Source organism: Silene latifolia, chromosome 5 (genome assembly GCF_048544455.1).
Source record: "Silene latifolia isolate original U9 population chromosome 5, ASM4854445v1, whole genome shotgun sequence".
NCBI classification, from domain to species: Eukaryota; Viridiplantae; Streptophyta; class Magnoliopsida; order Caryophyllales; family Caryophyllaceae; genus Silene; species Silene latifolia.
This window is the reverse complement of record NC_133530.1, coordinates 24,198,188-24,269,243: the sequence shown is the minus strand read 5'-3', so window position 1 is coordinate 24,269,243 and position 71,056 is coordinate 24,198,188. Positions and strand designations below refer to the sequence as shown.

The window sequence follows — 71,056 nt, the reverse complement described above, 5'->3', positions numbered from 1 at the left end:
TTACCAATTCCTCGAGCAATGGGCAACCAGACAAAATCCCATTGAGGCTATCTCCCGGGAATTCAATTTGTTTGAAAAACAGTATTTTCAGACATGGAAATGTTACCAACTTCGGAACACGCAGGATAAAGTTGCAATCTAACTTCAGAACCTTTAAATTCCGACGAGCCACTGCAGGAAGTTGCAGGGCAAAAGGAACACCCAATTTGACAGATAACTCGAGTTCAGGGACCTTATACGAGGATAAGGCAACATTAATCCAATCAGTAACTAGGTCTTTCTTGACATGTTTCGCACACTTCAGCCTGAACCTTGTAATTTGTGACTTCTTGCACTGATCCAATACCCGATCCACAAATTTCCTAAAACAACTACTTCTGTCTGGAGTACCCAAACGGAATTGAGGGTGAATGGACAAAGAATCATCAAAATCAAGATTAGTCGTAAGTTTGTATAGGTCCTTCCACCTAGATGAGAGAATACTGGCAGCCACGGCGTACTTTGTGGGAACAAAAGACAGAATATGGCCTAGAATTTCATCAGGTAAATTGCTGATACGGTCTGTTTTCTCCGTCTCTTGTGACTCTGGACAAACACTACGCTTTCTTTCACCAAAATCCATTGTCTCTTAACTCAAAAATCCTAATAAGGACAACAATACGAAAGGATCAATCAAGAATAATTTGCACATTTAACCTTCAAACATAACTTTTTACCCACAAACCATACAAAATCTCAAGAATCACAAACTATTTCATATGAAAAAATGGTTCCTAAATTAATCGAAGAAAAATCCAAGATGATCACAATTATACTACAGTGGGTTTTTATAATAGTATAATCAAGATTGAACATAAATTAGACCCAATTATGTGGGTCAATTCGACTATATCATGAAACCGTCTCATACAAGACTTATACGAAACCTTAAAGCCCCACACAAAACCGCTATAAATCAAGAAACATGACATTTTCCAAGGTAAATTCTCCTAATAAATGGCATGAAAACCCAAAATACGGTAAAAATAAGTTGAACCCAGTACTTTCTTGCATATTAATTTGTTACGGTACTCCATAAACACAGTAAAAAGAAAGAAAATGGAAGAGTTTTTACCCAAAAATCAGCAACTGTGAAGAAAAGTTAAACCCACTTACAGCGGTGAAGATGAAGAGGCCCAATTCCATCTTGAGTCGTTCTAGCGAAAGTGTGATTTTGTTGGTGATAATTAATTAATTATTATGTAAAACCGTTTTACAAGAGTCACTCTTTGTTTTTAGGTCTTCTTAAAAGACGTTCTTTCAATAAATTTAATGAGACACTATTTTATAATTTTAAGAAAAAGAAAAAGTGGTACTAAATATAATAAAATAGGTACAAATCATGATTAAAGATAAAATTAATACATTATTGTTGAAAGATCGTCTCTCAAATTTTTGTGTTTTTTTACATATTGATAGCAAACAGATCGAGTCGTGTCGTGTTCGTGTTTGTGTCACATGTAAACGGGTCACAAACCCTCCAACCCAAACCCGACCCAATTAAATTTCGTGTCGTGTTCGTGTCACACCACTTACATAAATGGGTCATAAAGTCTCAACCCTAACCCGTTAATTTTGTGTCGGGTTCTCGTGTCATGTCCATATTTGGAAAGTGTAAGTATATTTATGTGATTGAGGATCAAGAAAAATTAGGATTAGTTTAGCAAACAGGTCATTCGTGTCGGATTCGTGTTTAAAGAGCTAACCCAAACCCAACCCAATTAATTATCGTGTCGTGTTCGAGTCGACCACTTACATAAATGGGTCATTAAGGCTCAACCCAAACTCGTTAATTCCGTGTCCGGTTTGTGTCATGTTTTCGTGTCGTGTCATTGTGTGCTGGCTCTAACGAGAAGCAATATTAAATTTAAAAAAACGCGGTATTGTTTAATATGAATATATTAGTTTTTAAAAAGAAAAAAAAGTACTATCAAATAGTCTTTCCGTCTCGATGAAAAGTTATCTATTTCTGTTTGTGGTTCATTAGTTAATAATTATTATTTATTTTCATTTTTTATACTCTCTATCCCGGTCATTTTTGTGGGCTCACTCGTTGTAAGTGGGGATTAATGATTTGTGAGGTAAAAAAATAAGTCTTATATTTTATTGGTCATACTGCCAAAAGCAAAAGACAATTGTTGACTGGGACGGAAAGGGTAAAAAAATACGGTAAAAATTTATTCTAACTGTCATTAAGTTGTAATATTTGGATTCGTTTAATGATAATAGAAAGTTAAGCTTGTGACCTCTCACAAGTCACAACCCGTCTCCCACCTCCTCACCAACTTGCATCTTGTGAGAGGTTACAAGTTTGTGACGAAAAGTGTTTGTCACAAATGAGAATTAGGTCAGGGTTAGATAGGTCAGTTTGATCCGGGTCATTTTAGAGTTTAACAATTCGGTTTAGATCGGGACATGTTGGATTATTTCGTGTCAAGTCATTTTCAGATATGTTATTATCAAGTTATTTAAGAATACTGAATTATGGGTAGAAAATAAACATTCGATTCGAGTGGACGGGTGTAGACACTTCACTTCACTTCACTTCACTTCACTACCATATAATGAAAAAAAGACTGGTAATGGACACATGGCTAAGCTTGTTAAATTATTGGCTTCTTTGTGGTACTTTGTGTAGTTTTTCTCCTCTCTCGAGCATAGCCGCATAGGCATGGCCTCCAACTTCTTTGTTTTTAAGAGTACGAAAAATCCGAGTTCTAGTTGTCAGTACACGATTGAACTCATAAAGATGGATTGATATTACAAAACACCATTACAACAAAGAAATCCTAAAAGCTCCGAAAGCCGTTTTCTGTTTAGCTTCCTAGCTATAGAACATTACAGAAGTATTAGGATTCTACCCATTTCCTCCGAAAAAAAGGTATGTGCCATTGTTGAAAGTTGTTGCAATGTTTACGTACTGATTTCGGTACAAAACATTGCAACCACTTACTCAATTCGCAATTCCACAGCAGCGAAGAAGCAAAAAAATATGAATGGGATTAACCAATTCCAACAATCGAGACATTTGTGTCGAGTCATTCGCGTCACTTGAATGAAATTGAGCAATTTTTAGAGGCTTTTGGCAACTTCTCTATCTCTACCTCTTTCTCTCTTGTCCTGTTTTTCTTTCGCCAATGTAAAACCATCTGCTCCAAAGCGTTGGCCTTTTCTAGGAAATACTTGACCATGTCGGTCTCCCCACTCATGCCGGTGAAATCCTCAAGGTTGATGACCTTTAAGCACGACGAAACACAACAAGGAACCGGGTGATCACCAAGCAAGCAGTAGTCGTCAAGTTGACCATTAGTGTTCCATCCGGTATACCACTGTACACGTCCATCCAATAAAGGAAACTTAGCAGACATAATCTATCTAAATATATCTATATACATTATATACTAAACGAGATTCTATCAGCCCGTCTCCTTTAAGACAGATCTTTTTCCTCTGAAATTAAGACGGTGAAAATGTGACTCATTTACGATAAAATGTGACATTTTTAGATAAAAAGTTCCCGGAATAATTTTCTAATAAAATGTGAACAATTTTAGCTGTAACTTTAACCGGAACATTTTGTTATTAAATGGCGACATTTTCTCTGTTTTAATTTCAAACGCAAAAAGCCCGCCTGATTCAGGATAACGATATCCGATATCCGATCCGACTTATATCGGATACCGGATATCCGAATTTTTAAATGTTAATATCCGTATCTGATCCGATATCCGATCCGACTTATGTCGGATACCGGATATCCGAATTTCTAAATTTTAATATCCATATCCGATCCGATATCCGATTATTTCGGATCGGATATCCATATCTGAACTCCTTTTCGGATCGGGTATCCGCAAAATCGGATCGGATATCGGATCGGATTCGGATAATCGGATAATTTGCTCAGCCCTACGCCTGAAATGAGAAGCTCTGTACTGAAAGTGATCATTAACCTGAACCAGTGTGAGAGACTCTAAACAAGGCGAGTTATTAAGGAAATCCAGCAGCACATCGTTCCAGCTAACATGGTAGCCTTGACCAAGCTTTAATCGAGTCAAATTCTGAAAGACGGGGAGCTCAAAATCACCACTAGTAAGAGCCTACAAAAGAAGAAAGGATCAGTCAAATTAAAGCAATGCCGAAGCTATTTAACAGTGATTTCGAAAGTGTTGAAGACTTGTAGCTAATTACCTCCAAGCATTGACCGGATAAATACAAGATCTCGCAGTTTGAGACACCAACGATAACATCAAGCATAGTGTCGCAAAGATCTTGGGGATCCTCGAATTCATCGTCATTAAAACAAACTTCAAAATGAGCATCAACCACAGAGTTTAGGTTCCTGATATCATACTGCTCTGGTAAGCTTTCGCTATACATCAGATAAACCAAATTCGGTAGATCAAAATAAATGGAAGAACCATTAAGTTGGTCAAGATGTCCACCTATTCCGACATCAAGTGTCAACTTCTTAAGAAAGGGATTAGAGAAAAATAGATCGGATCTATTCCAATCACATCCTATTATCACCAATTCCTCGAGTAATGGGCAACCAAGCAAAATCCCACTGAGGCCATTCACACAAATTTCACCATTACAAGGGAAAAGAATAGTGCTATCTCCCGGGAATGAAACTTCTTTGAGAAACAGCACTTTCAAACATGGAAATGTTATAAGCTTCGGAACACGCAGGATAAAGTTGCATTCCAACTTCAAAACCCTTAAATTCTGACAAATCAATTCAGGAGGTTCCAGAACAAAAGGGACACCCAATTCGACAGATAACTCGAGTTCAGTAACCTTATGCAAGTATAAGGCAACATTTAACCAGTCCGTAAAAAGGGATTTCTTGACATGTTTCCCACATTTCAGCCTGAACCTGGTAATTTTAGGGTTCTTGCACCTTTCAACCAATACCCGATTCACAAATTTCCTAAAACAACTATTTCTCTTCGGAGTATCCAATCGGAATTGAGAGTGAATAGACAAAGAATCATCGAAATCAAGACTAGTCGTAAGTTGGTATAGGTTCTTCCACTTAGACGAGAGAAACTTTTGGTAGCCACCGCGTATTTTGTAGGAAGCAAAGACAGAATATGGCCTAAAATGTCATTAGGTAAATTGCTGATACGGTCTAATTTCTCCGTCTCTTGCGACTTCTGACAACCCTTACGCTTTCTTCGACCAAAAACCATTCTTTCTTACATAATACTCAACATTCCTAACATAGAAACACCAACAATGATACGAAAATTTCAATCAAGAATAATCTCAACATTTAACCTTCAAAAATATAACTTTTTCCCCACAAACCCAACAAAATATCAAGAATGATCAGAATGCAATTGGTTTCTAATAAATTGAACAGAAATGCAAGATGATCAGAATTATACTACAGAGATTAAGATTGAACATGAGTACATTACATTTTACTAAAACCATCTATAATTAAAGATATAAATTAGACCCAATTATGTTGGTCAGTTGTACGATATCATGAAACCGTCTCATACAAGAATTATATGGAACTTTACTTCCCTACCGAGAACAACTGTAAATGATTGATGGCATGAAAAAATAAGACAGTTAAAAAAGAGTTGCAACACAATACTTTTCTTTCAGATTACACTGTTACAGTAGTCTATAAACACAGTAAAAAGAAAGTAAAAGGAAGAGTTTTTTTACCCAAAGTTTCAGCAACGGTGAAAAAAAATCAACCCATTACATCTGTCAAGTTTTTTTACAGTTAGAAGTTGAAGAGACCCAGTTCAACGCTCAGAGGGGGAGAGCAGTCGTTACAACAAAAGGTTAACTTTTTTTGGCGATAATTATTGGGTAAAACTGTTTTACAATTTGACTACCTGAGAGTCCCTCATTCATTATATTAAGGTGAAATGGTGAATATATAAAGTCACTTATTTATTGATAGCAATAAATGTTTAACTAATAAAATGACTGTCTCATTATATTAAATTTTTTTTTTTCTAATTTATGTCCACTAATAAATGATATTTTTATAGGAAATGGTAATATCAATTACTTTTACTTTTATTTATAAGAAAATACATTTTTTATTACTTTCCTTTTTGGGTTTCTTATCATATGCCTAGTGGGCATAGATTAGAAAAACCCTATAAAAAATAATAAAATGTTTTTTTGTTGATTAAAATGAGAAACAATTAAAATACACAAATTATATGTAATAAATTACTCCGTATTAATTTATTTTATAAAGACATTTTTTACTCATTGTAGTACTTTTTGCACGAAACTTTTCATTTGTCTACCCCTGATTAAAAACATCAAATACCCTCTCTAACTTCTCTCTACTATAATCCCTTCTTTAAATTCTTCAATTATGAATGATTATTTTGAGTAGAGTAGATATTAAATTCATTATTAATACCTATATTACTAATTAAATTGACTCTTCGTTGTAATCTACTACTTGTATCTTTTTAATTAGGGTTAATTCGTGTGGGAAAGGGTATTGGTGTATTTGATGTCGCCAGCGACGACATAGACAAGTAGCGCCAAGCGAGAGGAACGACAATATGATTGCCGTTTTGTTCAACGGAGTAAATTAATAATAATACATTACGTACACTTTTGAAAAAATAGCATTCAACCTTGTTAAATGCCGCTGTGAGACCATCTGCATCCATCATCACATATTTTCCATCACTTTACTCTTTTTCATCATTTCTCTATCCTAATCACATATCCACCTCACATTTTCTACCATCACCAAATTTAGTCATTTTTTCCCACATCAATTAACCATCAATTTTTTCTCTTTCTTACTCTATCCTACTCCACCCATTCTTTATTTAACGAAAACATAACATTAAAAGTGATGGCCAATGCAAACAATCAACATGAGACTTGTGAAATTTTATTAAAATAATATTACTTTTGAAAAAGGCCCCACAATTATCCACCATTTCTTCCTTCAATATAGTGATGTCAATCACTTTTTTTTTCCTCTCATGCAACGATGCACGGATAAGTGGATAACCCACCATCACTTTTCTCTTTTTTCCATCAATTTTTAAAAATAATATTACTTGCCGTTGTGTTCAATAGAGTAAATAAATTAATAATATTGTAAATGATTCGCAGTATCAAAACAATTAACAATACTCCACGTAGTAAAAGCTATGTACGCACGCCATCCACTAGGCACTAGTGCAACCCCATCGCTGGCGACTGTCGGCTGGCAAACCACCTCCCCCAATGTCGACAATATTAATTAGTGTGGGTGAAATTAGAGAAGAATGGATGTGTGAAATTAGAGAGATAGTTTAGAGAAAAATTAGAGAGGGAAAATGAGAGGAGGAAATAAAAGGGGTATAATTGTCAACAGTATACTGCGATGAGTAAAATGTGTACTGCGAAAATCAGCACCCTAAATTTAAAATTACAAATTTTTATTTATGATGGTTGTAACTTTTTAATTTGAAAATGATTAAGTTCACGAATTCTCATTTGTTATGGGTAATATCCGTCATAAGCCTGTGATATATAGACAGGTCAAGTATCATCCCACATGTGCATTAGTGTATATAACACAAATACTCCATATGTTGTTTTCAAGAAAAAAAGGAACATACATCAGATGTACTACCTCCAGTTTTTTTGTTTTTGAGAATATATGTATTTTTTTTTAGCTTATTATCTCAACTTTATTTGCTTTTGAGCATATGTATATTTTTTTGAGCTTATTAAAGTTTATAAGTTAGATTTTATTTTTTTTCCGTCAAAACTCAAATTTTACTAAACTTCTATGTAATATTTTTGAGTTTTATAGTAATTTTTTAGAGCTTAATGTTTAAGTGAATATACTCATAAACTTTATAGTAAAACTCATAATTTTTAAAACAAAACTCAAAAATTTTATTATAATGCTCAAAAACTATAGAATTGGTGGTTGTACATCAGATGTATAATTCACTTACTGGTTGTTTTCCCTTAGACATGTTACTCCCTCCTATTCTAAATAACTCTCCCTATTTCCTTTTGTGTCTATTCACAATACTCTCCCTATTTCCTTATTTGGCAAACTTTTATACTTATTTTAATCACCCCACTTCATAACAATACCCACAAAACTCATACTTTATCTTATTTTAATCACTTTATCCCACCACAATACTTATTTTAACCACCTTACCCTACAACAATACTCCCTCCATTTAACTCCACACTACCATTATCTATTTTGTACACTATTCATAGTTAAACATTTAATTTCAATTTTCTCCCAATACATAAGTAAAAATATATTCATGTGAGATCTTGTTTTATTCGTCTTTACGAGTACATTAAAAATATCTAACTTTTATATTTTTTGCAAATACGTAGCTAACGATATTTAGCGCGTAAAAGACGCGTTGACAAACGTGAAAAAAAGAAAGTGATAGTGTGGAGTTGAATGGAGTGAGTACTTATTTTAATCACACAATACCTTCCCTCTCTCCAATCTCCTACCCCATTACAATACTTTACCATATAATACTCCACTTCCTTAATTCTCGTGCCCTTCATAAATAGGGAGGTTTATTAAAAATAGGAGGGAGTATTTTTTTCTAATTCATATACTTGATACGTTTTAAGCTTAAAATAAATATACTTATCTTAATAAATTCATGTATAATTATATGGCACAATTCTTTATTTTTTTTAATAACGTTTTATCTCAAGAAGTTTCTCAAAAGTTAAACTGTCTTAAACAAGACAACTTAGTACGTGGAGGAGAAGAACGGTCCAAGAAGTAACATTTGGCAGTTGATACAGGGGTAAGTTGCGCAAAAGTCTTTATGAATAGTAGGGCTATGAGTTATGTGTTTGTAGCACCAAATGATGAAAATTTAATAGGTCTGCTGCATATCTTTTGCTTCGTTTATGTAGACAGAAATTCACTGTACTTAGATCAGAATTTTCAGACAACTATTTGTGATTGTTTTGAATACTTCCAAGGATTTATAGGGAAAGTGAGGAAGTCAAATACTGGTCAAGCTTGCTGGGAAAACTTGTTGAGTTGGTTTTAGACTAAATTTGGTAAACAGGTCAACCGGGACGAGTTCGGGTGGGGCCAGTTTGAATCGGGTGAGTTTGTGTTTCTTGTTGATTTCGGGTTAAATTGGGACGGGTCAATTCGGATTTCGGGTTTGTTGTTCGGGTCAAGCGAGTAACATTATTTTGGTCGGATCATTTTTGGTCAAAGAGTAAGAGAGAAAAAGTCATTTCAAGTCTTTTTGGTTCAAGTAGAGCTATGTTTATCAGGTCATTTTCGGATCGGGTCAAGAAAGCACGGGTCATGTTCGGGCGGGCGAGTCAAGTCGGGTTTCGGGACACATTCGGGATATGTAGTCCGAGTCGATTTGGTCTCGGGTTAGCTTTTACGGGTCTAGTCAATCGGGCCAGATTGCTTTTGGCGGAGTCTACTTAAGACGGATTATTTTTGTCGGAAATAATAACAAGATTTTGAGTTCATTTTACAGTTTAATGTGACCATTTTTGAAAAAAGGAAAAAAAGTTAGCAACAAGCTAATATGTGAAAGTCTATATAACACTAGCCGAATAATTGTGGTTACAAATGATTATAAACTGGTCATAAAACCTCGTTTGATTATTTCAGATGAAAATGTTCAAGTTTGATAACAAGGACTAGTTTTGAATCCCTTGAAAAAATCGCGGGTCTAGTATAAGTTTCCCTCTTTTGGTTAATACTATCTATATTAACACGATTATTTGGAAACATGAGAAATGATAATATAGGATGTGAATTATGAAAATTAAACATAGTAACACGGTACTCCGTAATGTGACTATTGTTTACTCCTTTTATTTGTTTTCCTATTTAATCCTCGTTTGCTTTTCAAGGGTTAAAATTATCAAATTTTGAGTGAAAATATGTTAGAAATTTCGCGGTTTTTATTTTAAATGGTTTTTTTGTTATTCTAAATTTTTAATTAAGATCATTGTATAATCAAATAATAAATAAAATTAATTATAAGAATGTCATTTGGAATAAAATTGAATGCTTAATTAAGCTAGTCTAAAGGTTAATTGTTATAGGATAAGAAACCAAATTAGGAAATAAATAAATGTATTTCTTGTAAAGAAAAGTAAAAGTGATGGGATATTGCAATTTCCCATACAAATATCATTTAATTTTTTCCTTTTTTAGTTGCGGTATCTTAGGAGATTTTGAATAAGATTTATCTTTTGAGATTGAATTTAAGAACACGTTTTAAACTCTAAGGCCATATTTGGTACTTAGCAGATTAATATTAGTAGTAGCAGATTGGTCAAGCAGATTATAAATGACAGATTTGATTGATATATTTGACTAGTGTATTTCAATTAGCAGATTCAATAAAAATGTTTGGTAATAAGCGAGAGTGTAGGTTAGTAGATTGTTGTATCTATGTATAAAGGGTTGACAAATTCATTTTTCACAATCTAATAATGCGAATATGCTGGGGGAGCAACATATTGGAAAACAATAGATTGAGCTCCAATCTATTATTCAATATGTCATTTACCAAACACTCAAATTAGTAGATTGGTAAGTCAAGCATGTTAAAAGTCTTGAATATGCTGAAAATTTACCAATCCTCTCATTTCTGAAACACCTCCTAGATCTAAAATAATATCTTGACGGTTTCAAAAATATTCCAACTTTGAACGAGATAAGATCTGAAAATGGAGACGGTTTTTATCGGAGCTCAGAATTTACTTAAATTACTCTCAAAACGACTATGTCGGCATGTAAACGACGACTCGGAGGTTGACCAGAATGTTCGAGTAAAGTTTTATTTTTAAACTATAATAAAATAAATGCGAAGATCCGCGAATCGAGACATTAAATTGGGAACTTAAGATCTTGTACATCTGAAACGATTTTAAATCCACTCTAATACTCCCTCCCATTCAAAATAAACCTCCCTATTTCCTTTTTCGGTTATTCACAATAACCTCCCTATTTCCTTTTTTGGTAAGTGTTTGTGTGGTCCAAATTTAATTGTATGGTGGGGTAGTGTATTTGTGTGGTCTAAATTTAATTATATGGTGGGGTAGTGTGTTTCCTTAATTTTTGTGCCAAAATGAAATGGGAGGTTTATTGTGAATGAGAGAGAGTATATACGAATCTAAATTAGATCCTGTAATATCATATCCAAATTCTATCATTTGTCGGCTCTAGTAGTAAAGTAAATCAAAACTATTTGATGTAACATAGTTGTTCCATGAAAAGTGAATCAAGGTGAGTTTGATAATCAAATAACTCATGAAAAATACTCCTACATAAAAAAACACTCTGTAATCAAATGTGGGAACACCCAAAAATATAACAAGTAAATGATGAGAGCCCGAGCGTCCGAGAGAAATAGAATTATATTTTGTTATTCACAATCTCATTTAAAACATGCCTTAAGGCGAGTCAACTATCACAAATAAAACAAATACAAAATGCATTGAGATTTGCAAAAACTTAAATTATTTATGCAAGTGGAGTATTATTTAACCTGTTTTATTCCGACGGATATATCCGTTGTTAAGGAAGACCTATTGATAGTTAGGGTCAATTAATTTTTACAGACTTATAAATAATAGTTTTCAAAAATTACTACCTTATAAAAAAAACTTCTAAAATTACTACCTTACTAAGCATTAGTGCATACAAATTGCTACCAATTACATTTTTTGGTCACTTAAAAGAGAACATTTCATCAATATTTAAAATTTTCCTCCAAAACTTAAAAATTCTGACCAAATTACCCCTTTCATTATTTCTATTTCTTTTACCCATAACCCATCGGCCATCTCTCTTCTTTCTTATTCTTACTTTACCCATCTTTTTCATTGCTTGTTTATTTTCTTCCACCATACCCTTAATTTATTTTTAATTGCACAAAAAAGAGAATTAAATAGTAAGAAATTAGGGATACATACTTTGTCGGCAAATTATAGAAGAAATCTAGCCCTCAATTTGATTATTTGGTGGAGATGGAGAAATTAGAAAGAGGAGTGTGTGAGTCAAAAGAGGAGATAAGGTTAAAATGAATAGGAGTGTGTTTAGTGAGTATGAGGAATGAACAATCTACTTTATTAAAGGGGTATTTTCGTCAGCTAAAATAAAAAACACACCGGAAAAGGAAATTAGTAGCAATTTGTATGCATTAATGCTTAGTAAGGTAGTAATTTTAGGAGTTTTTTTTATAAGGTACTCCCCCATCCAACTCCACTTTACAAGTTTCTTTTATCACGTTTGTCAACGCAGCTTTTACACGATAAATATCATTAGCTGCGTATTTGCAAAAATTATAAAAGTTAGATATTTTAAATATACTCTTAAAGACGAATCAAATAAGATCCCACATGAATATATTTTCACTTATGTATCGAGAGAAAATTGAAGTTGAATGTCCGCTTGTAAATAGTACGCAAAATAGAAAGTTGCAAAGTGGAGTTGAATGGAGGGAGTAGGGAGTCGTTTGGTTGATCAAGGAATTTCAACTCCCTAGGAACTTGCAATTCATAGGAATTAAGTTCCATCATCTAATTCGGGTGAATTAATTGAATATGATATTCGTATTAATAGGTCTGTTTATCCTATTTTTGGTTGCCCATGTAGGAATTAAATTCCACAGGAATTAGATGATAGAACTTAATTCCTACACGCAACCAAACAACCTTACAAATGGGGATATGATATTCGTATTAATAGGTCTGTTTACCCTATTTTTGTGTAACGCGGTCTTACATGAGAATAACTAGAAAATCAACGCGGCCACAAAAATTGGTAGCTTTTGTTTGGGTGTAAATCAAGGTTTCTTTGGGATAGGAATACCAATTCTTGTTTGGGACCATTTTAATTTAAGAGGGGCTATGAAAATAAAAAGGTGGTTATGAGAGGCCCTAGGTTAAGACGGTCTTAAGCAGACTACCCCGAAGGAAAAGAGTGGTTGAGGGTTTGAGTGAAGCTTTTGTACTATGAATGTCTGAATCCGCATATCGAGTAAGATTAGTTTGATATATGAGGCTCCTTGAATGCAGTTTCTGATTTGAGTTAAGGATAATCAATTTAACAGCTATGTATGACACATGGACGCTTCACTTTTGTTGCGAATTGCATGTGTGAATTTGACACTTGGGAGGGTTTGACCCTTCAACACGACAATATGACACTTCATTTTAGGTCTATGACATACAGTTTTTCACAGAATAGTCGTGTGTCTAACACTCCGACATTTGCTACTGAGTAAGAGTAACATAGGTTAACATGGAGAAATTGGAAGGACAACTTGTGGTATTCTGTGATAGAGCTAGGGCAATGATGGGAATTTTGTGAAAGATGGCGCGTATATTACACTCTTAGCCATTTGTATGAAACCTCAATGTTTTTTAGATCATACCGGCTATTAGTTAATTGAGTGACGACAGAGGGATTATTTAGGTGGGGAACGGGGGCCCTGGTAGATAAGTTAGTATCTGGTATTGTTTTGTTGAAAATGTGTCAAATGTCGAACAAAAATAGAGCATGCTTTTGTAGCAGAGGTTCTGCTGATGGCAAATTGTTGTGAGCCGTATGGTTATTTCCTGTTTTTTTTGTTTAGCGGCAAGGTATAGAAGTCACTGGAGATTGTTGTAGACTTGTAGTTGAACTGAAGTACTGAACTATTTCTTATAAACCATCATAGCATTGTAATTCATTTCTGGATCTATTCCAGGTTCTGTAGATTCAAAAACGAGGAAGTTACTACAGTAGTGGAGAAAAGTACAGTATTCTTGCACCATTTTTTCATCAGAAAAAGTTCTCTGAAGCTTTCAAAGAGCGTTTCTGAATTCAGGGGTCAGTCTGTATCATGAAGTAGCGGAGTGTCGGTATTCGTGGTACAATTTATGTTTCAGAATTCATTATGTCCCCTGGAAACAACCTTGAGGCTTTGTACATCTGACCTCCTCTTATGATGCCTTAGCCCGGAGCCAATGTCTTTGATTTGGCTTTCTGTCTGGTTTTAGTTCTTTTGGGTGTCCCATCTTCCATTTCATTTTACCAATTTTGCAAAGCATTTTTGTACTCTATGACGAACACAGAACACTGACACAGAAGACATGTTGCTAGATACTGCACACCATGGTGAAAGTGCTGCATCTATGGCTGGCCTTAGGTAAGAATTGGAGTGGTTTGCTATGCCATACACTTCCTCAGGGCCTGATACAACAGTGACGTCAATTACTCTTCATTCGTCAACTCATGCTGTCTAGACATTCCCGACAACACTGCAAAAGTTTATGATATGCGCCAAATGAATCCATCCAGACATTTCCAACAAGTACCGAATTGCAGCTGTGTCTTGGATTCATCGGACGTTAATGAATGATATGAAGTACTGGATGCTCCAAAAACAAGGTGGCTGTGACTGTATAAGGGGATCAAGATATGATCACAGGCATGTTGCGAAGCGTCAATGGGATTATTGTCTGACAGAAGGCGTGGACTGCAAGCTCTGCATATGCTGTGTGATGGTTCTAGAAGGCCATCAGCATAAATTTTTGTTCATAAATTATGGGTGGAGTCCTGATGGAAGCAAGGGCACTAATGGGAGTTGTGATAGAATGGTTTATATATGGGACAGACAACATTTTGTCGCACACTGTCATACAAGCCTTCGTGGCCAGACCGAATATGTGAATGAAGAGGTCTTTCACCTTAATGAGCCTACTGTAAGATCTCGTGGTTTTGATTGACAGATATATCTGGAGGAGTTGTAAACCGTCACAGCTCATTGATAGCTGCAAGCCTGCATGTAATACCAGCATCATGGTGCTCATCTTTCCGGACTGCCCATCCAGGTAATCTGGAGACTCTTCCCTTGTTTTGATATTTCTGTGATAGTGGCCATTAGTCTGTGCAGTTCGAATTAGGTAATACCCTTTTTCTACTAGACAATTTCGTGCTGTTGAGTTGGAATGTCGTGTCGATTCAGGTATGAGTCTATTGGGTTGTCATTTCAATGCGGGTGGTTGGGGTTCCCGTAATTTGGGTTGGATCGAGATCTTTTCACATTGTCTTTAGTAAGGTTTTTGTACTATAGTATATACTCCCTCTGTCCCAACTCCCAATCATTTGTTTACCTTTTTTATTCTTTGCGAGAGTTATTTTAATCAAAGGTAAACAAATGATTGGGACAATGGGAGAATTCGCCGTTGAGGTTTCAAATATTTTGGGTGAATTTTATGTCATTTTAAGTTGGGCTGTCTCAGGTTTCTTTTCTATTTATGCTCGTATCAGGTCTGCTAAAGTAGAGGCTGACTAATGGTCGGAACTGGTAAATTCCGGGATGGAGTCATATTTAGAATGTTATGTTGGGATCCGATCGGATTATTTTTGCAAGTTTATTTGGATCGGGTCACCTTAATCAAAGTCCAAAGTCCATACGCTCAACCCTTCACACCTAATCGATTAATTAAACTGTTAAAGATATCATGTTGTATTAAATAATTAAACTTGCATTTTCGGACTTCTGTGATTGTTCTTTGTAGTGTTCTTAATTATTACTTCCTCCGTTTTTTTATATAAGTTGTTTTAGACTTGTGCACATGAATTAAGAAGAATTTATGAAAGCTAAAAATGTTGGTTATGTATAATTAATAACCGTTGGAAATCTTGAAAAGAAAATTTTCAATCGAAATTTGAATCAAGTGATCGAACGTTTTCTTTTCAAGATTTCAACGATTATTAATTATACATGAATTAAAATAATTCATTTCTCAATGGAGAATTTAAAATTAAATTTGAAAAGAAGAAGCCAAAACCCATGTGTTCTTCCCACCTCTTTTCTTTTGTGGGTTTTCTTTTTCTTTAAAATGACCAAGCTATCCAAACACTCATCACATATTTACAAAATTACAACGTATACTCTCATTAATATTCTACATTTCTACCCATCTACCCAGTACTTTGTTTTAAGCTCCACCTAACTAATTCCATTATTTGTGTGCCCCATCAAACTTATTACCCATTTCCCTCCTCATTTAACCAATCCTCAGCCATACCTCTCTTTACATTCACTTCATTTCTCCGTATACCATGTCAAAAAACCATCTCAACCAAAAGCTTAAAGCTTAAACTAATGGTTGGAGCCCCAAGATCGATTTTATATGCTAACACGCCTCCTCACACAAATGCCCTTTGGGCTTGAAGTGTGGAGCCTCCCCAAACCTGGTGCTAATATTCCACTTTAGAATTAGGGGGGGGGGGGAGGCTGAGATTCGAATCCGTGACCTTGTGGTCATACTGACTCTGATACCATATCAAGAAACCATCTCAACCAAAAGAGCTTAGGCAACCAAAAGCTTTGGTTAAGCTGATGGTTAGAGCCCCAAGATCGGTTTTATATTCTAACACGCACCCTCACACGAATGCCCTTTGGGTTTGAAGTGTGGATGGAACTGCAGGCCTCCCCAAACCTCCTCAGGTGCTAATATACCAAACATTGTACTCTAACAAAAGGAGCATGCTCCTAAAATTAAGGAGAATTATGATTTGTGTAGAGCTCCTTATTAGAGACGGTCTCTTAATAAATTAAGCTTATTAAGAGACCAATTACAAATATGCATACTAAAAAAATGGATATGCTCATTGCTTAGGGCTTAGGGCTTAGGGCTTAGGGATATTCAGCTACTTTAATGATAAAAAAACAATAATGTGCCCACATAAATTTGATAAAAAATATACAATTAAAAAATAGTTTAACCAAACTTACATAAGTTTGAATTACAACAATTTTTCTGTTGTATAACAAAGAATGACTTTTTAATTTTGTACATTTATTTTTCTGTGTTCCATAACCCTTTTATTGTTTAGTTTAACAAAGAATGACTTTTTAATTTTGTACATTTATTTTTTATAAGCAACGTGACAGTTTTGAAAATGTACCTTTATGTAAGAGTCCTTTATGACTTTATGTACCCTTTAGGGTTCACAAAATTACAATAACAATCAACTACAAACCTTTGTTTTTCAACTACAATTTATTTCATTAATTCCTCTCCATTAATTCCGAAGATGTAACTACTATAAATATGTACATTGTATACATTTGTAAAGCAACACAATCAATATAATCAAACATTCATCAAGACTCTTACCTCTCCTAACACAGTTCTCTACATTACTAGTTATATATATACCCGATGAGTAATGAGCGATAAGGAAGCGATCGAAAAGATACTCTATCTTGCAACTACGTCGAGTTTAGCTTGCTTCTAATTGAACATTGTGTTTTTTTTAAGCTCCCATTTTTGTGTACTAGAAGCATAATGTCTCGATATATGTTTTTTTTCAGAGAAAAAGCTCTAGTATCAGTGTTTGGTGCACGATTTCGGAGGCCGGGTTCCGTTGCTCACTCTACATTACGTCGTCGACAGGCGTGCTTGGGCTTACAAAAGTTTATAATGTCAAAGTTAGACCTTGATCAAACTCCAGTAATGGACACAAAAAGGTATGTACATTACAATTTACACACTCCGTACGTAGTGTCTCCATACATTCTAAGCATCATAACAAAACACTTTCAAAATAGAAACGAGGCAATTTTAAGAATTAACGTAAAGTAGAAATGCGATAATTTCTAAGAATTAGAGGGGGGTAATATATATTTTGTATTTCGCAAGTTGCAAATTGTTTAACTACGAAGTTGTATGTGCATATATACTCTACAGTAAGTCATATATGGAAAGAGTAATCAACGAGGAGGAAGAGTTCAACCCTGATAAATGGATATCGGAATTTGAAGAGGTAACAAAGGATGCACAAAGGATACAAAGAGAGTTGCTTGAGAAGATATTGAAGCAAAATGGTGAAACCGAATACCTTAAGAAATATGGTCTTAACGCAAGTCGTTCTGATGAAGAGACCTTCAAGAAATGTGTTCCATTGGTAACTTACGACGATATGCAACCATACATTGAAAGAATTGCCGACGGAGATACGTCTTCTATTCTCACCACTAAACCAGTCCCCTCTTTTGTTTTTAGGTACGCTGTTTGATCCCCAATTCATGACGTATTTTTTTCGCTAGTACTCATTCTATACTAATCATATCAATAGTTGTCTTTGTTTGAAATCCTACTCATAAGAGTATTGGAATTTATGTCATATGCGGAGTACTAGATTCTTTTCTTTTTTATTTTAACCTTCCTACAAAACAATGCCATCTTCCTTGTCAATGATTCGTATTTTAAACGATTCATGCTGAATTTAGTGAATTTTATTAAAGAATTTTGCATTTATGCTCACAATCCGATAGACTTGCTTGAATCTATAAAAGTCAATCCTTGTGCATAGCGGGGTCACAAATTCAAAAATAAAATAAAATAAAATTCTCGTTTAGAACGGATAAACTAACATATCCATTTTAAATTATAAACGGGTTAAATAGAATAGATAGGGAAAAAAAATGGGGTACTATGTTCCCGTTTTAATTTTAAGATTGATAAGTTCGTCTTAAGAGAAATTAATTGGCAGGAAAATTGATAAATATTTCTTATGTCTCTTGTATAACTTTGATTAAAATTCCTCTCATAAAATGAAAAAAACAAATAAATCATTGCGATAGAAGGTGTAATATTTTACAAGGACTAGTGAGATCTAGTGGTTAAAATTTGGTTGAAATTTCCATGGGACTCACGTTCAAGCCTTCCCAAAAGTATTATTGTGGAATGTTTATGGCCAGAGTGTGGCTACCTACCACTGGTTAGTACACACACCAAAAGTAGCGGTTGCGGGTCCCATCGTCATAAAAAAAACATTTTATAAGGACTATCAAGCCATGCATAATTGCTTCAAACAGTACAAGAAATACGCGTTTTTTTGGGACCGCCATTAAAAGCGGTCTTATTTATTTTTTGGGACCGCTTTTCATAGGTTTCTTGTAGTTGTCCTTACAAAGGACACCAAGATTAATACTAGTTTGCTTGTAGTTGTCCTACAATACTTTTTATTAAAGGACACCAAGATTAGTGCCAAATGAAGGCAAATTATTGCTTTTTTTTTTTTTTTTTTTTTTTTTTTTTTTTTTTTTTATAGTTATGAGTTTATGACCTCACTTGTTTTCAAGACTGGCTTCGCCATTGTCGTAATCAATAAGGAGTAATTTGTGTTTTCTTTGCTATTGTTATAGTTCGGGTACAACTTCCGGGAAGAGCAAACTCATCCCTTGCCTAGAAGACAGAATGAACGTCTGCATAGTGTCCAAACTGACCTCCTATGCGTATAGAAGCAGGTAATATTATCATTGGAATAACTGAATACGTATGTTCTAATCAATTGAATTGCCTATATGGAGTAGTTCATAAATTTTCGTTTTCATTATACTAGTAAAATTGACTAGAGTGAATAACCCGACGCAAAGTAACCTGACACAAACCCTATCGGTCTATCTCACCCGAATTTTGCAAGGTGAAGCTGACGTTATCTGGAATTACGGTTGGAAATTTTAGATTGTAAAGACCTTTTACATTAGTTTAATATTCAACATGTTTGATTGACACAGACCATATATGTAGGGAATTCCCTATTGACGAGAGCAAAAAGGCTTTGATGTTCACGTATATTTTTCCGCCAACTAAAACAAAGGGTGGTCTAGAGGTGAGGTTTGGTAGCTCTGTCTATTTCAGTCACCGGAAGGCGAAATTGGGTGCAAGGGTAGAGCATTGTAGTCCTCTTGAAGTCCGACGTGCTTCTGATTTTCAGCAAGGCACCTACTGTAATCTTTTGTGTGGATTGATATTTCGCGATGAAGTACAATTCATCTTTTCATTGTTTGCACATTCATCTGTGCTTGCATTTGAAAATTTTCAAGAAGTATGGGAAGAGTTATGTGGTGACATTCGCGTAGGAGTATTGAGCAGTCGAATCACGGATCCATCTCTTAGAGAAGCCGTATCTTGTCTTCTCAAACAAGATGTTGGATTATCAGATACAATTTACAACATTTGTATGGAATTACGCGAGTGTTCTTGGCAAGGTTTGATACCCAAGCTTTTCCCGAACGCAAAGTATGTCCTTGGAATCATGACAGGGTGTGGCGAAAAATATGTAGGAAGATTACGGGTGTCTGCTGGGGAGCTTCCATTGATTTGTGAAGAATATGTATGTAGTGAGGGACGTATCGCAGCCAATATTAATCCTAGTGTACTTCCCGAGTTAACCACATACGCTGTACTTCCGAATGTTGCATTTTTCGAGTTTTTACCCGTTCAAGCAGGGAACGAACAGCATGATGAGGACATTGAACCGAAACCTCTTGGGTTAACTCAAGTGAAGGTTGGTCATGAGTATGAAATCGTAATCACTAACTCCCTAGGTAAGTTCATAATAATCACCCTTTCTTTAATCGACTTTTGCGATTAAAACTAGTGAAATGGTCGAATAATTGTGTATCACTGCCTTTCAGGTTTATATCGTTACAAGCTGGGAGATTTGGTAAAAGTAACAGGATTCTACAATTCAACTCCGCAATTGCAATACATATGTAGGGCCGGTGTGATTCTGTCGATCACTGACGAGAAAACAAGTGAGAGAGATCTACAAGTAGCAGTCGAAGAAGCATCAAAACATTTGGGGACGGATAAAGTCCAGCTGGTTGATTACACAAGTTATGGAGATGTCTCTTCGAAACAAGAGCACTACGTTATCTTCTGGGAATTGGACCGCGATTGCAGCGATAATGTGTTACAGAAGTGTTGCAACAGTTTAGATAAAGCAATTCCTGATGTAATTTACGAGTATAACCGCGAGTTGCTACATATCCGACCCCTAGAACTTCGGATTGTTCAAAGAGGGACGTTTACAAAGATTGTTGAACATAAAGCAAGCGTCGGAGCTGGTAATACTACTCAATTCAAAATGCCAAAATGCTTGAAAAATGAGCAATTCCTGAAGATCTTCAATGATAATGTTACTAACAGCTATTTCAGCACTGCTTATGACTGACTTTTTTGTTGATCCAACAATTCGTGAAAAGAAGTGTTGGTGTTGAACTGTAAGCTCTTGTAATTTATACTCCCTCCCATTCAAAATAAACATTTGGTTGCTTTTATACGTCTCCAACGCTAGTTTGACAATGGCTATTTGGCATTTATATATTACTTTCTTTCACAGAATAGTTGTGTTACACTCCGACATTTGCTACTGAGTAAGAGTAACATAGGTTAACATGGAGAAATTGGGAGTATACCTTGTGGTATTCTGATTTATAATAGAGCAAGGGCAATGATGGGAACTGTGTGAAAGATGGCACATTTGATACACATTTAGTCATTTTGTGACAACAGAAGAATTATTTTAGGCTGGGGGACTGGGGTCGGGGTAGATAAGTTAGTGTCTGTGGTGAAATTTTTGTTGAAGATGTGTCAGACTGTCGAATAAAGATAGAGAATGCTTTTGCAGTAGAGGTTCTCTGAAGTTTTCAAGGAGTGTTTTCTGAATACAAAGTTTTTGTGTCATTATTCTGAATCTGAAGCTATATTGTACCGAGTATTTAACCATAGAAGAATACTTTGGGGACCATTTAAGCTAAATGTAAAGTTGCAGTTTGAGACTGGCAGAGGTTGTCTCTGCTTGATATCTTCTTCGGTTTCTTTGATGATTTTAAATGGTGTGTATGATTCACTGGATTTGGAATGTGATAGACTACAACAATATGGCTCACTTAACTCTGTATGCCTCTGTTATCGTGAATTAGCTGCATGTTGGTACAGTTTATGATGCAGATTTCATCATTTCTCTCTGAATCAATCAGCCTTTAGGCTTTGTATATCTGGCCTCCTCTTTAATGCCCTAGACGGGGGCCATGGAATTAGAGTGCTGTTGTTTCGGCCACGTTCTAGTCACTTTGTTTTGCTTTCCCTCTGGTTTTAGTTCTTTTGGATGTCCCATCATCCTATTTCAGTTTACCATTTGGTGACTCGGAAGACATGTTGCTAGATACTGCAAACCATGGTGAAAGCCCTAGGCAGGGAACAGAATGGTCTGCTGTGCCATACGCTGCTCCTCAGGCCTTGTTAGGATACTGGTAGCCGGACAATTTTCATTCTTCAACTCATGCTGTCCAGCTCGGATGGGTCCCCCTCTTGTGATTGGGAACGGAATGGTCTGCTGCGCCACACAGTTGTGTCTTTGGTGCATCAGACTGGGATAGACTATGATGTTGAAGTATTGGATGCTCTCAGAAACGAGGTGACCATGACTGTAAAAGGGCATCAAGATGCAAGATATGATCACAAGCATGTCTCGAAATGCCAATGGGGTTATCTTCTGACGAAAGGCATGGACTGCAGGCTTTGCATATGCTGTGTGAAGATTCTAAAAGGCCATCAGCATAACTTTAAGAAGCTGAGAAATTATGGTGGACTCCTGATGGAAGTTATGATGTAATGTTTCATATTTGGGAAAGACAACATTTCGCCGTATACTACTCCTATTATACAAGCTTCTTGGCCATACTGAATCTGTGAATGAAGGTGTCTCCCACCTTAATGAGCCTATTGTAAGATCTCTCAGTTATATTACACAGATATATCTTGTGGAGCTCTAAACCGTCACTGTCATTGACAGCTGCAAGCCTGCAAGCGTGCGTGTAATACCAGTACCATGTCGCTCATCTTTCCCGACTGCCCATCCAGGTAATCTGAAGACTCTCCCTTGTTTTTAATTCTTCTGTGATACTGGCCATAGTCTCTGTAGTTCCAATTAGGAAATACCATTAAAAAACAGAGGGAGTATTAAGGTTTCAAAGAATCTGGCTGGGTTTTATATCAGTTTATGTTTAAGTTGGGCGGTTTCGGTTTCTTTTCTATTTGGGCCCGTATCAGGTCTCTCCTAAAGTAGAGACCGGCTAGTGATCAGAACTGGTAAATTCCGGGTTGGAGTCATATTTAGAATGTTATGTCCGGGTCTGATCCGATTAGTTTTACAAGGTTATTTGGATTAGCTCACTTTAATCATGTTGTTGTAAATAGTTTATCATATTGATTAAGAAATAAATAATGAGTATAAATAAGTGAGGCGACATATTTATTAAATCTTACTCCCTTCTATTCATAATAACTCTCCCCTTTTTTTTTTTCATCTACTCATATAACTCCCCCTTTTCCTTATTTAGTAAAATTTTACTTATTTTAATCGCCTCACCCCACAACAATACCTCACAATACTCATACTTTATGTTATTTTAATCACCTTACCCCCACAACAATACTTATTTTAATCATCTTACCCCCACAATAATACCTTCACTCTCTCCAATTACCTTACACCACCACAATACTTTACAATAAAATAACCCTCCCCTTAATTTGCGTGCCCTTTTAAAAGGGGAGAGTTATTATTATAAATAGGAGGGAGTAATAATTTGAGAAATTTGGACCATCTGAAAAAGACATTATAATGAATATTTAAATCAAACGCTGAGTTGTAATGTCATCACATCGAGTTGTAATTTAACTCTCAAATATTGTTATGATGCTCGCACCGACAAGTTTCGTATCAGAAAAGGCAAATTCTCATTTAAGGCGGCTATATCCGTATCCATATGGAATAAATAAGACAAAAACAAAATGCATAGAGAAAAGTAAAAAATTTGTCTCATATGTTTATGTGAGAAGATATTTGACCTGTTCTAACTTTTAATATTAAACGGAGATATCTGTCTTAAGGAAGACTAGCTGGAATGAAAAAGACATGAACATTATTATTATATGCACGAGTAGAGACAATTAGAAAAGACAACAAATGATTATGAATTAGTCGATGTACAAAGGTACTGTACATCACTTATGTTCTTTGCTGTCATTACTTATTTATTTTGAAATTTGTTCAAATTGAAAAAATTGTGAGAATAGAATGTATAGCAAGTCATATATGGATAGAGTGATCGCGGAGGTGGAAGAGTTCGATGCAGAGAAATGGATAGCGGAATTCGAGGAGGTGACAAAGGATGCAGAAAGGGTACAAAGAGAGTTACTTGAGAAGATATTGACGCAAAATGTTGAGACAGAATACCTTAAGAAACATGGTCTTAAGGCAGGTTGTTTCGATCCCGCTAGCTTCAAGGAATGTGTTCCAGTGGTCACTTACACCGATATCCAACCTTACATTGATCGGATTGCTGATGGAGATACGTCTTCTATTCTCACCTCTAAACGTGTCCCCTCTTTTGTTCTAAGGTATGTTGTTTGGTGTAATTCTCGATGCATTTTTTCATCCTTGATAACATATAGGAAGACACTTTGGAGGATGACATTTACAAACTCTACTTACGAGTATTAACTAGAGCTGTCAGCACGGGCTGACCCAGCCCGCCTAAAACAGAACACGGACATGGCCTGGATTATATCTGCCACAGCCCGCCTCACTCATGGGCCTGACCATAAAACCCAGCCTGGCCCGAGAGCACATCTACTTATTACAAACTAGATACCGAAAATGTAAGTTCTACAAGGTCGAAATGTGGGGACCATCACCTCGCGAGTGTTTTGAATATAGGGATAGTGCTTTTATGCATTGGGCCTCTTAGTCCGGCATAAACAGGCCTTTGATAATTGAATCTGTTGCTCTATTTGTCATTTTGTTAGTAGTCGTAGTACCGTGACTTTTACCGACCCTTACTATCAGTTGTATAACTAGGATTTATTGTTAGGAGGGAGCAAGTTTACAGAGGGCGCGAATTACAAATGCAAGTTTATAGAGGGCGTGAATTAGGGCTGGTCAAACCTTAGGGCTGACCCGGTTGCCCGAACCCACCCTCGGGGTCCGCCAAGCCCGGCCTGCCCCAGCCCTAATGTTTGACTACCCCTATCGCAAACTACTAATGAAATAAGGTAAACAAGAAAAATATTGAAATTTTCCATTATTAAGAGGGCGCCACCCTTGCTACTAGTCCCCATAAGTCCACCGCGGATTACCACTATTTTGATGGGCTGTGCTTATGCAATGTCCGACCACATGCCGGCGTGGTTTTGTTTGTGAACATCTTTCTAAAAAGGCATCTTATACTAACTAATGTATTGACCTGTTTACTTGGTGGATGTCATAGTTCGGGTACAAGTAATGGGAAGAATAAGCTTGTTCCGTACCTAGAAGAGAAAATGGATGCTTGCTTAGTGTCGAAACTGACTTCATATGCGTACAGAAACAGGTAATTTTGCTATAAATCGAATGGCCTATTAAATAGATATGGTGGGTGACACTATAATGAATTATTTGACGGTATATACAGGGAATACCCGATTGACGAGAGCAAAAAGGCTTTGATGTTCGTATATACTTCGCCAGCAACTAAAACCAAAGGTGGTTTAGATGCTAGGTTTGGTAGTTCTGTCTATTACAGTGATCGGAAGGCGAAACTAGGGTCAAGGGTAGATCCTTGCAGCCCTGTAGAAGTCCGATGTGCTTCTGATATACAACAAGCGACCTACTGTAATCTATTGTGCGGGTTGATATATTGCGATCAAGTACAATTCATTTGTTCAGCATTTGCACATTCCACAGTGCTTGCATTCGATATGTTTTTAGAAACGTGGGAAGAGTTATGTAGTGACATTCGAGTAGGGATGTTGAGCACCCGAATCACTGATCCATCTCTTAGAGAAGTCGTCTCTCGTCTTATCAAGCAAGATCTTGAATTGTCGGATACAATTCACAACATTTGTGTGGAATTACGTGACAGTTCTTGGCAAGGTTTGATTGGTAGACTTTTCCCGAGTGCCAAGTATGTTCTTGCAATCATGACTGGCACTGCTGTGAAATATGTTGGAAGATTGAGGGTATATGCCGGGGAGCTTCCATTGATTAGCGACGAATATGTATGTAGTGAGGGACGCATTGGAACCAATATCAATCCTCGAGTCCTCCCAGAGTTAACCTCATATGTTGTACTTCCTAACGTTGGATACTTCGAGTTTTTACCTGTTCAAGTGAGGAAACAACAATATGAAGACAACATTGAGGTGAGACCTCTCGGGTTAACTCAAGTCAAGGTTGGTCAAGAATACGAAGTTGTAATATCCAACTTCCTAGGTAAGATTACAATCGTCCTTAAACGAATTGGTGATAGGAGTAACTACTCCCTCTGTCCACTGATATGTTTACACTTGCTTTATTTAATCGATAATACTAATATTTATGAAAAATTCATTTATCGGAAATGTGTTATAGGTTTGTATCGGTACAAGCTAGGAGATGTGGTGAAGATAACAGGATTCCATAATTCCACACCTCAACTTCAATATATATGTAGGGCTAATGTGATTCTATCAATAAACACGGAGAAAACGAGCGAGAAAGATCTCCAAGAAGCTGTGGAAGAAGCTTCAAAACATCTGGCCAAGGATAAAATTAAGGTGGTTGAGTATACAAGCTATGCAGATGTCTCTCCTAGACAAGAACACTATGTTATATTCTGGGAGTTGGATGGCGATTGCAGCGATAACGTCTTAACTAAGTGTTGCAATAGTTTGGAGAAAGCGATTCCTGATGTAATTTATGGTCGCGAGCGTAAGCGTGGAATTATTAAACCTCTGGAGCTGAGAGTTGTTCGGAAAGGGACATTCTTAAAAATTCTCGAACAAACGGCGAGTAACGGAGCTGGTAGTACTACTCAGTTCAAAATGCCGAAGTGCCTGAAAAATGAAAACTTCATAAGATTGTTTAACGATAATGTTACTAGCATCGATTTCAGTACTGCTTATGACTGAAATATATGTTAATCGACCTCTTGACTCTTGTCCATGTTGATCATTTGATTAAGCCTAGTATTTGCGGTTTGCTTTGTAATCGTACAATATCCATTTTCGGATCATTAAAATTTGCTTAATGGACACACGTTAAAAAAACCGGGTATCTTCTGACAAACAGCATGGACTGCAAGCTCTGCATATGCTGTGTGATGGTTTTAGAAGGCCATCAACATACTAAACAAGCTTCTTGGCCATACTGAATCTGTGAATGAAGGGTTCACCTTAATGAGTCGCCTATTGTAAGATAAGATCCTTGCAGTTATGATAGACAGATATATATCGAGGAGCTGTAAACCGTCACAGCTCATTGACAGTTGCAAACCTGAAAGCGTGCGTGGAATACCAGTATCATGGCGCTCATCTTTCCGGACTGCCCATCCAGTTAATCTGAAAGTGAATATGATAACGAAGTTAGGTGAACATGGTCTATGATATATGGAGTATGGTGTTTTCGGGGAATTTTTTTCCAAAATGGGGTTTAATAACAAACATTTTAACAAAATGGGGCGACTTTGAAACTAATTACCAAAAATGGGTCCACGTAGGCTTGGTTTTGGCGATGTTAGGGTCGGGATTAAGGTCACTCAGCGGGAGAGCGACTTGAGTCCAAACCGCCGTGCGGCTGAGCGACTTAGCAGGGAAAAAAAAAATTACAGAAGAAGAAGTTGATAGGAATCAAACCTGCAATCTGGATTCATACACTCACACCCCTAACCATAATGCCCAGCATAATGTATTGACTTATTATGGTAATTAAAATACATATTTAATGCTAACTCATTATGGTAATTAAAATACATATTTAATGCTAAGAGTATTTAATAATTGTTACTAATTATAATGTTTAAGCACTGAACTTTAACATGTTGATTTGCTTGTATTAGTGGTTAGCTTCTACAAGATAAGTATTTGTTTTGTTGAAGATCATGTGTTCGATTCGGCTTAACAGCTTTTTTTTTTTTTTTTTTTTTTTTTGCAAAGGCCCAAATCGCCGACCATTTGCATTTTGCAGGCGCCAAATAGAGCTAATGCATTCAGAACCTTAAGTTTTGGAATTATAATCTGATTCCGTGATGATAAAATGAGAATCAGCATTCTGTACTCTGACATTTCAAAATGAATTTTGTTCATTTCGGTTGACTATGAGATAGGTTATTTCTGTTAGGCGAGAGTCTCGAGCCTATTATTTAGCTGCTAAGTCAATTAGTCGAGATATATGCTCCTATATTTTAGATATCAATTAGTTGCTTGATTGTACTATATATTTGCTCCTAATTATCTAATGAGATCATCACAAAATTTCCCAAACATATTCTGATGTTCCCTTCATTAACATGGTATCGAGCCAATTAAATATTTTCATCAAACCCTAATTTTTTTTTACAACCAAAAAAAAAAAAAAAAAACGCAGAACTCACTGTCGACATGGCTGGTGATCAAGCCGTCGATACTACCTTCAAAATCGATCCTTTATCACCTTTTTATCTCGGATCTCATGACATTCCAAGCATAAAAATTTCTAGCATTTCTCTAACTCATTCTAATTATGAGGATTGGAGCCGTGACATCCGTATGTCGCTTAAGTCTCGTCGCAAATTCGGATTCTGCGACGGTACTATCAAAAAACCTACTGAGGAAAACTTGCTTGCACAATGGGAAGTGGTACATTGCACGATTGTTTATTTGGATTGAAACATGATCGATCCATCGGTCATCTCCAGTGTACCATTTGTTGAAGATGCTGCTGTTCTTTGGCGCGATTTGGAGGAACGTTTCGCTGTTGTTGATGGAACTTCCATTCATTCACTTAAGACCGATCTCGCTAATTGTAAACAACTCAAAGGTATGTCTGTAACCGAATACTATGGTAAATTAAAGACTCTTTGGGATGCCCTGGCAATTCACGAGCCTCCTTTCGCTTGTACGTGTGGGCGTTGTACTTGCGACATATCGTCTCAGGCAACTAAAAGACTCGATAACGAGAGACTCCATCAATTCTTTATGGGTCTCGACCGTAGTCTATATAGCACCCTTCGAAACCAACAGTTTCAATTGGACCCTTTGCCCACCCTCAACCGCGGGTATCACGCGGCCTTGCAATCTGAACGCCTACTTCATGGTGACGCTGCCCCTTCGGATGTTACTAATGTCATGGCTTTTGCTGTTCCTGGGGTCTCACGCACCCCAACTGATTGGAAAGCCATACGTGAGAAGGAAAAATTGGAAAGACGCAAGTTCTTTTGTTCTCATTGTCAAGTGCATGGTCATGAAGTCAACAATTGTTTTTTTCAAAACAAATAAATTCCCTGACTGGTGGGGTAGTCGACCCCGTACTTTAGAGGAATTCCGTCGCAGATGGGGGGGGATCGGACAGAATACTCTGCGTCCCGGTCCGCATCTCGAGGCGATCCCGTTGTTCACGCTAATGTGGCCTACACGGCTTCTTCTTCCGTCTCTTCGGATCGGTTGTCTGGTATGTGTACTTCTTGGATAATAGACACTGGCGCTTCTAATCATGTTACAGGTGATCTTACGTTATTTTCCGACACCATGGTAATTCCTCCACGAGCTGTAGGATTACCGAATGGGAAGCAAATTTTAGCTTCTAAAATGGGTACCGTACGAATTGACAACAAAATAACTCTTCGTCGGGTTTTATTTGTCCCTCATTTAACCTGCAATTTAATTTCAGTTTCACAATTAACAGCTGACTTTGATTATATTTTACAATTTACTAAGGATTGTTGCCTTATTCAGGACCGGTCTACGAGGATGATGATTGGAGCTGGTGAACTAAATGATGGACTGTTTCTGCTTTCGTCTACTCCGCTCTCTTTGGTGAACACAGTTGGCACGACCAGGGATTATAATTTGTGGCACCGTCGACTTGGTCATCCAGGGGATAATGCGGTTAAATTTACTCCTTTAGCCCGAACACTTTCCTTTAATAAAAGTGCGGTGTGTGATGTATGTCACCTTGCCAAACAATCTCGATCTAGTTTTCATACTAGTGATAATATTGCATCTGAAATTTTTCAATTGATACATTGCGATCTTTGGGGCCCCTATCGTACTCCGTCTACTTGTGGCGCGAAATATTTTTTAACTATTGTTGATGATTGCTCACGCTCCGTTTGGGTATATTTAATGCTTGCTAAAACTGAAGTTACAAGTCTCTTTACGCATTTTTTAGCAATGGTACAGACCCAATTTTCTAAACAGGTGAAGGTTGTACGAAGTGATAATGGAAGTGAGTTCAATCATTTGGCGGACTATTTTTTGCAGCATGGCATCCAATTTCAGACCTCATGTGTAGGCACGCCTCAACAAAATGGGCGTGTAGAGCGTAAACATCGTCACATACTTAATGTGGCACGCGCATTGCTTTTTCAGGGTCGTCTTCCTAAACAGTTTTGGGGTGAGTGTGTCCTTAATTTTTGCACATTTAATTAACCGAATACCTTCGGCTATTTTGCATCACAAAACACCATATGAAATTTTGTTTGGCGCTCCTCCGTCTTATGCAAATTTACGGGTATTTGGATGCCTCTGTTTCGTTCATAATCAGAAAACTAAAGGGGATAAAATGGAACCACGGAGTCGCAAATGTTTATTTTTGGGTTATCCTCATAATACAAAGGGTTGGCGGGTATATGATCTTGAGACTAAACAAATATTTATCTCGCGAGACGTTGTTTTTTATGAGGACTCCTTCCCGTTTGCGGACACAAACACACAGGCTGATTTGGACAATTCCGACAATTCCGTTTTACTCCCTGATGGCTCTTGCTTATTTCAAACTCCCCCGACTCGATTCCGATCTTTGTCCATGATTCGTCCTCTGTTAATGGCGAGTCCTCTGCCACTGCTTCGACTCCTAATGTTCCCGAGCCCGCTTCTATTATTAACGATGCTGCCACCGCCACTGTGGGGTCGTCGTCTCCGCCAGTTAATGATCCCCCGGCTGATCTTGGTCGGGGTCACCGGTTGAAATTTCCCAATTCACGATTAAGCGGCTATATTCTTGATACGACGAACAGTCCATCATCCCCAAGTTCACCAGTCTCTCCATCCTCGACTGAAGGTACACCATATTCCTTAGCTAATTTTGTAAATTGTGATAAATTTTCTAGTCGACATCGTCTGTTTTTAGCAGCTATAACAGCAGGAGTTGAACCTCCCTCCTTTAAAGTTGCGGTTCGTGACGAGGGGTGGTGTCGAGCTATGCAAGCTGAGATTGATGCTCTTGAGGCTAATGACACTTGGGAATTAGCTGATTTGCCCCCAGGTAAAAAGGCTCTTGGTTGTCGTTGGGTTTACAAGATTAAGCACAAATCTGACGGGACCGTTGAACGTTTAAAGGCTCGTCTCGTTGTTTTTGGAAATCATCAAATTGAAGGTATTGACTACGGCGAAACCTTTGCTCCTGTGGTTAAGATGGTCACTATCCGTACCCTTCTTGCTGTTGCCTCTGTAAAGCGATGGGAATTACACCAAATGGATGTCCACAATGCATTTTTGCACGGGGATTTGAATGAAGAAGTTTACATGAAACTTCCTCCCGGCTTTAGCCATGGCCGCGATGGTAAAGTTTGTCGTCTTAAGAAATCCTTATATGGTCTCCGTCAAGCACCCCGATGTTGGTTTGCAAAGTTAGCTGGGGCACTCCGGAAATATGGGTTTCGACATTCTTATTCCGATTATTCGTTATTTACTTACTCTAATAACAAGGTACGCTTACATGTTTTAATCTATGTAGATGATCTTGTTATTGCGGGTAACGACAATTCGGCCATTTGTGATTTTAAAAGCTACTTGAACCGATGTTTCAAAATGAAAGATTTGGGTATTTTAAAGTATTTTCTTGGAATTGAAGTTGCGCGAAATAGTGACGGCATTTGTCTTAGTCAACGGAAATACACTCTCGATATTATTAGTGAAGTTGGTCTATTGGGTGCTAAACCGAGTTCCACACCCATGGACATTGATCATCAACTTGCTACCACTGCCAGTTCCTTTGTGACTGATCCTGAGCGGTATAGACGACTGGTTGGTCGTCTTGTTTATTTGGCCGTCACACGGCCAGATGTGTCTTATTCCGTCCATGTGCTTTCTCAATTCCTTAAAGCTCCACGTGAAGCTCACATGGAGGCAGCTATGCGAGTTGTTCGCTATTTGAAAGGCAGTCCGGGACAGGGCATTTTCTTACGCTCCGACAGCCAGCTTACCGTGTCGGGTTGGTGTGATTCTGATTGGGGAAAATGTCCCCTAACTCGTCGTTCCGTATCAGGTTGGTTCGTGTTTCTAGGGGATTCACCGGTGTCTTGGAAAACGAAAAAACAACATACCGTTTCATTATCCTCGGCTGAGGCCGAATATAGATCGATGGCAGCGGTTGTATGTGAGCTCAAATGGCTCAAGGGTTTATTAACAAGCTTGGATATTGAGCTTGCTTCCCCTATGCGATTATTCTGTGACAGCAAATCGGCAATTCACCTTGCTCAAAATCCGGTTTTTCATGAGCGGTCTAAACACATTGAAATTGATTGTCACTTCGTGCGAGATGCTATTACGGAAGGCCTTGTTACACCATTTCATGTGTCGACAAGTGATCAAGTGGCCGATATGTTCACTAAGCCGTTGGGAGCACGACAATTTCAGTACTTACTCCGCAAACTGGGCATTATCGACCTCCATGCTCCAGTTTGAGGGGGGGTGTTAGGCGAGAGTCTCGAGCCTATTATTTAGCTGCTAAGTCAATTAGTCGAGATATATGCTCCTATATTTTAGATATCAATTAGTTGCTTGATTGTACTATATATTTGCTCCTAATTATCTAATGAGATCATCACAAAATTTCCCAAACATATTCTGATGTTCCCTTCATTAACAATTTCAGAGAGATCATTTCGGAGAAATTATGCACTTCCGGTCAGGTCAGATGGTCTTGTATTGAGTCATTCTGTGTCAGTCTATTTTGGGTGTTAATGTGTGATGTTGTCGTGTCATTTTGGGTATGAGTCTCTCGGGCAGTCATTTCAATATGGGTGGCTAGGGTTCCGATAATTTGGGTTGGAGCCAGATCTATATTCTATATACTCCGCATATAGATTTGTCACTTGAGTTTCAAATTACTCATTTAAGGTGGTTTTATATCAGTTTATTTTTTGGGTTGGGCGGATTCACGTTCCTAAAATAGAGGCCAACTACTGGTCGGAACTGGTTTATTCTGTTAGAATTAATCCGAATAGAGACCATAAACTTCATACTAAATTATTCGGTATAAACTATAGAGCGGAAGCGTACCTGATTACATGACGAAAGATTGGGATGAACCGTCTGAAGGGACGGTCTTCGAATTAGGTCTTCTAGTAGACACACATAACAATAGGGATCTCTCTACTGATGGGATGCGGGGAGATTAAGTTATTGTGTGCTACCAGGGACCATAACCCAGATAATTTATATATAGTCTCCTTAGTCTAATGCGCCCATCATGCATTAAAAACCTAATGGGTGACGTTTATAAATAATAATAAGCCCATATAATATATATCGTAGTGGATCACCTTATTTTGGGCTAACCTTAACTGATAGCGCATAAATACAATTATTACTGAATTAATAATTTGTCCACATATATTGTATACAGGCCCATAATTCTTACAATCTCCCACTTGGGCCAAATACATTCATATGTGTGACACCTGATAATTGTATTTACAATATAACCTTAGTGAGCTCAAAAATGCTAGCAAACATCCAACCGTCTTAAGCAATTCGGTCCATCAATCATACCAACATAGGATCAAAGCGGTCTTTGCTCCAGTTTGTCGTAGTCGGACCCTCAATGGTCACATATGTTAATATAACCAACGACATGAATCGAGCATGGGAGTGCAGCATGGAAATAGCATCCGAATGTGATCCAAATATACATATTTCCAACTGGTCCACCTTAGTGAGATCAACCAAAATAACACAGAGTGAAACCGTAAACCGAAAACCTGATTTCTGCAGAACTTAATAACCGTAAACTTTAATGTGTCTAACATGACAAACTCCCACTTAAACTGAATTTCCTTAAAACCGAAACACCCATTTGAGCAATTAGGGCATCAACAATAGAGGTTTGTCAACAAGGGTTTGTATACATTTTAGAGGTTTGTTGACAAACCTCTCTATTGTTGGGAGTGGGGGTTGAGGTTCATAGATGAGAATGGTTACAATTTTATATACATGTTTGTGTTTTTGGTTGTGAGTGATAGTGGACCCCATGTAGTATACTTTTATGAGGTTTGCCTATATTTAAGAGATTTGTCTATTGTTGCATTGAGGTTTGTTGTTAGAGAGGTTTGTGTGTTGAGTGATGTGACATTAGACAAACCTCATTTGGGGTTTGTCTATTGCTAATGCCCTTAGCTCAAGAAAGACCGTGAGTGGTAATTCTTTAGTAAGCGGATCCGCAAAATGGAGTTTGTATCAACATGTATAATTGACACCTTTTCACTCTGAATTGTTTCTTAAACAATACATCACTTATATTGTTATTAGAAACTTTACAATTGTTCATTTGTCGCAAAATAACTTAAATGGTCTTTCAATACCGTACAGAATTTCAGCCTCATGACAAATGTTCATAACCAACTAGGAGTCGAAATACCAAATGATCTCAACCTGAATCGATTTCCTATAAATAATGTTTTGTTTCAAATATAAATGACCAACAATATATTTGGCTGCCCTTAGTGGATCCAAGATCCTAATCCGTATTGCCTTAATATCTGTCCAACAAACTTTAGAATGTACGCAATATCCGAACGCATACAAGCTAAATGTATACCATAATACTTAAACACATTAAATATTTCCTGAGACACATGAATTTAAGTATTAATGAATTTTTCTGAATATTTTCCTTAGGGAATTTGAGACTAATTTATCTCCTTTACTGAAAGGGTATTAACTAAAAATATTTACTTGCTCCCACTGAATCTTGAGTATCTGCAATCATCTACCACATTCATCTAATATCAAATAAGATGTCAGCAAGACAGATTTGTAATCTTTATGACGGAAAACCTTACTTGAGCTTTATTGGATGAATTCGCTTATTGCAGAAAGTCTACTTTGAATCTATTGAATCAAAGTTCTAGTTACTGCACTGAATAGTTTCATCAATGTCTCAATTGCAAAACAAACCTTTAACATTCATCCAATATAACCAAAAAACCGAATATGCCCAAAAGTACTTATAGTCAATACCGACACGATGATCCTGATTGTCACATTACCTTTTACACCTTTCTTGGTAACAAAAGAATATTTGAAACCAATATATTTCACAACTTTAGGTAATGGAACAAAGTCCAAATATCATCATTCATTAAATGACTTATTTTCTTTATGGCATCAATCCACTTATATGAGTTAGGACCTTCAATGGTTTGGCAAAAGAAGATTAAATCATCTTTACCATTCCATTATCTAACTCTTATTACAACTAGTTAATCCGTCACTACATTGTTGTCCATTTTTATCCATATAGGAAACAATGTCATTAATGTAGTTGTATTTACCTTATTATGTGGATCTTCTAATTAATTGGTTATTGAGATATTTGAGTTTGTTTAACCAAATTGATCTTATAATATGTATAAGGAGACTTAAAACATTGTCAATTACCTTTTCTCCCACTCAAACTCAATATTCTCAATGAACCCCTTAATTTCCGTCTTAAATAACTTGATTGTGGGATCATTACCTTATTACCCTTAAACCTTAAGTACTATCCAACAAAATAGTCATTGACATTCCTTAAGTCCAACTTTTAACCTTATGGCTTTTAAACCTCAACCTTAATTAGTTAGACATACTAGATATGTATAATTTACACTATCATTAAATAGTCAATGCTATTGTTAGAATTTTATCCAAAGATTGCTGCAATCTTAAGAACTTAGTACTAGAGTAATATTGAAAAGAGTATGAATAATCACACTCTTTACCAGGCCTTAGGATCTTGTTTGTTTACATACTACACCATCCATATTAAGAATCCTCATATGGTGTAATAATATCAAATACAAGATCGAACTCCTCTAGAAATTTTAAAAATAACCTTGACGTTGTTATCTTTAATAGTCATTTGTAAAAATATTAACACTTATGGTCAAAGATGACAAAACTATTGAGTAAAATAACTCAGTTAAATATGTACTAAAAACATCAAGAAATTAAAACTTCTGACAAATGAGATTTAGATATTCATGCCTAAACTACGTCTACAAATTAACATAATAATATAAACCATTAATACTTAAATATAAAATGGTTCACTTATCCATATATGTTAATAGTTAGACATCTGAAATCACTTCATATCTAATCTCCCTTTAGTTTGTCTTTATCCCCTTAAATTTGAATATCCGAAGTAAAGGGGCTAACAATTTCATTTTGACACAAAACTTAATTTTTCTTTTAATGTGTCATACCGAAAACAATTGTAGTTTCTTTTCTTCTTTATATCCACTGAACTTGAATGCAAGCTTACTTGAAAGAGACTAAAATCTAAACTATATAAAGCTATCAACAATGATGGATTCATCATTATTTGAATTTGGAAAACACAAAATTAATTATTTCTCAATGGACAAAGAACCAAATTTACCCATATGAAAAATATCCGAATTCCGCCTAAGGTGGTACCAAAAGAATTTTCCAAATTCAAATAAAGGAACAAGTCATTAATGATAACTAAATTTGTTGACTGTCTCAAATAACTTAGATGATGACATGCCCCAAATAGATGAATCTTTCATCATCAATTGGCTTGTAGCATCTCAATTATACTTGCATCAATATACTTATGTGGGTGGAAAAACCAAATTCACCCACCAAACATGATTGGATATAAAAATTAACCTTAGACAAACCGAATGAGAAGTTTAACTTTACCGACACGCCAAGCGTTAAAACTGGTACTAGATTTTCCTTATGTGTCCAAACTCTTAACAAACTAACGGCTAAAAAAGTCTAACCTTATGTTTGTTGTTATTTCTTTGAGTTTGACTTTTGCAGCTTCTTAATTAACCGAATTAACTTAATCAATTAATCAAAAAAAGGTGCCCTTAAATATTTCCCTAAATTCGAATAATCACTAAACTCATGCATTTTGAATGTAATACTTCTCAAAGTTACATACCTTAGTCCTTACGATAACTTTTACCTTATGAGAAGCAGAATTATACATTCTTAAAGCAAAGTAAGATCAAAGCAACCAGAGATAAAATTCACATTCTCTTACCATTCATTTAATAAATAGTTTCATCCGAATTGAGAATGTAACTGAAATGACAGATATAATAACCATAAATGTCAAACTGAATGAACAAAACAACATCCTTATATTTTGAATAAATTCAAATAATTAAAGTTTCTTTCCGAAATTAATATTTAGTTATTAATACTAGTTAAAGACATTACTCTTTAGTAATTGTAATCAAATATTGACGATAAACTCACGTCGAACACTACGCCTTCCTTTGGGCCGACTCAATATTCACATAAAAATCCGAATAATCGTCACATATTTATTACCCAACGTGTATATGCAATTCGGCCAAATAATGGTCTTCCTTTGGGCCGACCATTATTCGCATGAATTACACACACAAAACCCAAGAATTGAATTTATTTACCTCAAAAACTTTATGGGCATAATCCTTATAAATGTCATAAATAAAATGACACTCCCTTAACTTAATTTTCAGATTCAAATATTGGCATCCCCATCAACACAAGACACCTAACACAACATTAAGTTTAGTCTTTGGACATAAAATTAACTTGTAAGTGGTCATTTTGGTGTAGTGATCAAGTATTAACAATAAATTTTTGTCAAACATTACTTAATATTCACATGGAAACCTTACAATTGTTACATACTTACCACCACAAGCATGATTGAATTTCGGCCAAATAATAGCCTTCCTTTGGGCCGACCATTATCCGCATGAAACTCAATCACACACTGTAGTCATAATATTCTAAATCATACAATAGAGGTTACTTTGACAACTTATTGTATCAATCAAACAACCTAGACTATTAGACCCATTATAATAATCCGAATAGCCATTTATTAAATTTGAAAATTTGTCTAAATTCAATAAGATGGGTAATTTAGACACTCTAATATCATTACCGTAACAAAAAAAAAAAACAACTACGGACTGATAAAGGCACAAAAGACTGAGCAGAATCCAAATTTATATTAGCAGTCATATACAAAGTGCCAGAACAGCATAGTAGCATTCATAGTAGAGTTCAAATAAATCAATTTTACCATAAGAATGTGCCGGCAAAAATTCATCAATATATCCATATAATCAGGCGGCAAATTCAACCAAATAGGACATGTGAATCCAAAACATGCTACTATATTATATCAGTTTGTTTGCATTCATCAATATCTTACATCTCTCATGTTAACTCTTTCCAATTACATACTGCAAACTTTAAACAAACAAAATCACAATGATTGAACCAACATGTCTGCCATTATCTATCTCAAATATATAGAGCATGTTAATTAAGTCATTAACTTTGCCTCACAAACAAACCGATATAAAAGTATAGTTAATCCCACAACTGAATTCATACGGATAAGAGAATAACATAACGGCAGAAGCAAAAAATACTCGAACATCGCAATCTTAAAATCTACTACAATCATGATGAGTAATAAAACTTGTCTGCCACTATTAAACATACCACAATACATCAGCATGCTCATCCATGGTTTATAATAACGATAATCAATAAGGTCATACTGAATTAATTTCAATCCATCGGTATTCATCCAAACATGATATCAGCGAGGAAATCAATTTAACGAAATTTGATATCGTATACCAGTATGAATACCGATAATCCAAATTACAAACCGTCCCAAATTAATTTAATATCAAGGTGGCTCTGATACCACTTGTTAGAATTAATCCGAGTAGAGACCATAAATTTCATACTAAATTATTCGGTTTAAACTATAGAGCGGAAGCGTACTTGACTATAGAGCGGAAGCGTACTTGATTACATGACGAAAGATTGGGATGAACCGTCTGAAAGGACGGTCTTCGAATTAGGTCTCTAGTAGACACACATACCAAATACCAATAGGGATCTTCAGACGGTCTTCGAATTAGGTCTTCTAGTAGACACACATACCAATAAGGATCTCTCTACTGATGGGATGCGGGGAGATTAGGTTAACCCAGGTGACTTATATATAGTCTCCTTAGTCTAATACGCCCATCATGCAATAAAAACCTAATGGATATCTACGCTTAGATAATAGACTGGCCCATACTTTTTAAGACGTTTATAAATAATAATAAGCCCATATAATATATATCGTAGTGGATCACCTTATTTTGGACTAACCTTAACTGATAGCGTATAAATACAATTATTACTGAATTAATAATTTATCCACATATATTGTATACAAGCCCATAATTCTTACATATTCCGGGTTGGAGTCATATAAGTTGGCTAATGTAGGATCACTTGTGCTTTCGGTTGGAGGAAAGGACAAAGCACAATCTCTAATGATTAAATTTGAAAATAATTGTCACAAATTTTATTATTTATAAGTAGATCATGAATTCATGATCCAACATGGTTTACAGCTCGCAAGTCTCAACTCTATGATTGTTCTGATCTGGTTGTAATCAAGGATATTGGATTATTCTCAAATGCGAGGATTAAACAATTCAAAATACGTCTCGCCCATAAAGTTTGTGCTGAGCTGATAATTTCAGAGCTCCATTATGGTGGGAGAAAGGTACATTACTCACATTCTTGCTTGAGTTGGTCTTGCTTAAGACCGTCTTAGTTAAGACTTCTCATATCCGTCCTTCCTTTTGTTTTTGTCTTATTTCAATCGGTATTAACTTAGGATGGTCTTAACCAAGAATTTGTTTTCTTTGTTATCTTTGGTTGAGTATTTTTGCACTTTGCAAGTTGTTTAACATTAAGATTGTATGTATGTGCACCTATAGTGTTTTACAACATAGGAAGACATACATTGAAAGAGTCATCGACGAGGAAGAAGAGTTTGACTCAGATAAATGGATAGCGGAATTTGAAGATATAACAAAGGATGCAGGAAAGATACAAAGAGAATTGCTTCAGAAGATACTGAAGGAAAATGGTGAGACTGAATACCTTAAGAAACACGGTCTTAATGCAAGTCGTCTTGATCAACAGAGCTTCATGGAATGTGTTCCATTGGTTAGTTACGGCGATATCCAACCATACATTGATAGAATTGCGGATGGGGATACATCGTCTATTCTCACCTTTAAACCTGTCCAGGGTTTTATTCTTAGGTATGTTATATGTTCCTTGATGCAATTTTCGACGCTTTTTCTTAAGGACAATGTAAGGCCATTTACCAAGTCTCGGTACCATTTTCTCACATGGTTTACTCCCTGCTTCTTATAGTTCGGGAACAACTACTGGGAAGAGGAAACTCGTTCCTTGCCTAGAAGCGAAAATGGAGGTGAGCTTAGTCTCCAAGTTGACTGCTTATGCGTATAGAAGCAGGTAAGTTGACTTACCGACAATGATCCAATTTGAATTACGTGTACTGCGCACCCTTAAATGACCGGATCTAAAATGACCGAACCAAATACTTGATCCATATGACTGGTTTCACGGGTTGACAGTCTAGATCTCCTAATAATATTATCATGAGACCGAACATGTGAGGATCAGAATCGGATAGTAAACTTTTGTATTAACATGAAACCGTATATATGTAGGGAATATCCAATTGACGAGAGCAAAAAGGCCTTGACATTCACCTATATTTCACCGGCGACTAGAACAAAGGGTGGGTTTGAGGTAAGTTTTGGCAGTTCTATTTACTTCAGTCACCGGAAGGCGAAATTGGGTTCAAGAGTAGAGCATTGCAGCCCTCTTGAAGTCCGATGCGCTTCTGATATTCAGCAAGCCACTTACTGTAATCTCTTGTGCGGACTGATATACCGCGATGATGTACAACTCATTTCTTCGGTGTTTGCACATTCAACTGTGCTTGCATTAGAAACATTCCAGGAAAGATGGGAAGAGTTATGTCAGGACATTCGAGTTGGGGTGCTAAGCACCCGAATCACTGATCCGTCTCTTAGAAAAGTCATGTCTCGTCTTCTCAAACAAGATGTTGAATTATCGGATACAATTTACAACATTTGTGTGGAGTTACGCGAGCGTTCTTGGCAAGGTTTGATACCTATGCTTTTCCTGAACGCGAAGTATGTCACTGGCGTCATGACAGGGTCTGTTAAAAAATATGTCGAAAGATTAACGGTGTATGCAGGGGAGATTCCAGTGATTAGTGACGAATATGTATGTAGCGAGGGACGTGTTGGAGCTAATGTGAATCCTCGAGTTCTTCCTGGGTTAGCCACATACGTTGTACTTCCAAATGTTGCGTATTTTGAGTTTCTTCCTGTTCGAGTCAAGAAACAACATTATGAGCAGGACATTGAACCCGAACCACCTCTTGGGTTAACTCAAGTCAAGGTCGGTCAAGAATATGAAGTCGTAATCACGAACTTCCTAGGTAAGATCATACTCTTTCGCATCCAGACCAAACACCAAAGGTAATATGGACCCACTTTTCTAAGGTAACATAGAGCCACTTTTTGTGAGGAGAGAAGTGGGTCCATGTTACCTTTGGTCTGGATGCGAGGGAGTAATAATCACCCTTCTTAAATCGACTACTACGGTCTACGACTGCTGTTAAATGGTTTAAACACTAATTTTACGGAACCAATCTTATGTCGTTCTGTTTCAGGTTTATACCGTTACAGACTGGGAGATTTGGTAAAAGTAACAGGATTCTACAATTCAACTCCAGAGCTCGAATTTATATGTAGGGCCGGTGTGATTTTATCGATTACTGACGACAAAACGACTGAGAGAGATCTACAAGCAGCAGTCAATGAGGCTTCAAGGCATTTAGCCAAGAATAATGTTACATTGGTTGATTATACTAGCTATGCAGATGTTTCGTCTAGGGAACAGCATTACATTATTTTCTGGGAGTTGGATCGCGACTGCAGCGATTATGTGTTGCAGAAATGTTGCAATAGCTTGGACAAAGCAATTCCTGATGTAATATATGAGGATGAGCGCCAGTTGAAACAAATTGGACCCCTAGAGGTTCGGATTGTTCGAAGAGGGACGTTTATGAAGATTGTTGAACACAGGGCAGCCGTCGGAGCTGGTAATATTGCTCAGTTCAAAATGCCGAAATGCTTGAAAAATGAACAATTCCTGAAGATCTTCAATGATAATGTTATTAGCAGCTATTTCAGCACTGCTTATGACTACTGACTCCTTTGTTTATTAGCTCTTGTATTTTATACTCCCTCTTGTTCAAAATAATTTTTCGGGTTTTACGACACTTAAAAACTTCAAGGAAGAAATTAATGACGTACTCACTTTTATTCCCAAAAATGATCTTCCACGTTATTTTGCGCGACTCTAATGTGATGTTTGAGAATAATTGTTCAGCATTTATATATTCTTTTTTTAGGTTAAAATTAATTTTTTACGGAGTATCTTTTTATAACAAATAGAAGTATGCTAATATTATAATATAAGCTTTTATAAAGTCACTGCTGTTTTATAAAATATTTCCGGTAATTGAATAGAAAGAACTCAAAAGAAAAGAAATAGTCCCTCCATTTTTCTACTTTCTTTCCATTTCATTAAAATACTCTCATATATATTAATTAAAGAAATAGGAAGAAAAAAAATGGGGGGAGTATGTCGGCGGAGACAATGAAAAGTCAAACAAGAAAATCATAATAAAAAAAATGGAGAATCTTACCCCTCTTGTCATTTACGGTATATACCTTTGATTTTAGTACAAAGATAAAGGAGATTAGACCATTTATATATCTTTGATTTTAGTACAAAGATAAAAGAAATTAGACCATTTGAATGTAGATATGGTCGGTTATTGAATGACAAGTGGACTAAGTAGCCTGTGGAGGATCAAATTATTCATGAAAAAACATTTTCAAAACCTATTCCATTTTAGGATGATTCGTTCATTTTTTTTATCTTTTTATTTTATTTGTTTTAAAAAATAGAAATGTAAACTGATGGGGCATATTCTGCACCCGCTGACCAAGTCAACATATTGAACGAGGCGAAAGATATCCACAGCAATTCAATGACTTAGACATCCCAGCCGATGAATCCTTTCGGCCTGCCAGCCTGGGTATCGGCATGGCAACCTACCAGCCGGGGCACATACCCGCGTACTCATATCCAAGAACCCTCGGCATGGAGTCAACCAGGCTCGCCGGCCTGCCATAGGTCCCTCGGCCGAGGGTAGATCAGTCTTTCCACCTGCTACGCCACTTGGCCCACTTGGCCGCTACGTGACAAAAGGTGAAAGTCTATAAATACTCCTCAATCCTCATTGAGGAAGGGATCCAGAATCTAACCTAAGAACCACTTAAATTGGTATTATCTCTCTCATCTCTCTACAAATACACGTCATCAAGCTACATACTACTTAATCACAAGTAAATTCAACGACTTGAGCGTCGGAGTGAGTACGCTTGGCACAAAGCCAAGCCCTCGTTTGCTCATTGTTCGGGAGAGGCCGAGGAGAGCGATCAAGGCTAGAAGAGGCATTATTCGACAAAGCTAGCGTGGTAAGAAAACCCCTGGAATTCATACCCGGAACAATTGGCGCCGTCTGTGGGGACAAGATACTAGAAGCTAGTCATTCCCAAACAAAAAAAAAAAAAAAAAAGAAAACCCACCCAAAAAGCTACGAAGATGTCAAAAGAACAAGAGGTGTTCGAATCGAAGAGCCCCTCCACCGAGGTGATACCGTCCACATTCGGAGGTTGTGCGGCCCTCCACCACCGGGTAATTCAACCGGAGTTCGGGATGCCAATAATGCCGATACGCCGCCGCCGCCGACAGGTCACCGTCATGGGGCGTGTGGTCGATGCAAAGCAAAGCCGGCGCTACGGACACGATTGTCGGCGCGCCGGCTCACCTTGTCACACCGATAAGAGCGGCGGAAACCGTCCGGGAAGCTAGGGCCCAAAAGGTGACTCGAGAAACCTAAACGAAGCACTAAGAGAGGTCGAACCTCGCCAAGACGCCGGGGAGCCCAGAGTGTCGGTGGTAGAACTAAGCCCTTCCCGCACTCGCGGAAGGACGATGTCGCCGCGACACCCACGAGGCATGCCCCCGGACGAGCGAAAGGAGTTCGACTCACCGAGTCGAAGAAGGAGTCCGACTCACCGAGTCGGAGAAGAAGCCCTTCCCGCCACGGGGAGAGGGGTCGGACTAGGGATGCGAGGAGCCGATCGCCGCGTGTCATTAGACACGTGGTCAGACAGCCCCTCAGTGCCTACGTCCTAGAGACCCCGGTGCCGCCAAAGCTAAAGCTACCGTCCATATCATACAAAGGAGAGGGCGACCCAACCGATCATGCCGAGGCTTTCGAGTCTCACATGTCGGTGTGGGAGCAACCTGACGAGGTCTGGTGCCGAGTTTTCCCAACGACCTTGGTTGGAATGGCGCAAAGCTGGTACAAGGGACTGCCCGATGGGTCGGTATACTCCTATTCCGACCTAAGAGACGCGTTTTTGGCCCAGTATTCTACCAATAAAAGAAGAGACGTTTAGACATCGGATCTCCTGACCATCAGGCAGGAGGGAGGCGAGTCACTCCGAAGCTATGTGAAGAGGTTCGATGCCGGGTCCGGCCAGATTAGGGAGCCGAACGGCGAACTAGCGGCCTTCGCACCGATGAAAGGCCTCCCGGAGGGGACTTGAAAACGAGCTCATCAAGTGCGGTGGCCTCGAGCCTTGAGTCCGCCAGGAAATTGGCCGACCAGGCCATTAAGGTCGAAGACTATCACAAAATATGGGTAGGCCACGGCGAGGCCGGGCACTCAGAAAGAAAGAGCCACCGGGAAGACAAGCCGGATGAAGGGCGCCGTGACAATAATAGGTCGCGGACCGACAGGCCCGCCAGGAAGCAGAACCCAGCGGACGCCGGGGGGAGTTCAGGTCCGTACTACCATAAGAAGTACAAAGATCACACCCCCCGGGTCGTATCGGCCGCCGAGGTCTTCTCCCGAGCGAAACGAGGGGCGAAGTGGGAAAGGCCCCCAAACCTAGGGGGGACGGTGACACGAGCCTCATCGTGAGTACCACGGCCACACCGGCCACTTAACCAACGACCGCCGGCATTTGAAGAATGCCATTGAAGAGCCGATCGAGAAAAGGGAGCCTCGGCAAGTATATTGCCGGAGGCAAAAGACTAACACCGGTGGCTCGGATAAAAATCCGTCTTTCAACGGATAGGAACAATTCATGTTGTCATCGGGGGAAACGAGAACGGCGGATCCGCTCACGGGCACAAAAGGCACCGAACGAATCGTATCGGCCGTCAACTTCGTGCCCACTACGGCGCCCGCGCTTCCAACATCCCGAACATAACTATTGGGAAGAAGGACTACGAAGGAGTCATCGCCCCACATAGCGACCCACTCGTAGTCCACTTAGACATAGCTAACCACCTGGTCATGAGATGCCTGATTGACACGGGTGCTTACACGAACATCATGTTCGGGGAGTGCTTTCGGGGCTCGGCCGAAAATTGCGGACCTTAGCCCATGCACCAACCCATTATACGACTTCTCCGGGGCGGGCTTGGTCCCCCCGGGGTCTATCAAGTTACCGGTGATGTTCGGCCGGTCCGACACGGCCAAGAATGTGATGTCCGAGTTCGTGGTCATCGACGGGTCATCCGCATACAACGTTCTCATTGGTCGTGTCACCCTGAGTGAGGTCGATGCCGTAATGTCCATCGGGCCCCGACACGATGTATGTCTCGGACCGCGGGAGGTTCATAAACTCGTCTCAAAGAACGAAAAAGACGAGGTGGTCAACGTCCAAATATCGGCCAGAGGATGCAACATGCAATCCTTCAAAGTGGCAAAGAAAGAGGAAAAAGGGAAGAACCCATCCTTAAGACAGGAGGACGAACCGATGAGCACCAACCACGTCGCCATGGTCGAAGGGGCTGAGACCGAGCAGATAGAGATTGATCCGGGACGCACCGAATCGCGTCGGTGTCGGCCGGAACAAAATTCAGGGCCGATCTCCTAGACCCGCCGAGAAGGAACAAAGATGTCTTTGCATACTCGGCCGCCGAGATGCCAGGTGTAAGCCGGGAGGTCATCGTCCACAAGCCGAACGTACTCCCAGCGCTCGCCCGTGAAGCGAGAGGGTGAGAAACTCCTCGGCCGAGAAGGAAGATGCCATCAAGGCCGAGGTCGATAAGTTGTTAGATGCAGGCTTTATCATCCCTTGTACATACCCCGAATGGCTAGCTAATGTTGTAATGGTTAAAAAGTCATCAGGGGGGTGGAGGATGTGTGTTGATTTTACGCAACTTAATAAAGCATGCCCGAAAGATTGCTACCCCTTGCCTCGGATAGATAGCTTAATAGACGCAACGGCAGGCTACACAATCGAGAGCCTGCTCGACGCCTTTTCAGGATACCATCGGTATTCATGGCAGAGGAAGACATGCCTAAACGCGCATTCATCACCATACACGGCACCTACATGTACAAGATGATGCCGTTTGGTTTGAAAAACGCCGGCGCGACTTACACAAGACTGGTGGACAAAGTGTTCCAAAATCAAAAAGGGCGAAACATTGAGGCTTACGTCGACGATGCTATTGTCAAGAGCAAGTCCGACGGCGAGCACCTAGCCGATTTACACGAGACATTTTGTTCACTAAGGAAATACAAGATGAAGCTTAACCCTACAAAGTGCAACCGAAAACCGGGCCGGCAAATTCCTCGGCGTGCTTGTCGGGCGGGGGGGGAATTGATGCCAATCCGAGAGAAAGTGCGAGCAATTCTAGACTGCCGGAGCCGAGGAATCGCAAAGAGGTCATGATATCGACCGGGAGGATGGCGGCCCTTGCCCGATTTATCTCTCGGTCAGCCGACAAGAGCACCCCATTCTTCAAAGTGCTAAAGGGGAATAAGGACTTCTGCTGGGGGGAGGAACAGAGCACGGCTTTCAAACAACTGAAGGCCCATCTGCAAACTCTCCCGACCCCGTCCGGCACCGACGCCGGGGAAACACTATATCTATATCTAGCAAGAACCTCGCCACGGTCGGTGTCGTAATCGTCGAGAGAAGAAAACAAGCAAAGAAGACCAATCTACTTTATCACCATACACATCACTGCTGAGAGAAACTACCCGCCGATTGAAAAGCACCTTTGCCGTGGTTGTTGCCGCAAGGAAGTTGAAACCCTACTTTGACGCGCATCCCATGACGGTCTTAACCGACCACCCCGTTGGAAAAAGCATTGGAAAAATTCGAAGTCGGGCGAGACTTATCAAATGGGCAGTAGAGCTATCGGCTTCGGCATTCAAGACAAACCGAGGCCTTCGATAAAGGGGCGCGCGGCGCACTTCTTGGCCGAATGCACGTATCGGGAAGAATCGTGTCCGGCATGTGGGAGGTATATACCGATGGATCCTCCACAACGAACGGCTCGGGAGCCGGCATCCTTATCATCAGCCCAAACGGGGACGAATTTGAGTACGCTTTGAAGTTTACCTTCTCGACCTCAAACAACGAATCCGAATATGAGGCAGTGATAACCGGAGTTGAGTTAGCTTAGAGCCGCGGGGTAACACATCATTTTGAAAACAGACTCTCTCTTGGTGACTAACCAATACGAAGGAGAGTACGAAGCTCGGGACGATGGGATGGTAAGATACTTGGAAAAGGTAAAAGCCGAGACCTCAAAATTGAAGTCATTCAAAATGCGACACATCCCAGTGTCCGAGAACAACCGGCCGACGCTCTCTCAAAGCTGGCCAGTTCAACCATAAAGAATATCACCAACCGTCTTTGGTGGACATCAGGAACGCTAAAAGCATTGACGAAACCATCGGCATGGTGTGCAACGTGGAAACCGAGACGACATGGATGACTCCGATAAAGGGGTATAAACTGTCAAATGAATTACCAGAGGACCGCAACCTCTCACAAAAGATAAAGAGGATCGCAGCAAGGTACTTGGTGTTTGAAGGAGAGTTATATAGGAGGTCCGCGACAAGGCCACTCCTAAAATGTGTCGGTCCGGCCGATGCGAGCTAATCTTGTGAGAAATACACGAAGGCATCTGTGGACATCACATGGGGGCAAGAACACTAGCCCACAAAGCTCTCCGAGCCGGCTACTTCTGGCCCACCATGCTTGAAGATTCCAGAAACAAAACCAGAAAATGCAACAACTGTCAGATGCACGCTCCGGTGATACACGCACCTTCCCGAGATCGCAACGTGCTTAATCCCCTTCCCTTTGCACAGTGGGGAATGGATCTACTAGGGCCATTTCCAACGGCATCCGGAGGAAGAAAGTTCCTAATCGTCACCGTCGACTACTTCACCAAATGGGTTGAGGCGTGGCGGTGCTGCAAAAAGCGCGGCGGCCGTAAGAAAGGTGATGCGGGAAAATGTCATAACTCGTTTTGGGTTACCCCAAGTCATGGTGTTCGACCATGGCCGAGAATTTTGGAGTGACACAATAATGAGCTGGTTGGAAGAACTCGGCATCAAATTTGCATACTCCTCCGTCTGCCACCCCCAGAGCAACGGACAGGCGGAGGCAGCCAATAAAACGATCCTCAACGGCTTGAAGAAGACAGTTGAAGACCTCAAGGGAAGATGGGCCGATGAGCTACCCGGCGTTCTATGGTCCCTCCGGACCACGGAGAAAGAAGCAACGGGGTACAGTCCTTTTCACCTAGTCTACGGGTCCGAAGCAGTCCTGCCGATTGAAGCAACGGTGCCAACATTCAGAACGGCCACTTTTAACCCAGATGAAAACGAGGAAGGCCTAAGAACCTCCCTGGACCTGGTCGAAGAAAGCCGAGATACGGCACGCCTCAACTTAAAGATATCGAGCCGAATGAAAAGGGCCTACAACCGAAGAGTCCACAAAAGGGACTTAAAAGTAGGAGATCTGGTCCTAAGGAAGTCAGCTGCCACCAACAAAGGAAACATCCATGGCAAGTTGACGGCCAACTGGGAGGGTCCCTACAAGGTAGTTGAAGAAATGAGGCCGGGTACATACCGGCTGACGGACATGGGGGATGTACCTTTGATGAGCCATTGGAACACCGACAATCTCAGAAAATACTTTGTATAACGGCGGAGTTGCCCAAAACAATTGTTGGCACCCCAATGCATATTCATATCTAATGAGGAGTCATCCAAGTTTTTCATCAAAGTGTTAATCCACCCCAATCAGAAGGCATGCTAGACATATGTACACAGCAGACAGCGCCAAAACCTCGATCACCGATCATCCCGGCCTTTAACGGGAGTGACGGGGGGAAGAGCCGATATGCTAACATATGTTCAACGGCGGTCAAAACGTAAACTCCGTTGCCCCGGTAATTGGCCGGGAAGAGACGAGTGAAACGCGACTGCCCTCGGCAAATTAAGACCGAGTTTAAAGACGTTAAACACAGTTGAGACACGCATTCTAAGCTGCCTCGGCTGAAGCCGAAGGTAAAAACGAAAAAGCGCTCAATTAATTAACGCAACTGCCCTCGGCAAATTAAGACCGAGTTTAAAGACGTTAAACACAGTTGAGACACGCATTCTAAACTGCCTCGGCTGAAGCCAAAGGTAAAAACGAAAAGCGCTCAATTAATTAACGCAAAAAGACAAGTGAAGGAATAAATCAAAAGGCCTCGGCTAAGCCAGAGGCGAAGCGAGCAAAATCTCATTAAGGAAAAGATAACGAAGTTACAAAAAAGAGAAGTACAGACGACGGCCGTCCCCTTTGGGATAAGCCAAGACTCTACCTACCAAGGTCTTACAAAAATACAAGGAAAAGTAAAGCAAAAGGTTTGAATTTGGTTCTTTGAAGCGCCAAAAGGATGGCGGGGAGAAAAGGCTTAATAGTTGGCCCCGAATAGCTGAAGCTATCCGAGACGCCGGTGAGCCGGTGACGACCGCCCGTCTCCCTATGCATTCTTTGCTTGCCCTTACCGCCATCAGCGCGTTACCCTCGGTGGCGACGACTTAGATGCAACACAGGGAGCCTTAGCATCCTCGGCTTTCTTGGCGGCCTTAGCATCCTCACCGCCTTATCCGCCGCAGACTTTCTTAGCACCTTAGCATCCTCAGTGCCTTGATCGCGGACTCCTCCCGGCCGCCCTCGTCTTCTCTCGCAAGGGCCGCCGTTGCGGCGGTCGCCTCCTCCTCCTTCTTGGCCTGGCATCCTCGGCGACCTTATCTCGCCGCACCTTCTCTTTAGCTTCGAGCCTATCATCGAACGGCTCGTCAAATTTTGTCCATAGAAAGGAGCCATCCGGATAGACCTCATCTACCACCTCCCTGAAAGCTTCTTCGGTCGGGTCCCTATACCGAGCACACATACGTGGGAGAAGCGTGTTTTGAAGTGTCTCAATATCCTTCTCCCTTTGGGCAAGGATAGCACTAGTCTCCCTATGCGACTCAGCTTGGAGCCGATACGCCCTTTTCGACTCCTCCCTTTGGGCGACAACAACGTCGTAGCCGCCCTTGTACCGGTCCCGTTCCTCCTTCGCCTTGGCGGCGGCGAATCAGCCACCTCTACCTTGGCCTTCTCGGCCGACAACGACTTCTCAATTTCCTCGACTCGCGCTTGTGCGGCAAGGAGGTCATGCTTAGCCTTTCCGGCCACCCCCTTTGCGGCAACAACATCGAGCCTCAGCTGCTCTATCAACGGCCCCGTCTCGGCCAAGGCCTTTTCTTGCTCCCTAATACGAGAGCCGACCAGTTCGGACCAAATCCCAACCTTCTTGCTCAGCTTTGTACCCTCCGCTATGAGCCGGTCGTTGGATATCGACGCGAGTACGGAGTCGCATTTTTCCCCGTCTCAGATAGGCCTCTTCTCAACTCGCCGCTCGTAATTGGGACAGACTGCGCGGTTGATCTACAAAAATTCAACCAAAGAGTCCACGTCAACGTTCATGGACATACCGGAGAGCCGATCATCGGGTATATCTAATGAGCGGCTAAACCGAGCCGCAAGTTAGACCATGCACGGAGGGCTTGCTCTTCTTGGCCGCTTGATCCATTTCCTCGGCGCCGGCATTAACATGAGCGACGGAAGCAGAAGCATCGGTGGCATGGGTAGATCTCTTCCTCTTACGCCTAAGCGGAGATCCCTCAGCATCGGAGTCCTCTCCATCGACAATGTCAACGACCTCCACCTCTGGTTGAGGCGGAACCGAGGTTGACACCGTCGCCGCCGTAGACTTGGCTTTTCGGACCCGGCGAGGAATGGCAGCAGCTACCTTGGCCTGGGCCGCCGTATCGTCCAAGCCCTTCAGGAGGTCGATGGCGACGGACGGCGGTCATGCACATCGACCTTCGGATTCTTCTCCTTAACGTTTCCGTCTTTGTCCAGCCCCATCTTCTCGAGGAGTTGCTCAGACAGTTCGGGACCAAAGTGCTCTGTAAAAGAAACAAAGCAAAACTTAGACAAAGGGACATGTCAAGAAACAAACAACGAAAAACATTAAAGCAGAAATGGGCCTCACACCGACCCCACTCACCCTGTGCTAGGGCCGGTATGAGGCCGACGTGGCAAAGCGGCTCATCCATCTGGATGACTTGCGTCGGGGGCAACCAAACCTTCGGCGCCCCATCATCATCGACCTCGAAAAGCTTCAGTGCCTGCTTCTCGTCCTCATTAAGATAGACATTCCCGGCGTCCATCTTATTCTTGCCCTTGGGGATCATCTTCTCACGCTCCCCTTTGCTCTCGCACCGCAAGTTAACATGGTGCTCAAAAGACCGAGGCAACGGATAATCATCCGGGACCTCGACATACACCCACCGTTCCTTCCAGCCCTTGCAAGAGGTGAGCTTAGGCACGGTGAGATAGCCCGCTCGGTCGGACGCTATACCACCCCCGCCACCTTGAACATTCATTCGAAGAAAATGAATTCGGCGGAATAAGTTTACCGTTGGGATCACCCCCCGGCGACACAGCCACACGAAGCCGACTATAGTCCTAACGGCCAAAGGGTGAAGCTGCGCGCCGCCGCAACGTTCATCGCCCTGAATTATGGAAGAGACGTACATATTGAGAGGAAACCGGAGACCATACTCCAGGTGCCTCATATATACGCCGATGTGACCCGGGGGAGGGCAACAGACGGCCTGACCCTCCCCAGGGATGACAATGTTGTACCCCTTGCCAAAAAGAAGTGCTCTTGAAAAATTCGGAGCGAGCGGCGGACCAACTTATCGATAAAACCACGATCGGCGCCGGTAGTACAGGCATCGTAATGAGGCAAGACTGTCGCCTCTCCGCCCGGAAGGATTCCTTTCCTCATCATCATCACCGTCATCCACATCGTCATCATCCTCCCACTCCTCCAGAACTCTGCGGTCAACTTCCGGGGAAGGAGACCTAGGGCCCCTCGACCTTAACGGAATTGCGGCTACCACCTCCTCCTCATCAAGACGCGACGGGGAACCCCGGCGCACGCAATCGGGACCGGCATCAGAGAAGACATGGTTCACAACAATTACTTAAACAAAACAAAAAGTTGAAAAGGTTTTTCGGTTTACCTTGAAGAAAAGTGCTACGCCGACGTAAAAATTCTGAAGATCGGAAGAGAGGGAAAGACTTGGAATTTTGGAAAGAAGAAAATTTTTAGAATGAATGAAATTGCTAACCAATTTCACTTCAAAAAGTCCAGTATTTATAGGCAAAAGCCCATAAAGGAGGACCAATCAAAACGCAGCCCATAAAGCGTCCGCCAATCAACGAAGAGACACATGTCAGGCATGCGTACACGGAATGTCAATCGACGCAACTTGGTTGAATGTCAATCAATGCAAAGAACCAAGCGTCTTCAACACGCCCCTTTATATCCCTTTGACTATTCATCTTCCTCAGCAAAATCCTAAAGTATCATTCTCCGCCGGCAGTATGACTAACCAAGCTAGGTAGCACCGGCCGGGGGCAATCAAAAGTACACCGGCACTCTCAACCTTGAGTCCGCCGGCCAGTAACATCTTTTCTTCCACATTTGATGTCCATTACCCATCCATGTGGAGGGGGGATATGGTACGGCCTGCACAGAAGTAAGCCGAGGGGGAAGAAGCCGGGGCAGAAAATTTTCACTTGCGCAGAATATACGCTCAACATACATCGGAGCCCATACCACGGCATAGACTACGCTGGGGGCAAATTGATGGGGCATATTCTGCACCCGCTGACCAAGTCAACATATTGAACGAGGCGAAAGATATCCACAGCAATTCAATGACTTAGACATCCCAGCCGATGAATCCTTTCGGCCTGCCAGCCTGGGTATCGGCATGGCAACCTACCAGCCGGGGCACATACCCGCGTACTCATATCCAAGAACCCTCGGCATGGAGTCAACCAGGCTCGCCGGCCTGCCATAGGTCCCTCGGCCGAGGGTAGATCAGTCTTTCCACCTGCTACGCCACTTGGCCCACTTGGCCGCTACGTGACAAAAGGTGAAAGTCTATAAATACTCCTCAATCCTCATTGAGGAAGGGATCCAGAATCTAACCTAAGAACCACTTAAATTGGTATTATCTCTCTCATCTCTCTACAAATACACGTCATCAAGCTACATACTACTTAATCACAGTAAATTCACTGACTTGAGCGTCGGAGTGAGTACGCTTGGCACAAAGCCAAGCCCTCAGTTTGCTCATTGTTGCAGGAGAGGCCGAGGAGAGCAGTCAAGGCTAGAAGAGGCATTATTCGACAGAGCTAGCGTGGTAAGAAAACCTGCTTCGGAATTCATACCCGGAACATAAACAAATGAACAAAAACCCCTAAAATGAAATAAGTAAATAAATGATCGGAACGGGAGTACATTACAGGAGTATAAGTAAGGACAGAAGCAAGATTTTACGAGGTAAATAGCAAAATATTAAAAAGTTAAGACAATAATCAAATCAAATCCTATAATAATTTAGAATAGGAGATCGAGTAAAACTCCAACAACACAGGAAATTCAACAAACAAATATGGAAATTTGGTTGTTATAAAGACAGCTTTGACACAATTAATTAATTAATTTAATTATAATTATAATTATAATCCTAATCCTTCCAAGGTTTAGTATTTCCTCTAACAAATTCGCACTTCAACAATTTCCTCACTATATATATAAAACAAAACGTCACATTCTTCCTTGTTTATTGTATAGTTTTCACAATTTCATAATTTTTGTTAAGAATTTAAGAATTAAGATGATTGAGATACCACCAGGATACAAGTTTATTCCTACGGAAGTCGAACTCATCGACTATTACCTCAAGAAAAAGATCCTAAAGGAGTCATTTAATCATACACGCCCTAAAATATTTGATGACGATGTGTATCGTGAGCATCCACGGGTTGTGACTCGCAAAGCTATAGAATCGGTGGACCCTAGTGAGCGACGTGATGCTTCTTTGGCCGCGGGGATGTACTTCTTTACTAAATTAAAGAGCTCAACTGAGAAAGGGAAGAAGAATAAAAACCGGCATGTCAAAAATATTGGAAAATGGGAACAACAGACGACTAGTCAAGTGACGGTCAAGGACGAAGTTACTAGCACGAGTAAGAGGATTGGGTACTACAAGTACTATAAGTATGTACCGATCAATGGGTGTCCTCGAGACGAGGATGAATGGCAAATGCATGAATACTCGGGGAAGGATAATACCGATCAAGTCTTGTGTCACATCGTTAAGAAGAATACCAACGGTAAAAAGAGAAAATTTAATCAAATGATGCAACCATCTGACCAGATAGACAATGAGGGAGCCGGTACAAGTTATCGTGGTTGCGTGGATTCTGTCCTGTCAACGTATTATCTCAAACCGATCAACAATACGAGTATGGCCCAAACCCAACTAAACTATGGAGCTGGTACAAGTATCTCATATTTGACGGAGGCTAGTGCACCAAGGTGTCCCGGACCAATGTACAATTCTAATCAGACGACAATGATCCATATCCAATCAGATAATGTAACCAGTACCAATAATATGACCACGTACCCGACTCAATTAGATCAATCAGATAATATAACCAGTACCAATAATATGACCATGTACCCGACTCAATTAGATCAGAGAGTCGGTACAAGGTATCCCATACCAGGCTACAATTCTAATCAGATGACAATGGACCCAAATCGAGTAGAACACGTAGCCGGTAATGTTGAAATTTGCGACGGATATGGGTTCAGAGGTTTTACTAATCAACAAGATCCTTTATCTCATCATTTTGTCCCCCAACTCAACACATATTATACTAACCCGGACCCCAACCCACAAGTATATCAAGACAACCGAGTGACCAACCCGGTTAGGAGTAACCGTGACTTTCTGGTTAGTAATAACGAGGAATTCAAGGATCTGTCCACGGCGTCTGAACTGGTTTTTCCTGAAAACGGGTTATTTTAGACTGACCCGATTGATGACCATGTTGCGCAGATGAAAATAAGATTTGAATAGCTTCAAAGTTCTATTCTTTAATTATTCTGAATTGTTTATATGATTAATTAGAAGACATGTGGATTAATAAACTGTTTTTCACTTTTTAGTATTTTCCAGGTCAGCAGAGTTAGTTATGAGTTAGTTGTAGTCAGTTACAAGAACGTTGTTCTTTGTTCTGTTTGATTGTTTCTATAAATTTTTTTTTGTAATACCTCTATAATACATGTTCCAGAAATCGAATCAGACATAAATAAAACAGTAAACAAAAAGTCACAACCATTGATCACGACGCCATAACTATAGTTTTATATACTTTATTAAATCGTGAGGCTCATTTTTTTGTTGAGTCATAATAGGCCGAGCTTCGAGCGGGCAGCTTTATCTGATCTTTCCTGATTAACAAAATTGAAAGCAATAGAATCCGATAACCATATTTAACCAAAAAAAAAAAAAAAAAAAAAAAAAAAAAAAAAAAAAACTCAGGTAACTGACTAATCAACTGAAAACTCCCAAGTTTGCATCTAGCAGAACGCTATATTCGATATTGAAGGAAGGCTTCACTTCTTCAATCGTCTTCAGAGCTATCGTCTTCAGGGCTTTCATTTTCAGAACTACTTAGTTTTGCCAAAAAAAAAAAAGAGTTGTTTGTTAGGCCTCGGATATAAATACAAACATTATATACACGACTAAATCAAAGACGGCAATATATTAATTAAAAATCTACCCTGATGTGTAGTCTGATTCACTGCCAGTATCCTCGGACATATTGTCATCATCTCTACTGACAATGGCGATTTGACACATAGTCGAGGCTCTTGGAAGATCCAACAGTCTTTTAAGAACGTGAATCTCGGTTACAGGTGATACCCAATGCTGGATATGGATTTTCAACTCTTTAAGAAGCTTGCTGTTGCTTAAGAAAAATCTCATTATTTCTAAATGTCCTTGGTCAATGTCAAAGTAAAGAAATTCAACTCGTTCCAGGGCGAATTCCTTGCTTCTAGGCATAATCTCGGGCCAATCAAACACAACTAGGAAAATACAGTTAAAAGGAATGTCAAACTGAAGTATTCAGGAATGAAAAAAAAAAGTAGGAACGCTAAAAGATCAGGAAGTACTAGTAACAGTAGTACCTTGCCTATAGTTAAGTATGCGAGATTAGGTGCTTTTCAGAGAAGCTGCAGCACAATTGACCAAGACGAGAATGATACTTGCAAATTTGTCAAGTTGCAAAATATCGGTAGTTGATTGACAAGATTAAAACCCTGCAAAAACAACTCAAGAGGGTAAGGTTTATAGCCATATTCGGCTATTGTTAAGTTTAAACCATACGGAAATTAAAAAAAGAACACTTACATCAAGAATTATTCGGTGTAATGTCAGTCTCTGCAAACATTGGAATCTCTGGAGTAGTTTAACCCATCTGACAGTTGATGTCGAGACTTCAAGTCTTGCTTCAACCAGAGATGAAAGATATGGATGGAAGATTTCATTATACACATTGATAAATGGAGAATTTGCAAGTTTGGCGTTGTGATGGTGATTATTTCCCTTTCTCTACCCTTGGACACAATTCTTAGAGCCTTAAGAGAGGAGGAACACACCAAAAATTCATCGATTCCCTCACACATATCAATATTCAGCTCCTCAAGGACAGGGCAGCCAGACAAGAAACTAGTGAAAGGATCACATGCATCTACAAACAAAACATTTGTAAGTGATAGACTTCTGAGTTGTGGAAGAGGGCAAGAATAGCTCCAATTTGCCTTCTAATTTCAAAACAACAAGCTCATCCGACTGAAGTAATCGCGGGGCTAACTTGATAGTCGAACACAGATTGATAGCTAGACATAGCTCCTTCACGCACCTCTTAGCGAGAATGAAGATCCATTCAGAGACATTTGAAGGTGAAAACCCAATGTGACATTCCAAATGAACGCGTTCTAGACAGTCCACATTACTAAGAAATAAGACCCTGTTGATGAAATTCTTATAGCAAACATACTGTTGTTTGTTGAAGGGGTTTTCCGTTGTTGATAGAGGAAAATTAGTGAAGTTAAGCACAGGAAGACCAATCCAGACATACTTCCATCTCTGCGAAAGTATGCTCGTAGAGACGGCCCCTTCTGTTGAGAGATTCACTAGAATATTATACAGAACTTTATTAGGTAACGCACTAATCCGATCTACCGGTTGTGTGAAGTAGATGTCGCCGTTGCTGCAGGTTTTTTGATATTTTGACTGAGACATATCTCTCTGCTAAAAGTGTGTTGAGAAACTCTGAAGGAACACACTTTATATACCCAATTATATCAGGAAATGGCAGTTGATTAGTCAATAAAATAATGGTTTGATTCAACTAATAACAATTAAGATGCAGCAGTAAATATAATTTCTAAGGGGAGATGTACCTGCTGCTAATAGTAGATTCATGCATTTGGTTTTACCTTTCAGATTCAAATCTCTCCATCTGTAGTTTGTAGTATGAATTCGACTTCTCGAGTTCACATTGCAGTCAGCATCTATCATAATTTGCTGCTACGAACTCGTGACCTTTTGGTTAGAAGTCAGGATGATGAAATTGAAGATAAAACTATGTACTGCCAGCGCTACTGCACCAGGAAGCGTAATTTCGTGAATACGTTGGAGTGAGGGAGGAATCTGATAGACAAAATACTGTACTTTTCTCCCTGATAACAATAACATTAGTAATAACGACAAAAATAATCTCGAGAGAAACAGTGGAATAAGAACGGTTTTCAAGCCCAGCATTTCATCTCAATTTAATCTCGCGAAAGCCAATATTTAACACTCGTGGTACAGAGTACAAAATACAAGGATCACATAAGAAAAATAAGTAGTATACCTGTAAGGCTGTAACATAAGAACTTACAAAAGCATATGCTTTATTCAAAAGCTAAACACATTATACAGCACAGTAACAACTCTTCTCTTTACCTTCGAGGAAATGATACTATCCTACAAATGAGCCTTCTTCTACAAATTTATCCAAAAAAACAAACTGTGAAATTAAGTGTTCTTCGGAGAACTTTTCTACCCCTTCATGGAATTCCTCTAGCTTATTTATACTCAAAAGGCTTCAGAATTCCGAAAATCTGCCCAACAAAATGTTCTCATTCTCGAGGTTTACTTAGCCTTCTGCGGTTGTTAAAGAAGGTATGGGCTTGAATACCTTGATGTTTTGTCTCTTGGGATTTGGTCTGGGTCGAGGTGCTTTGTTACGGGCAATTTTCCTGGGCTTAAGGTCTTCTGGTCCAATCATAAACTGAGCTACCAACTTCAGGTCATTGAACTCACTTGGGTTCTGGTTTAACTGGCAAATTACTTTGTCAGGAGCAAGTGAAACGGTATTTTCATTGCGTCTTACTCCAGCTACATTATGCAAGCTTGAAGAATCTTTCACTGCTTGAACAGAGCTGTTTACGTAGGCAGGCTTAGGCAGGGAAGCAACGCCCTTTCCTTTGTCTCGTGGAGGAGCCATTGGCCGTCTCATAGGTTGGTGGTCCCTACTTGAAGGACCAAAATGGGAGCTCCCCATCTTCCTTTGACCTTGCAATGTCAACGGAATGGGACCAACAAACCCAGCACTATTCCTAACAATATTTCCGTTGTCATTTGGATACGGCAAAGGAAAGGGACGTGGGGTAGGGTAACATGGGTGACTTGAGTTATGATCCTGAATAGTAGTAGTTCTACCGTTGTTCTTGGTGAAGGGAAACCGGAAGGAAGTAGGTGGCCCCATCACCTTTTGTGGGCCCAATGAAAGCTCTGTATTTTGCACCTTTGCTGAATTCTGCATCAGACTCAGCAAATGCATGGCAGGAATTGCTTCATTGACATCAACAGAACTTGCAGAGCTATCTGGATTTCCGCTGTTGTAAGCATTAGAGAAGTTCAAGTTCTGGTGCTTTTCAAAGTTTAAGAAACTTCCGGAACTCTGGTGATGGGTGCGTCCTTTATTCACAACATTAGAGCCCGGAGACAGCATCTGAGGATTAGTAATTCCCACAGGCATGCGACTGCTCGTCCCAGAAGGCCATAAATGGTGACTATTAGAAATACTCGGCCGTGGCGCCATTCCCCTTTGTTTCTGATATGAATCCACTGCCTGGAGAAAACTCTGAGGGTATCGTTGTACATTAAGATTCCCGTTCCAATTGTTTGGTGTTAAAGTATGAGAGTAAGGGCCAGCATGGTCTAGGGCTTGACTAGGCGTAAGAAACCTTGGAAGACCTCGGACACCAACATGATTACTGCTGCAGTAAGTATAATGCCCTAAATCTTCATTAAACAAAGGAATTCTGGGATCGGTGGATGGTGGCTTCTGCATCCTGAGAAAATGAGATTGCGCAAAAGTTTTCAAGTGTTGCCCATAAGATCCATAGGTTTCAGTCGGCCGTACATTTGTGCCAGAAAGAACAGGAGGTCCAGAAAAATCATGCCTATCCTTTGGGTCATTGAGATGTCTTTCATATTGATTCTTAGCCATCAGCTCAACAATATCCATAGGTATGTCATCTCCAACACCCTGTTCATTTGATTTGTCATCTGTAGGTATGCTATTGATGTCGATATCTTGTATACGTCCTCGAACTTCATTGGTCAGTTCCTTTTGATTGGCTACTGAGTTGGACACCTATACAATTAACAATAATAAGAATGACAACTTAGTCTCAAAATGATTCGGGGTTGGCCGATGTAAATCACTCTGTGGAACTGTCAACATGAGGTGGAACGGATGTTACGGAATGAACAAATACAGAGAAGGGTATGCACAATAGTCTTATGTAGGTATGAAGAGAAGAAAACAAAAAGTCATAATATGAGGAAAAGCTTTCTAACGAGAGTTAAGGAGAGATTGAAATGGCAGAAACAGGTATGAAGGAAATCAAGAGGCATAAATAATTAAATATCATACAGTAGTAAATTTATACTCTCTCCGTCTCAATCATTTGTTTACTTTTGATTTAAATAACTCTCACAGAGATTTTAAAAGGTAAACAAATGATTGGGACGGAGGGAGTATCGTATACCCTATTTCTATGTTACTCCGACACTACAATTGTGATCGTGTCGCGTGTCCGACACCTATCGTGTCGATACCGACACGACACTTCGACACTTCATTTTAGACCAAAAAATTGAAAAATTCGCACAAAATAGCCGTATCCTACACTCGACACGTGTGGGACATGACACCCGTGTCGGAGAGTTAGGGTAACACAGCCCTATTTATACCTCATTTTCAAATCTTGTATCTCATACCCTTGTGAAAATAAATCCAGAACATATAACTTTTGTGAACATTCCTTCTAAATCCATACCACAGCTCAAATCTCAGGTACAACAACAACAACACTACCCCAGTGCTTCAATGGCTCCCGCAAAATTCGGGGTAGGGGGGGTCGGATGTACGAGTCTTACCCTTGTGTATGCAATCCCGGGTAATTTATAAAAAAAAAAATGAACGGATTGACTTCCATTATAACTTTACTCCACAGCACGTTATTCTTTCTTACCTCTTGTTGTTCCCTAATATACTAGTAAAACATTCAAATCAAAATTCATCACCAGTTTTGGAAGATCATTTTCCATTTTTGAAAAGTTCCATTAAATCCTTCGTTCCAAATACAAAACGATTATCTACACGCCCATTATGGACTTCTTTGTAACATTTGGGAACGATTTTTCACATACGAAGACTTTTAGTTGTTACATTTTAAATAAGTCTACTAAATAAGGGTCACACACACCCACAAAAGAAACAACAAGAAAAAAAAAGAGATGAGAACTTAGGAGATACAGTTACCAGTTTAATAACATAGGAGATGTGTTAAGAGATGAAAGGAAAAAAAAAGGAATAAACAGATTTGCTGAGTTACAGAGGTGACGGGAAGCGCAAAAAAATAACGGGTTATAAAAATATAAAGTTATCATTTCGACTTTGGAGAGGAAATTTGGCTTTGATAAGAAACCTCCTCTTTTTTATGACTAAAGTTCAGATTTTGGTATGATATTTAGAACAGGTTTTCCCAGAAGGAGCTCGTTTTGCAAATTTCATTACAAAGGTATCATTTATGAATGTACATGAAATCCATGTACAAAACAATGGAAAGATAACAATGGAGAAATTCAAATGAAAACAAAAGAACCTAAAACGAATCAAATCCGTTAAAACTCAATCCAAAACCCATCATATCCACATGAATATTTTCCCAACACCATATTTTGGTTGCTTAGGTCCTTTCCTTTCCGTTAGGACCGCTACAATTTTAACGCATTCCCACTTTTCAGTGTCTTAAACAGTGATCATGTTTACGAATGTAAACCACGTGTTGAAAAAACTGACATCACACAATCTTCAATGTAAATAAACCAGAAAATGGAAAGAACCAAGGCTTGCAGTTAATCTCCTTTTCCCTATACATTTTTGTGTATGTTAATTGTTGCCGAACAGAGGTTGACTGACTAATGACCCATTCCCAAGCAAATAGACGGCCAAACTTCGTACAAGAAAACAATTTAACTGAGTAAGAATTTTGCAAAGCTAGGCTTGGAAAGTGGTGTTTTCCCATCTAAAATACACCAAAAAGTGGTAGTTGATAGCTTAATAGATATTAGAACAGTCAACATGCTTTCTTTAGTTTATAAGATAGGCACATTTCACCTCAGTACTTGAATTTATTAGGATAAATCTCTTATCCCAAATAGTCAAGACATTGTTTTCCAAGCTTGCAAGAAAAAACTCATACGTAGTTCTTCGCAAAGAGAAATGCACAAGTTTGACAACAAAGTCAGTGGTTATTAAGTTACAAACCTGCATAGACATTTGCTGTGCAACAGGACTGCACTCATCAGCTTCACGTGTCTCACTGTTTTTCTTGCTTGAGTCTGTTGTTGGACAAATGTTGCTTGCACCATTCAATTGGTTAACTTTATCAGGCGCACAAGCAGAAGTCGGCCTGAAAGTTGCACTAGCCTCCTCAATATTTCTATTTTCTCCATCTTTCTGTACAGTGTTGCCAGCAACAGGTATCTGTTCTGCCTGAGATGATGAAAGATGGGGCCCATCGTTTCTTGGAACGCGCAGGTGATCATTTTCCTTATTTAGGTAGCTGCTGAGGAAGTAATGACCATTTTCAGAAGCTTTACGAGCATTTTCAGTAGCATTCTGATCAGCTTCTCCATGTTTTCGTGTGGTTCCACATTCTTTAGGCATACGGCTTTTTGAAAGAGTAAGAGAAGTAGGCTCCTTTTGATTTTGAGAATTTTTGCCTCTTTTTTTAGTCAAAACAGAGTTTTTCTCACTTAATCGGGCAAAGAAATCAAGATTTTGGGGCAGTTCCTCTGAAACCTTCCCTTTCTCATGACTTGATTTTTGTTTGATCTTCTGCCGAGACATTGAAGAAGAATCTCCATTGTCCACTTTGATCTTTTTATTCTTTCTCTCAAGCAAAGGATCTTTAGACTTGCAATGCCTTTTTGTCAAAGCTTCAGAGATTTTCTCAGTTGATACATCATCGGAATCAGATTCGTACTCTGATCCTGAAACTTCAGAGGTACCAACATTCTTTCTGGTTCCATCATCAGTCTCCATAGATTTGAATCCCTCCTCCTGATATCCCACCCTCTTCCGCTTAATGTGATCATCGTGAGAGCTAGCAGAAGGAAGGATTTTCTTTTTTCCCTTAGCAGGATTTTGGGTAACCTTACAGCTCAGTAACTCGCTCAAAAGTCTCACTTTAGGCTTTTTCCGCCGCTCTGCTCCCAAATAATCGTCATCGTCTTCGCAAAAATTATTTATATTGTTTAATGTAACCGTGGCTTCATGTTTTACAACATATGAAGGTCCACCACTATACTTATTCAAATCTGGTAAGTTGACTAGACCTTGGCTGTGACTGAATGACCCACTTACAATGCCAGCAACACCATTGGTCGGTGATCCAACTCGTTGAAGTTGTGAAGAAGTTTGTGGTTCTTCTACACAAGTTTTAGTGACGTAATCCACTTTACAAGTCTCATAGCCTTCAGAAGGTCCTACTTCAGTCCTGCCTGCTCTGCAGTCTCTATAAAGGCCTTTAATGGTTCCGTTTTGATTGATTGTTGATCCAACTTTAACTGGCAGAGATAACACACAGCTACTATGATACACTAAATAATAAAGATAAGAAGCCAAGGAACGGCATACCAAACGACAAATTATATATACCTTCACTATCAGCAGAAGGTTCAGCTTCAAGTTGACCTAAAGTTTGTTGCGGAATCCTTTGACTTACAGAAACCTTTAGGATACCATTTTCACAGCCTGAATAAAAAGAATAGCGCAGAATCAATTCATAATTCTCTTTTATGTTGGTATATACAGGAATTGGTAGTTGAAACAGATGTCATTCATGCAAGTAGGCAGTAGCTCGAATATGTTCGCCTTGACAGGTAGTTCGAAACGCATTTTATAACTCCAATTCATTAATTAGACGTCTTTACAGCAGTAGAAGAACAATATGGATTAATAATATGATCAGGAACATGTAGACTGTCTGTGTACGAGAAGATAATGAACCTGAAAATACTGGAGTCTCCGCATATATATGAGCTTTCCCTTTTCTTTTTAAATCAGCTAATGTTGGAGGATGGTTTTTGTTCTCATTGGAATCAGTAGAAGTACTAGCTTCAGTATTTCGAACTTTACCAGCATTTTCTTTCGAGGATTGCCCTATCATAAGAATAGAAGCATCTGTCTTTACATCATTTTGAGCTTCTCCATTACCTGCCCCACCGGAATCTCGCATAAGTTCGTTTTTAGCTTCTGGAACACAAGTAATACACCGCCACCACCTGAAGTTTGGTATGACCATATGAGGCAGCTCATGCCCTGGATCAGTTGAATCTTTCAGGGTAAATGGGTAGCAAAGTTTAGGATCCCGTTTGCGAACTTCTGAAACATATCCTCTGCAAATGTCAACAGTTCCACAAAGTGTTCAAGTTATAATTCTAATTCAAACCCAAAAACTAAGGAAGACAATGAATCTAATTGGGATTAGTTACTGTTTAAAGAAAAGAAAACATGCTCTCTGGTCTTTATTACAAAACTCGAGTCAAAAGTCGAATGACACGCATTTTCAGTTGACATCAGTGGTTTGCATATTTAAAAGTTGACATCAGTTACATTCAGAAAAAGATAGAGGAAAACAAGGAGTTCCTAGTACCTCAAGGAAATCCTAAACTTCGTCACACTAGTTAGAACAGTACTATTACCCTAGTACCTCAAGGATATACGATAGGAAAAAAAGACTCGTAGTATAGACCAAGCACATAGCAGCTCAAGCAAGCAAACTGAAGAAAGGTGCTAGTGAACTGCAAAAATTGCTAAGTAAAATGCATAACTCTTACCGTATGGAAAAATGGTTGCATTTCCTTTCAACCTCTTTACTTTTCTCATCACAAGGGTTGTCGACAGGTGCAGAATCTACTGGTGCATGCAACCTTGTGGATTTGGAGGTTAGACTCGAGTCATTTTGATGATTTAACTCCACAATAGCACTTGCCATGTTAAATATCTCAGCCACACTAAAACAAGAAATTCACAACTGTCAGTCCTATGCAGAGGTAATATCAGTCACCTGTGAGATGGTGAAGAACAAAAGGTCGAAGAAAGGAGTGAATGGAAACTAGAAGGTTGCATGATATCAACTAACAGCCAACAAAATGTACATGAGTCTTTCAGTTATCACTACAAGAGTACAGGATCTATCTAAGTCATTCAAAGATTCCGAATGGAATTATCTGATGATAAACACGAAGTGAAGCCTTTCAAATCTAAATACAATCTCAACCATTATTAGATTTGAGCATGAGATCAATCAATGAAGGATCCTCATAAATAACCAAATCCCCAACATTGATGAGGCATACAATGTATATAAATGCAAGCGCAAAAGGTACACCAACGAAAACCACTAGTAACTCTTGATCCCTAAAATATATTCTATCCTAAAACCGTTTTGAACCAAAGAACAAACCTCCATTCGCAAAATGGTACAGTACTATTCAGTATAAGCATAACACGGTATCACAGTATCACATAACATGACATCTTCGTAGATTTATAGCTAAAGAGCGAAAGCTGGTTCCCTTGAGCTAATATGCTTCTTATATCAGTCAAAGAATGAAAAAAAGGAAGGATCCAGAATGATATTACGTTTGACCAAACATTGAAAAATAGAACTATGGACTACATATGAAGTATATCATATCAATTCAAAAGAGAAGGACACCACCCGTAAGGCCTTGTCCTTTTGGGCTTAGGTTCAGTTCACTTCAAGTCCTATAAGTTCAGTTCAGTTTAATTTAGAGAGTTCCAGTCTAAGAGATCGAACATACCTAAATTAGACAAGTAAAGAAAGAGTATGTAAGCGAACAACAAAAATCAAAGCCACACACAAGAAGACAAAGGTTAAGTACTCCCTCCGTCCTGTTCATTTGTTTACCTTTCTTAATCTTCGTGGGCGGTATTTTAATCAAAGATAAACAAATTCTTGTAAGAAATAAACAAAAGGGGTAAGCAATGTCCAAAATCAAAACAGAAATTGTGGCCCCTCACTCAATTTCTTGACATTGCCATTCCATTATCATATGCACCACGAAGAAGAAACTCAATGATTAACTTAAGTTTCCCAATTATAATTTAATTTTCAATCGAAACGATTAAAGTATATGACTTTGATTAAGAAAATCAAGCCCTAGATCTAAAATGAGTACAAGACCAAACCCAGAAAAGTACTGTTGTTGACTAGTAGCATGGTACTCCCCTCCCTCCGTCCCGATCAAATAGCAAACAATGATAACTATTGTTCGGGACAGAGGGAGTAGGTATTATCTAAGATAAACACAAAATTAAATTACATATCATACAAATTAGAGTTGATTATTTCATTAGGGTTTTTTTTAAATAGAAAACAATACATTTTGCACATAAAATATAAAACTCCCAAATTTTCCAAGTTAGTAAACACACACAAAAACCCAGTTCACACCACAATATTTCACCTTTGTTAATCATATAATTACATCGACTTTAATACTACATAAATAACATAATCAAAAAATTAAAATTAATCCCAAAATCAAGGAAATATAAGATCTAGGGCTTGCATTAACAATAAAAAATTCACTAATTTCATAAGAACTAAAGCAACTAATCACTATAATCTAACTATTGTAAGCTCAATAACTTAAATTAGTAAAGGTAACAACTTTAATAAAAAAAATGGAATAAAATTAATATAATTTGAGCTAAAAATGAACTAAACTAAAATCAAATTAATTAAATAAATGAAAGAACAAAAATCCAATTGAAAATAATTGAAGAAAGGAAGAAAATTGACCTTAAAATGAAGAAAAATCAAGTGGGTAAGCTGGAAATGGATCTGAAACGGCGCCGTTTTATGCTCCTACCATGAACAAATAATAAACTTAAGAAAGGTGAAAACTTTGATACAAAGATGTAAACTTTTTTACATGAATTTGAAGAATAAATTAACATGAACAAAACCCTAAATTTTGATTTTGATTTTGTGTGGTTGGTAAAGAAGTAGAGATTGTGAAGGAGATGGGTTTTTAGAGAGAGAAAATGAAGAAAAAAAATGGAGGAAAAAAATGATGTGAGAGGAGAGAGAAAGCCCTCTTTTTTAACTTTTATGAATTGTTTTTTCTATTATTTTATTAAATTAATTAATTATTTATTATTTCTTTTTTGTTTGGTTTATTAATTTTGCAAATTGATGATGTTATGTGTCCTTGAAATCTTGAAAGGTGGTTTTGTATAAATAAAAACAACACACATTGCATGATTTGTTGCATCTATGCGTGTCTCCCCTATCTAACCCTCCTTTTTCATCAATTTTTAATGCAAATAAAATTGTTGAAAAGGAGATAAAACTGTATGGGGTACGGCTATGGCTATTAGATTAACACTAAGCGCCTTTTTTCCGCTTTTTAGAAAATGAATCAATCAATCGAATTGAATGAATCGAATCGAATCGAATTGAATGAATCGAATGAATGAGTGAATCGAATCGAATCGAATCAATAGAATGAATCGAATCGAATCGAATCAATCGAATCGAATCAATCGAATAATCGAATCGAATAAAATTTGAATTGAAATTTGAATTGAACTGAAATAATCATAATAATAATAATAATAATAATAATAATAGTATTCAATATTATTGTTATTATCAACTATAATATATTAATATTCATAGTATAATAGTAATACTAAAATTAATATTTATAAGAAAAAAATTATAATATTATATATGAATAATCATAAATTATAATAATGAAAAAATAGTATTTTTCTACTAATAATATTTTTAATAACAATAATAAATAATAAGGTCATATTAATAATGATATTAGTAAAATAATTGTTTAGAATAAAAACACTCAAGTAAGCGTTGCTCGAATTCAGGTAGTAGCTCGAGTAGTCTTACTTCTAGAGAGAGGAAGTTGTTGGTGAGAAGTTTTTACCATTGATTGGTGAATAGTAAGATATTTATAGGTTTTATGTGTACCTCAAATGATGGTTCGGCAAGCACGGTTACCATATTCGCTATGAATACGCCTTACCGATTCGTGATTCGCTTATAGAAAATGTGTTACATGTATTTTCAGTAATCAACTTGATAGAATTTGCTTTTAACGATTTGTGATTCGTAGGGTACCAAGCGAATTTGTAACCATGTTGGCAAGCGTGTTGACTTGTAAGACCCGGTATTGGCAAGTGAGTCAAGTCGGTTCGGTGTGCCTCATTAATAATATTAATAATAAATGTTATGAATTTTAATAATAATACCAATAATAATTATAATAACAACGACAATAATAATAATAATAATAATAATAATAATAATAATAATAATAATAATAATAATAATATCACCAACAACAACAATAACATTAACATTAAAATTAATAACATTATTATTCATTTTAATAATAATATTCATCATCATCATCATCATCATCATCATCATCATCATCATCATCATCATCATCATCATCATCATCATCATCATCATCATCATCATCATCATCATCATCATCATCATCATAATAATAATAATAATAATAATAATAATAATAATAATAATAATAATAATAATAATAATAAATAAATAAATAAATAAATAAATTATTAACAATATTATTAATTATAATAATAATAATAAATAGTAAATAATATTAATATTAAAAAAATAGTATTATGGTTAACAAAATTAATAATAACTATTATTTAAATTAGTAAAGTTTGAAATGAGTCAATTTAATGGATTTGAATGAAATTTGAATCGAAATGAGCCGAATCGAATCGAATGGAGTCGAATCGAATCGAATCGAATCGAATGGAGGAGTCAATCGAATCGAATCGAATCGAATGGAGCCGAATCGAATCGAATCGAAATAATCGAATCGAATAATAGAGCTGAAAAATCGAAATGGGCTGAAAATAAGCCAGAAAGAACAGGGCCTAAATCTTACTCAAATTGATATTATCCGTGTTAAGATTAAAACAGGTTAAATACATATCACTTATATATGTAAAAATGCATAGAAAAAATCAATATATTTATTTTATATGAACAAATGGTATAATACTTTATCCGTTTTAAATGAAAATTTTGGATAGATTAATGTAGTATCATATCATTATACTATAATTATAATGATATTTTATTTGGCTTATAAGTTACTCCCTTCATACCAGATCAATGGTAACACTTACCTAATACGGCCGTACCACACCAATGGTAACATTCCTTATTTGGCCTACAACATTACCAAGTTATCCTTATAACTTTTTGATATATATTTACACAAAATACTATTACATACCCCACCTATCAACCCTCAATTAAACTCACAATTACATACCCCACCTATTTTTTTCTCTTTACCCCTGCTTTTATCCTCTTTTCTTAAAAACCATATTTTTTATCATGTTACCATTGATCTGATATGGAGGGAGTATAAGACATTGAAGTAGTAATTAAGATGTTTTTATTACTAATGGGTGTTGTTTGGTTTGGACAAGATAGGTGAATGGCAATTTTAGAGAGTTAAATAGGTAATTTTGATAGAATACGTGTTGTTCTTACGTTAGATTAAAATAGCATAAAAAATAAGAATTTTGGGGCTTATCAAATACCTTTAACAAAATATCTTACGTTATCTAAAAATTTTAGATTTTTTCATTAATTGCACTTTTTTCTTTGTATATGCTTTCACTTGTCACTCAAATAAAAAACAATTAATAAAATATGTAAAATATCCACAACAACAAATATCGAACAACTTTTCCAATTTGAGGAAGCATTGTAATTTTTCTCTCACAAAAACGGAAACAGATAAGGCCATGTAAAATACACAGTTCAGATGGAGTATAACCTTGTACTTTACATGGACCGTATACCGTAATATGTCAAGTTTATTTTGATTTATTAACAAATGTTGTCCCCTTAATTATACCTGTCAATTATTTTACATTTTATTTTTTACGAGTATTTTAATTAAAACTGCGGTAATTTAAAAAACACCTAATTTTAGGTCATACAAATTTTAACTTGGAACATTCACAGATACACTCATCCTAGTTTATGAACTAATTATTATTATTATTCATTTAATTACTAATTGATGAATTAGGTAAGTCATTTTCAAAAAGTCATAAGTTCGTCCAATAAATACGGTTAAACAATAGGGTATTATTTTTGGATGGTATGATATGTCATATCCTATGGCCTGCCTAATGGGTCATGCATGCTTATACAAGAGAAAAAAAAAAGGGGGAGAGAAAGAAAGGCATCTAGACATAGACCATAGGTCCATAGTGCCTTCTTATCACAAACCATTTACCAAACAGAAATTCTTATCACAAACCATTTACCAAACAGAAAAAAAATAAAAATATTTTCGACTCCGATTAATTTTAAACGGTAGATATTACGTGAGATAATTTGACATCTTGAAACAGTTTATTTACTAGCGTTAAACAAATATTATTTTTATAAAAATAAACCGTTTTACAGTATAAAATCGTCTTATTCTATCCTTCATGAGCTTAAACAACAAGTATCAATTTTAGAAAGTGGGAGAAAAGTCGAAAACCCTAGGGATTGAGAACCACGCGCCATGTTGTCAGAAAATTGGAATTAGATGCACTCCTTCCCACAAATAAAGGATATGATTGGAAAGTGTGATACACGTGGTGGTATTGCGAGTGGTTAAATTTTTTTGACTTGCTCTGTCCCACCAAACCTAAATTTATTCGACAATTATTAAATTAAATTTTTAAAAAGTGTGACAAGCTAATTTCTAACCCTAAAATGTGGACCTTTTAATGTGGAGCGTATTTTTTCATGATTTAATAATTATTTATTTTCACCGGTTAATATTTTTTACTGTTTTGCGGTAAGAATTTTGCCGACTTAATAATTTTGGTAATGAAGTACGTCGCTTTGTTAAAAAAAAAATAGGTCATGC

At 38.5% G+C, this 71,056-nt stretch overlaps 7 protein-coding genes across 9 annotated transcripts in view; 3 read left to right on the top strand and 4 right to left on the bottom strand.

The window, feature by feature from the left end:
• The window catches only part of LOC141657072 (F-box/LRR-repeat protein At3g58900-like), a 2,566-nt gene extending 1,310 nt beyond the window's left edge, over positions 1-1,256 (bottom strand). The window contains exons 1-2 of one of the 2 annotated variants that reach the window (XM_074464187.1): positions 1,156-1,256; positions 1-642 (exon numbers count right to left, since the gene is read on the bottom strand). The exon at positions 1-642 is cut by the window's left edge and continues 335 nt beyond it. In XM_074464187.1, the coding sequence (XP_074320288.1) occupies positions 1-622 (622 nt within the window). In that variant the 5' untranslated portion in view covers positions 623-642; positions 1,156-1,256. Of the gene's footprint in view, positions 643-1,114 lie in introns of both variants that reach the window. The other variant, XM_074464188.1, reaches the window with a different exon arrangement.
• A 2,556-nt stretch (positions 1,257-3,812) lies between these two features.
• On the bottom strand, positions 3,813-5,234 carry LOC141655075 (F-box protein At4g22280-like). The gene is made up of 3 exons (XM_074462174.1): positions 5,106-5,234; positions 4,231-4,989; positions 3,813-4,139 (listed from the first exon to the last, which is right to left on the bottom strand). The coding sequence occupies exons 1-3, from the start codon at positions 5,232-5,234 to the stop codon at positions 3,813-3,815; spliced, it is 1,215 nt and encodes a 404-aa protein (XP_074318275.1).
• Positions 5,235-13,772: 8,538 nt separating this feature from the next.
• Positions 13,773-21,158, top strand: LOC141657070 (jasmonoyl--L-amino acid synthetase JAR4-like). Of its 2 annotated transcripts, none has more exons than XM_074464184.1 (6): positions 13,773-14,901; positions 17,397-17,552; positions 17,773-18,087; positions 19,233-19,334; positions 19,618-20,417; positions 20,508-21,158. In XM_074464184.1, the coding sequence occupies exons 1-6, from the start codon at positions 14,870-14,872 to the stop codon at positions 21,044-21,046; spliced, it is 1,944 nt and encodes a 647-aa protein (XP_074320285.1). In that variant the 5' UTR covers positions 13,773-14,869; the 3' UTR covers positions 21,047-21,158. The 2 variants fall into 2 exon arrangements, with proteins under 2 accessions (XP_074320285.1, XP_074320286.1); XM_074464185.1 differs by lacking the exon at positions 13,773-14,901 and adding an exon at positions 17,161-17,303.
• An 815-nt stretch (positions 21,159-21,973) lies between these two features.
• On the top strand, positions 21,974-26,910 carry LOC141657071 (jasmonoyl--L-amino acid synthetase JAR4-like). The gene is made up of 5 exons (XM_074464186.1): positions 21,974-22,737; positions 23,956-24,279; positions 25,149-25,250; positions 25,332-26,131; positions 26,270-26,910. The coding sequence occupies exons 1-5, from the start codon at positions 22,706-22,708 to the stop codon at positions 26,806-26,808; spliced, it is 1,797 nt and encodes a 598-aa protein (XP_074320287.1). The 5' UTR covers positions 21,974-22,705; the 3' UTR covers positions 26,809-26,910.
• Positions 26,911-40,351: 13,441 nt separating this feature from the next.
• On the top strand, positions 40,352-42,408 carry LOC141656004 (jasmonoyl--L-amino acid synthetase JAR6-like). Its single transcript, XM_074462973.1, has 3 exons — positions 40,352-40,461; positions 40,680-41,482; positions 41,717-42,408. The coding sequence occupies exons 1-3, from the start codon at positions 40,412-40,414 to the stop codon at positions 42,256-42,258; spliced, it is 1,395 nt and encodes a 464-aa protein (XP_074319074.1). The 5' UTR covers positions 40,352-40,411; the 3' UTR covers positions 42,259-42,408.
• Positions 42,409-56,206: 13,798 nt separating this feature from the next.
• On the bottom strand, positions 56,207-57,736 carry LOC141655074 (putative F-box/LRR-repeat protein At4g15060). The gene is made up of 5 exons (XM_074462173.1): positions 57,253-57,736; positions 57,048-57,182; positions 56,843-56,940; positions 56,698-56,751; positions 56,207-56,548 (listed from the first exon to the last, which is right to left on the bottom strand). Exons 1-5 carry the CDS (start codon positions 57,734-57,736, stop codon positions 56,207-56,209), a joined length of 1,113 nt encoding a protein of 370 aa, XP_074318274.1.
• A 505-nt stretch (positions 57,737-58,241) lies between these two features.
• Positions 58,242-67,298, bottom strand: LOC141657069 (protein EMBRYONIC FLOWER 1-like). The gene is made up of 6 exons (XM_074464183.1): positions 66,895-67,298; positions 64,901-65,077; positions 64,071-64,459; positions 63,720-63,815; positions 62,325-63,628; positions 58,242-60,143 (listed from the first exon to the last, which is right to left on the bottom strand). Exons 2-6 carry the CDS (start codon positions 65,056-65,058, stop codon positions 58,638-58,640), a joined length of 3,453 nt encoding a protein of 1,150 aa, XP_074320284.1. The 5' UTR covers positions 65,059-65,077; positions 66,895-67,298; the 3' UTR covers positions 58,242-58,637.
• Between the last annotated feature and the right edge of the window lie 3,758 nt (positions 67,299-71,056).

Bases quoted from the DNA above. Each gene is read 5' to 3' on its own strand.
- LOC141655075 (XM_074462174.1), bottom strand. From the start codon at position 5,234: ATGGTTTTTGGTCGAAGAAAGCGTAAGGGTTGTCAGAAGTCGCAAGAG. The intron at 4,990-5,105 runs GTGGCTACCAAA...GATACTCCGAAG, and splicing joins TGCTTCCTACAAAATACGCG to AGAAATAGTTGTTTTAGGAA. The intron at 4,140-4,230 runs GTAATTAGCTAC...CTTCTTTTGTAG, and splicing joins TATCCGGTCAATGCTTGGAG to GCTCTTACTAGTGGTGATTT.
- LOC141657071 (XM_074464186.1), top strand. From the start codon at position 22,706: ATGTCGCTCATCTTTCCCGACTGCCCATCCAG. The intron at 25,251-25,331 runs GTAATTTTGCTA...CGGTATATACAG, and splicing joins TCATATGCGTACAGAAACAG to GGAATACCCGATTGACGAGA. The intron at 26,132-26,269 runs GTAAGATTACAA...AATGTGTTATAG, and splicing joins TGTAATATCCAACTTCCTAG to GTTTGTATCGGTACAAGCTA.
- LOC141655074 (XM_074462173.1), bottom strand. From the start codon at position 57,736: ATGTCTCAGTCAAAATATCAAAAAACCTGCAGCAACGGCGACATCTAC. The intron at 56,752-56,842 runs GTAAGTGTTCTT...TTGTTTTTGCAG, and splicing joins TACACCGAATAATTCTTGAT to GGTTTTAATCTTGTCAATCA. The intron at 56,549-56,697 runs GTATCATTCTCG...TGAATACTTCAG, and splicing joins GCAACTTGACAAATTTGCAA to TTTGACATTCCTTTTAACTG.
- LOC141656004 (XM_074462973.1), top strand. From the start codon at position 40,412: ATGGAGGTGAGCTTAGTCTCCAAGTTGACTGCTTATGCGTATAGAAGC. The intron at 40,462-40,679 runs GTAAGTTGACTT...GTATATATGTAG, and splicing joins GCTTATGCGTATAGAAGCAG to GGAATATCCAATTGACGAGA. The intron at 41,483-41,716 runs GTAAGATCATAC...GTTCTGTTTCAG, and splicing joins CGTAATCACGAACTTCCTAG to GTTTATACCGTTACAGACTG.
- LOC141657069 (XM_074464183.1), bottom strand. From the start codon at position 65,058: ATGGCAAGTGCTATTGTGGAGTTAAATCATCAAAATGACTCGAGTCTA. The intron at 64,460-64,900 runs GTAAGAGTTATG...TGACATTTGCAG, and splicing joins TGCAACCATTTTTCCATACG to AGGATATGTTTCAGAAGTTC. The intron at 63,816-64,070 runs GTTCATTATCTT...CTTTTTATTCAG, and splicing joins GGAGACTCCAGTATTTTCAG to GCTGTGAAAATGGTATCCTA.
- LOC141657070 (XM_074464184.1), top strand. From the start codon at position 14,870: ATGGTGCTCATCTTTCCGGACTGCCCATCCAG. The intron at 14,902-17,396 runs GTAATCTGGAGA...GTTTTTTTTCAG, and splicing joins TTTCCGGACTGCCCATCCAG to AGAAAAAGCTCTAGTATCAG. The intron at 17,553-17,772 runs GTATGTACATTA...TATACTCTACAG, and splicing joins CCAGTAATGGACACAAAAAG to TAAGTCATATATGGAAAGAG.